This window comes from Delphinapterus leucas, chromosome 4 (assembly GCF_059928025.1).
Source record: "Delphinapterus leucas isolate spDelLeu-1000000601 "Yukka" chromosome 4, BTC_Dleu_Yukka2, whole genome shotgun sequence".
Taxonomy (NCBI): domain Eukaryota; kingdom Metazoa; phylum Chordata; class Mammalia; order Artiodactyla; family Monodontidae; genus Delphinapterus; species Delphinapterus leucas.
The window spans coordinates 134,047,238-134,118,011 of record NC_143132.1 but is presented as its reverse complement, the minus strand read 5'-3'; the positions used below and the strand labels follow the sequence as shown (position 1 = coordinate 134,118,011).

Here is a 70,774-nt window from a genome sequence, read left to right as displayed (position 1 = left end):
ACTATCCTATCATGAGGGATTCTTGGGTGAAAAACTGTGCAAAGGGGACTTCCCTGGTGGCACAGTGGTTAAGAATCCGCCTGCCAATGCAGGAGACACGGGTTCGATCCCTGGTCCGGGAAGATCCCACATGCTGCAGAGCAACTAAGCCCGTGCGCCACAACTACTGAGCTTGCTCTCTAGAGCCTGCAAGCCATAACTACTGAGCCCATGTACCTCAACTACTGAAGCCTGAGAGCCCTAGAGCCCATGCACTGCAACTGCTGAGCCCGCGAGCTGCATCTACAAAAGCCTGTGTGCCCAGAGCCCGTGTTCCACAACGAGAGAAGCCACCACAGTGAGAAGCTTGTGCACTACAACGAAGAGTAGCCCCCACTCACCACAATTAAAGAAAGCCCGTGCACAGCAATGAAGACCCAACAAAGCGAAAAAAAAAACCACAAAAAACAAAAAACTGTGCAAAGCATTACCACACAGAAACTATTGTGTTAGAACAAGTAGGTAGCCTTCTGGAAAAGGAAAGGCAGGGATGTTTCGAAACTGTATTTTATTCCATTAATCTACCTGTTTTGATGCCAGTACCACACTGTTTTTACTGGCTATGGCATGATAATATGTTTTAATATCTGGTAGGACTGTTGCTTATTCTTTTTTTTTTTAACATCTTTATTGGAGTATAATTGCTTTACAATGGTGTGTTAGTTTCTGCTGTATAACAAAGTGAATCAGCTATACATATACATATATCCCCATATCCCCTCCCTCTTGCATCTCCCTCCCACCCTCCCTATCCCACTTGTCTAGGTGGTCACAAAGCACCGAGCTGATCTCCTTGTGCTATGCGGCTGCTTTCCACTAGCTATCTATTTTACATTTGGTAGTATATATATGTCCATACCACTCTCTCACTTCATCCCAGCTTACCCTTCCCCCACCTCATGTCCTCAAATCCATTCTCTACATCTGTCTGCATCTTTATTCCTGTCCTGTGTATAGGTTCATCAGAAACATTTTTTTTTTTAGATTGCATATATATGCGTTAGCATACGGTATTTGTTTTTCATACTTCACTCTGTATGACAGACTCTAGGTCCATCCACCTCACTACAAATAACTCAATTTTGTTTCTTTTTATGGCTGAGTAATATTCCACTGTATATATGTGCCACATCTTCTTTATCCATTTATCTGTTGGTGGACACTTAGGTTGCTTCCATGTCCTGGCTATTGTAAATAGAGCTGCAATGAACATTGTGGTACATGTCTCTTTTTGAATTATGGTTTTCTCAGGGTATATGCCCAGTAGTGGGATCGCTGGGTCATATGGTAGTTCTATTTTTAGTTTTTTAAGGAACCTCCAAGCTGTTCTCCATAGTGGCTGTATCAATTTACATTCCCACCAACAGCTGCAGATGACATGATACTATACATAGAGAATCCTAAAGATGCTACCAGAAAACTATTAGAGCTAATCAATGAATTTGGTAAAGTAGTGGGATACAAAATTGATGCACAGAAATGTCTTGCATCCCTATACACTAACAATGAAAAATCTGAAAGAGGAATTAAGGAAACACTCCCATTTACCATTGCAACAAAAAGAATAAAATACCTAGGAATAAACCTACTTAAGGAGACAAAAGACCTGTATGAAGAAAACAGATGGACAGATATACCATGTTCTTGGATTGGAAAAATCAACATTGTGAAAATTACTCTACTACCCAAAGCAATCTACAGATTCATTGCAATCCCTATCAAACTACCAATGGCATTTTTCACAGAACTATAACAAAAAATTTTACAACTTGTATGGAAACACAAAAGACCCCGAATAGCCAAAGGAATCTTGAGAAAGAAAAACGGAGCTGGAGGAATCAGGCTCCCTGACTTCAACCTATATTACAAAGACAGTATGGTACTGGCAGAAAAGCTGAAATATAGATCAATGGAACAGGATAGAAAGCCCAGAGGTAAACCCACACACTTATGGTCACCTTATCTTTGATAAAGGAGGCAAGAATATACAATGGAGAAAAGACAGCCTCTTCAATAAGTGGTGCTGGGAAAACTGAACAGCCATGTAAAAGAATGAAATTAGAACACTTCTTGTTCTTTTATTAAAGTTTTCCTAGTTTTTCTTGTTTGTTTATCTTGTAGTAAAATGTTTTAAAAATGTTTCACATGTATAAAGAGTAGAAAGAATAATGCAACATTTAAAAAAACAAAAACAAAAAAGAAGACCGTGTTCTAGACACAGGTCTACTTACCACCTAGCTTCTGAAATCTCTTCCAGTTTCCTCTACAAATGCAGAGAAACCCCATCCATCCCACCTCGGTCCCTACCCCTCCTCCCACCAGGGTGGCCACTGAATTTGGTGGATTTTGGTCCCATGAATTTTATTCACTTTTAATGTCTATGTACGTGGGCCTAAATACAACAATAATCTAGATGTTTCTAAATTTTATATAAACAGTATTATACTTTGTGTCCTTCTGAATCTTGCTTTTTTTCCCCCAACTCAACATTAAGCTTGAGAGACTCTTCCAAATTGAGACGATTTGCTCTAGTCCATTATTGCCACAGCTGTGTGGTATTTTGTTGTATGAAAATACCACAATTTATTCATTTTCCTGTTAATGGGCATTTAGCTTGTATACAATTTTATGCCATTAAAAACAGTACTTCTACTGACATTCTTGTGCATTTCTAAGAATTTCCCATGGATCTTTTGCATCTATACTCAGGAATGGAATAACTTGTTCATCAGATATACACTTGTTCAGGCCTCCTAGATAGAGTCAAACTGATCTTTGAAGTGTGTGTACCTGTTGGTTTTCCTGTTTTAACTTTAGAATTAGCTCAGCTATCTGCAAATGAGCATATAAATAAATAACAGTTTCAGTGGATTACATTTCTAGATTAATTCAGGAATAATTAACATTTTATGATGTTTAGAATTCTTATCCAAGAATATGGAATTCATCTTTTTTCTTATTAAGTATATCTCCAGATATTTTGTCCTTTTTGGTCCTATTATACATGAGAGTTTTCTCTCCTATTGTATCTTCCAGTTGTCTGTTGGTAAATATAAAAGCCATGGCTGTCTAGATATTACTTCGTAACCTGTCCTTTTACCATTTAGAGCAGAGTGCAAGTTGATTGTCTTGGGTTTGCCGGGCGTACAATCATAATATCTACTAACATTGACTGTTTTTGTCTCCTCCTTTCCAGTTTATACACCTGATTTCCTAATTAGGTATTAATTGTTTTGCCTACTGCTCCACAACACTGCTCAATAATATGGTAAACCTGGACATTTTGCCTTGCTTCTAATTTTCGTGGGGAAAATCTGTTGTTTTTCCATTACACATTTTGTGTTGAGAAAGACATATATCATCGTGGCAGAAAATATCCATCTATCTCTGTTTTCTTATGAGTTTTTTAAAAACCAAGAATGAGTGTTGAGTATTATTTATTGCCTCTTCAGTATCCATTGAGATGCTTAGATAATGTCTGGATCTAGTAAACTGGTTAAATTATTTTATGGATTCTCTAATATTGAATGATTCTCATTTTGTAGTCAACCCCACTTAGTCCTTCAGGGTTTTGCTGGATTTTCAGCTAATAATTTATTTAGGACTTTTGCACTGCTATTCATAAGCAAGATTGATTTCAAAGGCCTGTCTGGATGGTGTGGAGCTGTGTGGGAAGAACCCTGTGGAATCTGGGTGTTGGAGTCCCCCTTACAGCCTCCACATTTATACCATGAGCCAGTTCTCATGATTATTTGGGTCCCCAAATGTCCACGGACCTCCAGCCTTCTAGAGATGATCTCCTTCACAATCTTGTCACAGAGGAGGATGGCCTCTCAGGTAGGAGGGGTCTGTTCAGATTCCCACAGACTCCTATTTCTGCTCGTATTATTCCCTCTCTAGTCTGGCTTTTTTCCATAGAAATGCATTTTGGGAACGAGGTGTAACTCATTGTCTAAGCAGATCTTCTCCCAGCCTTCTGTCCTCTCTGTTTACTGCTTCAGTAGAAGCACTTCGCAGTTTCCAAGCAGGTTCTTTTCTCAGAGTTGAATTTGTAAGGGAGACATTTAGATCTAGGAGTATACTTTCCCAGAGAAAGGATGTTTTAAGTTGTAGATGAACTACTACTTCTTCCTGGCCTTGAAGCCCACTTACTGCTTCTCGTCCCTACCAGAGGTGTCCCAGCTACAGCTGCTCACCAGTTGTCATATTCTGGGGACAGGAACATGGGCTGAGTTTTGTGCTGGGATCCTCCCCAGAGGAACATCCTTTCCAACCTTGGCCCAGCAAGAGCATCTCCACCTCCAAAAGGCCAATTGCTTCTGGAGGATGCTTAGACTGGGCTGCCTACTTGCAACAGGAGTACCAGGAACAGGTTAACTCTGTTTTGAGAGAAGGTCCCTCTCTATCTGCATGAGAAAAGAGAACTCAGTACACTTTCTCCAGAGAAAGTAACTGCCCATCAATCACTCCCTAGGTGACCTCTTGGGAGAACAAAGGGCAGTTGGTTTTTTAAGTCAAGTGTTTCTAAGTTAGAGGTAACCAGCAAATGGGATCTCTCTTGGTAGGATGCTTTTACTTTTCTTTTTCTTTTTCTGCTGATGGACAAATTAGGCTCCATTTTTATTTCTTTCAGACCCCCCTCATCCCTGTAGGTCTCTGGTTCCCTGGTTTTCCCTCTCCCCTTCCTTTTTATACTCACCTTTTCCAATTGGCTACCACTCCACTCTGCCTTCCCTCCCTCCCTCTCTCCATTCTATCTCTTGGTGTATAATTCGTTTGCAGTCAGGTTGTCTCTTTGATTTACTGGGCCTCTTCTCAGCAGAAGTATAATAAATGGATTGCTTTGCTGCGCCCCGGCTGGCTCACCACCCTTGCACAGCCTGGGTCAAGCCCCTTGCAAACAGAGGATGCTTGCGGCCTGCACAAAGGCACGTGCTCGTGCTCACACATACCATATCAGCCCTCTGTATCTTTTTCTAGCCAGATGTAATGAAAAATCTCAAGTCATCCATCTGGGACCCAATTAAGTTGCAAAAATATAGGAAGAGATGTCCTCGGGGTGGTCCACCTCTGCATAGTGTGGTCCACCTCTGCATAGTGTGGTCCTGGGTGCCGATGGTCTCAGGAGCCTAGAGATTGTCCTGATTACAGACTTAATTAGCTGTGTAATTAGCAAGTGTAGGCCTGTAAAACCTTTGTTGTTTGCATCCAGAATGCATATAAAGAGTGTAAACCTAAACTGTGTTGCCTGAAACGAGGAGCAAACAAATCCATTCATGGGCTGCTTGGCCTCAAACACACTTCAGCGGTTTCTCCCGGCACTGAGAATACAGTAGAAAAACAAGCAAACAAACCATAAATCCAAACAAAGAACATCTTAATGTGGCCTAGGAGGCCCAGCCTGCCCTGTCTCCCCCCAGATCTCTCTAATGCAAGTGCACACTCCCCCCACCCCGGCCACACGCACACCCATGCAGATGCCCACGGGAGCCTTTCACTTGCTCAGAAGTTCTGGACCTGCAAGGACTTGCGAGGGCCCTGGACCCACCCTTGCTCTTCCTGCTGCATCCTACCAGGCCCCAGCCCCGCCTCCTTCATCAGGCCCCTTCTAGCCATCCCTCTGTCTCAGTCTCAAAGCTGCTTCTTCCAGGAAATGTTCATATCCCCCAGCCCCCTATGTTGAGTGAGGTCCCCTTATCTACTCCACCCACTGGTTGCGTCCTCTGTGTCAGTCAGTGCAAAGGTCATGATATCAGTATTTGGGCCATTCCGTGCAGGATGTCTGTCTGTCCCCCTAGACCATAGACTGCCTGAGAGTTGGGCTCCTGCCTGTTACTTTCTAGGCTTTATCCACAGACAAGATGCTGCCCCCTAAGTACCTGTGGGTGAACTGAGGAAGGAAGGAAGGAAGCAAGGAAGGAAGAAAGGAAGGGAGGATGGAGGTGGGGAGGGGAGGAAGGAATGCCAAGAGTAACAGCATCTTTCTTCCCTCTGCTATTGGGAGATGTTTGCATTGAAGTGTGCATTTTCTCTTGTATGTGCTTCCTCTGCTTCCCACCCTCAGCCCACCCTCCTTTATTCCTGTTTTTCTCTGAGTTGAGCCCATGCTGGTTTCTCCCCACCAAAGCCAGAGAATCGGGGAGGAAGGGCTAAGCTTCCTCCCTAGTGGTACTCCTGCAGCCAGTGCACATGGGGTTCACTCTGTACTTGTTGAACTGTTCAGTAATTTCATCCAGAGGTGTCCCTTCCCAGGGTCGCCCGTTGTCACTATGTCCGAGATGAGCATGGTGTGGCTGGTGGAAGGAGGGAGGGACTGGCAGTGAGGCCTCAGCTTCAGGAGGACCCGACTCACCGTGCTGCCTTGAGACCACACTCCTGATCTCAGCTTCTTCATCTAAGGACCCTTCTATTTTTCTTTTTTAACATCTTTATTGGAGTATAATTGCTTTATAGTGGTGTGCTAGTTTCCGCTTCATAACAAAGTGAATCAGCTATACCTATACATATGTCCCCATATCTCCTCCCTCTTGCGTCTCCCTCCCACCCTCCCTATCCCACCCCTCTAGGTGGTCACAAAGCGCCGAGCTGATCTCCCTGTGCTATGTGGCTGCTTCCCACTAGCTATTTTACGTTTGCTAGTGTATATATGTCCATGTCACTCTCTCACTTTGTCACAGCTTACTCTTCCCCCTTCCCATATCCTCAAGTCCATTCTCTAGTAGGTCTATGTCTTTATTCCTGTCTTACCCCTAGGTTCTTCATGACATTTTTTTTCTTAAATTCCATATATATGTGTTAGCATACGGTATTTGTCTTTCTCTTTCTGACTTACTTCACTCTGTATGACAGACTCTAGGTCCATCCACCTCATTACAAATAGCTCAATTTCATTTCTTTTTATGGCTGAGTAATATTCCATTGTATATATGTGCCACATCTTCTTTATCCATTCAACCAATGATGGACACTTAGGTTGTTTCCATGTCCTGGCTATTGTAAATAGAGCTGCAATGAACATTGTGGTACATGACTCTTTTTGAATTATGGTTTTCTCAGGGTATATGCCCAGGAGTGGGATTGCTGGGTCATACGGTAGTTCTATTTTTAGTTTTTTAAGGAATCTGCATACTGTTTTCCATAGTGGCTGTACCAATTACATTCCCACCAACAGTGCAAGAGGGTTCCCCTTTCTTCACACCCTCTCCAGCATTTATTGTTTGTAGATTTTTGATGATGGCCATTCTGACAGGTGTGAGGTGATATGAGGACACTTCTATTAATACAGTTTGAACGTTTTGAAGCAGAAATGCAAAGACCAAAGCTTCTCAGCCTAGAAGCCTTCCAGGAGGCTGTCTAAACCACTGCTAGCCTCCAGGAAAGCTAGCATTTCCTCTCTGAGGGTCTGTTTTTCTCTATTGTCCTTCTCCCTGTCTACCTACCGTTTGTGAAGCCCAGGATTGTTGGTTTGGGTCTTTCCTTGGGTTCTGGCAAATGAAATAATGTTCTGGAAGAATGATGGAGAGTTCTGTTTGGAACGAGGGCTCTGATGTCAGAACAAGTGGCCTCTGTCCCCAAACCCTCTGCCCTGGGCTCTTGGAGACTCACGCCTTCGTTCAGCGTTTGAGGATACACCAGTCGTAGAAGGGACATTTCCCCTGCCTTCTCCTGCGGTCACCTCCCATCTGCAGAGGTATGTTGACAAGCCAAGTGCTTTGTTCTTGGAAGATGTCCCCTTCTGATGGTTTTATTCCCCTAACTGGTATTTTTCTGTCTCGTTTTTTCATTTTCTCTTTGTCTCTGGGAATGAGGAACCGCAAAGGCCTCTCTTTTTCTTGTTCAAGTTCAGTAAATCTCCAGCATCTGAAAGGAGTGACAGCCTCCAGCCTTGGGTTTCTGCAGGGGAAACAGGCTTTTCACTCCTTAACGTATAGCCAGATCTTCTGCGTTAATAATCACTCCCCTTTCTTCTGGGCATTTGCAGCTTAAAAGGTGTCATTTAAAATAAATTAATGCAAAATAGGGGTCTGTGTTGTGAGAGAGCCCTAATGCCCTCTGCTTGCCCTGCTCCCTCCCTGTGGCCCTGTAGGCTGCCTTGCTTTTCCTGCCAAGCTTGGCTCCCAGGAATCGACATCCACAGACATCAAAACTGCCTCTATCTTGCCTTCTCACTCTGCATTTGGTGGCTCGTTGGATGCCCGGGGAATTAAACATTTTACCCAATGGCAGAGAATCAGGGTTCAGATAGACAGAGGCGTGGCCTTGGTGCCCAGCGCAGAAGGGGTGTGTTGGAGAGTGAGGGCCTGTGATCACCCACTGGCAGAGGGGGAGCTTGGAGAGAATAATCTCTGTTACCAATGCATTTTTTTTCCACAAAGAAAATAAGAAAGCCACAGTTTTGAAGTGGAAATTTTCTAGGCTTGGAAGAAGCTGAAAAGTAAAATATGGTGCTCGGACCTTTTGTGTGCAGATACGGAATCTGAAAACATGCACTTTTCCTATCCAACACGCTCAAATATCTTTCTAGTACTCTTGTAAGGAAACGTGAATTCACCGTTTTAAGCTCTAGGAGGAAAATCCACCGAATGTTAAGAAGGGCAGCTGAAGTTTCTTTTGAAGTTGAAACTGCTAGAGAAGATGGATGATAACAGAAAAGCACGCCAGGTTTATCTTCTGCATTGTGAAACAGACGGGCTGGCCTGGGGACCTGGGTGCAGTTCAAACCCCAAATGTAAGGCACACGGGTCTGTCCATAAGGTCACCCTCTACGTTTCGATTTTGGTCCCAAATTCTGCAGCCTTTGCCAACCATCTTCAAGAGAGGCAAACAAGGCTTGAAGATGAGGTGGGGTTGAGAACAAACAAGGAACTGGAATCTTCTCTTTGGCTCCTTTGCCAGCTTTCTTCCATGTCGCCAGTAACAGGGAGTTGTAGGCTTTCTGGAATCTTTCTGGGATCACTGGGGAGATGTGGAAAGAGCAGCATTTGAATGTCTCACCAGGTCAGGCACATGGCGTGTTGAGGCCAGGGAAGAAGCTCTGAGATGCCAGGCAGAGTGCCCAAACCTCAAAGGGCCCTCCATACCGCCCCCTGCAGAGCTCATCTCAGAGATGCCCAGTCTGGGTTTGCTTGGCATCTGATGGATGCTGAGCTTCTTCCCCAACCAGTTCTCTTTAGTCCTGGCATCCTCCCTCCTGTAACCTGGTCCATTGGATGAGAGTTGTCTGTCAGTAAAGGGAGACAATCATAGAACCTACCTCAAAGTCATCAGGGACCAACAGAGGCGCTGAGACCATACCTGGCGCATCATAAGCACCCAAGTACCCAATAACAGTTGATGCTGTTGTGGTGGATATTATTATTATTATTTTTTGCAGTACGCAGGCCTCTCACTGTTGTGGCCTCTCCCGTTGCGGAGCACAGGCTCCGGACGCGCAGGCTCAGCGGCCGTGGCTTGTGGGCCCAGCCGCTCCGCGGCATGTGGGATCTTCCCGGACCGGGGCACGAACCCGTGTCCCCTGCATCGGCAGGTGGACTCTCAACCACTGCGCCACCAGGGAAACCCTGGATATTATTATTATTATAACGGACATTATTTCCACTCCCATTGCTCACTTTCCTGCCAGTTGACTTGCTGGTTTCCTCCTGTCAAAGCCTGTGCGGGCTGGTCTCCACTGTAGATCTTCGTGGGGTCAACCTCCTCCACCCCACACCCTCTGCCCTCAAGTGTTTTGAGTGCTTTGCTCACTGGGAGTAATTCCCTGGGGTGTCAGGCTCAGAGGGAAGCCCCACTTGTGAAGACTTGCCAGAAATAGAAAGCGCCATGGGTTTGGTGTTGACAGAGGTGGCAATCTGAGTGCAGGACCATGTCCTAAGGGAGGCAGAGTCCCTGGGCATGGAGGTTGGTGAAGTCTTAGCCCTGATGGGAAGCTCTCTCTGGGTGAATGTCACCTTCCTCCCATGGCACCTCTTCCGTCCCCTGGGACACATCTGGGCTGTGCTAGATGGGACACGAGGAGGCCACCACGGGGGTGGTGGGAGGAGGGCTCCAGCCCTTTGCTGAGATGGCTGTGCCCCGGAGAGCTTCCCTGAAAGGGTGAGGGCAGAGGTTCTCCCTGATCCTTTCTCACAACCAGGTTTGAGTGGGAGACCCAGGGCACACCCAGCCCCATCACCATATTTATCCCTAAAGAACAGTTTTTTTCTTGGTCAGTTCAGTTCATCACCCTTAGGAGTCTGAAAGGTCCCAACCTCTCTTTGGCCTGGGGAGTGGTGAGGGGCCGCACCATCTTGAAGGGAAGGTGCCCCAATCCCAGCCACTCCCTAACCACCTGGGACTCAGTCCAAGGGCAAAGGGAGGCGGGTCAGAGCAGCAGCAGTCCCACGGGAGAGCGTGGCCACCCTGGGAGTGCAGACCAGCAAAGCAGCACTTCCCGAGTGGTCCTCATTCACAGGGGTGCCAATCTTCGGGCACCGTCGGTTTCCTTTGCCTGGAATTCCTTCCCCACCAGTCTCTTCAGGGCCACAACTCATCCAGAGCTCAGAGGGGCATTTCCTCTGGGCAGTCTCCCCTGACCACCTGCTCTGAAGTTTCCAGCCCTGATCCTTCTGTTGCACTGTTGACTGACGCACTGAATGGATGATGGACGAGTGGTCGGCTGTGAAAGCCTGGTGCTGGTTTGGGCCCCAGCCCGAGTATGTGTGTGTCTGCACATCCTCCCTGGGGAGAAACCTCTTTCTGCTCAGGCAGCTGGGTCTCAGTGCTGTGAGGAAGGGAGGGGTTTTAGAGACCCTTCCACTGGCAGCTTCTCTTCTCATAGAGCCCAAACTGCATGTGGACCGTGGCCTGAGGTGGTGGCCCTCCTGTATGTCACCATTAAATATCCCTCAGGGATGTGTGGCTTGGGGCTTCGCTGATGGATTAATCAGTGAAGGAATTAATTTGCCAAGAAGGCAAATCGATGTTATCTCGTCCAGCTGGCATCGAGTGGGGCGACAGCGGGGTGGGTGAGGAGGGGGGTGACTTGGTGGATGAACGTGCCTGGGTCGCCGGCCATGCCTATCGTGGGTGAGAGGAGAGGTGTGGCTGCACACAGGCTGCATATTTGTCATCCCAGCTCATCAACTTCATGTCCAGCTCATCTCAGTTACACTTTACAATCATCACCTCATGACTCCAAGCATCATCCTATAAATGGGCTTCGTTAACAGCCCCATTTTCAGATGGGAGAAAATGACTTGATCACGTGGCAGGAGTGCTGATGGCAGGGCTGGGGGAGAAGCCGGGCTGGTGGAATTTGTAGCCCCACCTCTGCAGGTCCCCCCTTTCCCCTGGTCGATCTAACCGTCAACCCCACTTAATGGCACCGATTCAGCTCCTCTGTGTAGTTGGTGGGGGGACAGCCCCTGATGCTCCGACTCCCAGGAGGCTTCAGACGAGCGACGGCGGAGCCTGCGTGTAGCAGGTGATATGGGGCTTGGGCACAATCTGTAGTTTGGAAGCAACTCTGTGTTTTCCAGGCACCCATCTGTGGAGGAGCGTGGGGTCTGTGCGGGGTCTGCTTGCTTGTTGAGGAAACAACTGCCGCTCAGGACTGGAAGTGTCCGCCCCCTTATGTGTGCCATTTCGTTTCCAAGCTGAGAAGTCCCGGGCTTCTCTGGGGAGGGGCTCCGGCCCTCGGGAGCTCTGCCTGCAGGCCTGGGAGCACCTTGGCGATTCCCTTCCTTGCTGGAATGAACCTGTGCAGCACTGGGTATGCTGCGCATGGGCTAGGGGCTCAGGCCTAGCAGTGCGCAGAGATTCTGATTCCGGCCGGCACCCCGAGGGAGTGGGGCGGAGGGAGTACTGTGTGGGGCAGCGGTTTTCTTCATTTCCAGGGTGCTGGTCAGTGGAGTGGAGGACAAGAGCCGGCCGTGTGTTCTTCACATCACCTGAGACGCATACAGGATGCTTCCCGGGGTTAGGAGTAGAAAAGGCGCTGCAGACCCGTGGTGCGCGAGTCCCACCACTCATCACCAACTTCTTCGCCGCCATTGTTATCAGCGTCCTCAGCCACGGGGACCCAGGGGCTACGGAACTTTAAAAATTATGGCACAGTTCATTTGCAATGTTGTGTCAGGTTTAGGTGTACAGCAAAGTGATTCAGTTAAACACACACACACACACACACACATTCTTTTTCAGATTCTTTTTATGGAACATTTTTTGCTGGATGTTCTAGGCAGAGAGTAAAACTGCCCCTAACTGAGGTTGGCCTGAGGTGTTCATTCACTCTTGCCAATGTATCTGAGATTCTGTACTAGGCACGTTGCTAACACTCCCCCCCCACCCCCGCCCAGCATTTCGCTGTTGAATGCTTCAGTGCCTTTGCCCTTGCTCTTCCCTTTGCCTAGAATGCCCTTACGTGCTTCTTTGACTAGTATATTGCTACTCATGCACTAAGCCCCAGCTTAAGCCCCCCCTTCTGTCAGGCAGAATAAATATCTTTGCAGGGATAGTGTTGATCACATCCTAAAGTTCATCTCTTCCCTATTTTTCAACCATCCAAAGCACACACTAAGACTTTGAGCTAATTGAGGGGAAGGGCTTTCTAGGGAATGGCACAGCGGGACAATGGACCACACCTGGTGAGTTTGCAAGGTGGTGGGGAGACTGATGGCCCCGGGGCTTGGTGCCCCCAGGCCAGGAGTGGCAGGACCCGGGCCGGGTGGGTGGTGGAGGCGGTTGGTGTCTAAGCTGATGAAACCGTCCGAGGTGAATGGACTTGGGAGTTAGACAGGACCTTGGTTGGAATTAGGTTCTGGGTGCAGTGTATTCTGAGGTTCCATCTCCTTTTAGCCTCAGTTCCTTTTTCTGTGGAAATGTGATAGTAGAGCCTATTGCAGAGGCTGCTGTGAGAATCATGTCGGGTGATGCAGGTAAAGGGCGAAGTAGGTGCTCAGACACGGTGGTCATAACTGAACTCATTCTGGCTGAGAAGCTGAGGCCTTTGGGTGCAGGGGTGGTGCCTTTTCCGTCTTTAGATCTGCCAGTGGGCCTCGCCCAGTGCAGGTGCTCACTGACTGCTCACTTTTTAAAGCAGTCTGAGTGAAGATAATGCCCTGAGAAGAATTTTGAACCAGCGAGAGGCAGGGTGAAAGTGGTCGTTAAGGAAGACTTTGGCAGGGGGTGTGTGTAGGGTGGGTTATAGGCAGCAGAGGTGTGTGGAGGGGAGCCTGAGAGATCAGGACCTTTCAAGCACACTCTGAAGTGACCTGGACTGAGCGCTTCCAGGAAGTCCTGGAGCCTCTTGAGGAAGAGCTTGGGCTCATGGGGCCCAGTGAGAGGTGGACTTGGGCAGAACATGTGCGAACGTGAGGGCGGGCGTGCTTGTGTGCGAGTAGAGGTGCTTGCCGGTGTGTGTAGGGGGTGGGGGATGTGTGTGCGTGTGTGTGTGTGCACTCACATGTGTCCACCCAACACTAACCAAAAGACACATATCCGCCCTCACAAAGCTTGTGACTGTAGTGACACGGGGAAGAAGGACTGTAATGACTTAATGAAATCATTACTCAAAAGTGTGATGACAGGTCTGATGGGAAATTTCCGGAATTCTTTGAAAGTTCATACAAGTACCTTATTCATAACTGGGGGCTTGGAAGACAATCTGCTTTTTAAAAAGCTTTCATCTTTTCGACTTATTTATCATAATTTTAATAAACATAATTTATATTTTACATAAATACATGCACGTTTTCCTTGTGTAACATAACCACAGCACCATTATCACATCTGAAAACATCAGCACTGAGTCCTTAGTGTTATCAAATAGCCAGTCGGTGTTCAGATTACCCTGCGTGTCTCATGAACGTTTTTACAGCTGGTTTATTCAAATCGGGATCCAAACAAGATCCACACATTATGTCTGGTTGACTTGTCTCTCAAGCCTCTTCTAATCCATAGCTTCCCCCACCCTTTTTATTTTCCCATGTAATGTATTTGTTGAATGAACCAGATTACATGTCCTGTAGAGTTCTGCAGGGTCTGGATTTTGCTGATCAAACCCCGTGGTGTTGGTGAGTATGTTCCTTGGTCCCCCAGACATCCTGTAAGCTGAGAGTCAGACCTATTGATCTGGACAGGTTCAGGTTCGATTTGGTTTCCACACAGGCTTTTCCCGGGTGGTTTGGCAGCCATTGGTGGCTGTGGCCTCCCGGGGGAGGAAATCTCATTGATTGCAGCATCTAAGCTGAAGCCAGCTGGGCGAGAAGAGTCACCAGGAGAAGGGAAGGGAGGGGATCATGAATCGAGGCTTGGGCGTCTGAGAGGACATGTCAGAATTGAGCAGCTCGGAGGAGCTGGGAGGTGGGTGGCAAGGTGAGCACCGTGGTAAAAGAGGGCTGAGCTGGAAGCAGAGGCAGAGCAGTGCTGTGGGAACTTGGGCGGTCTCTCAGCCTCTTTAAGCATCATCTGTAGAATGGGCACAATCCCTGTGATTACCTCCTAAAGGGACTGTGGAGATTAAAAGAGACAGCAGATGAAAAACCTTTAGCACCAGCATCTGGCAAATAGAAAGGAATCAATGGATGCTGTTGGTGACGAGGATGATGAGGGTGACAGCAATGTGAAGAAGGAGGGAAGGGAGCTGGGACTTTTCCCTGAGATCCATGGGAAGTGATTGAAAGCTTCTGGGTCAGAGTGATATGATCAGATTTGCATTTCAGGAAGCCTGACTTGTCTGCAAGATGGAGAATGAATTTGGGAGGTGCAAGAAAAGGAGTGAGACAGCAGTTAGGGGCTGATGTAGTTGTCCAGAAGAGAGGGGGCTGGCCTGGGTGGGGTGATGGCAGTGGGAATGGACGTGAATGGACTTATTGGGAGGTATTCAGAGAATAACACGGAAACGAGATGACAGACAACACAGGTGAGAGAGGGGAGCCAGGAGGGTGTCGGGGTTTCGGCTTGGGTCTCTAGCAGGAGGCTGATGCCACCCACTGAGACGGTGGGGAATCTCCACACCTCCAGCACCCCAGGCCAAACACCACCCCAGTACTTGTATATTTATGTATTTAGTGAATGCGTGTGTGCCTATATATTCTGTGCATTTTAATATATCAATAAAATAAAAATTATTAAAAATCAGATAAAGATGAAATAAGCAATATTTTAAACTATCTCACTATGATGAAAATGGCTTCTTAATCTCATTAGCTGGTACAGCAAGGCAAAATATACACTCAGGGAGAGATTCATCATTCACAGTAGTAGATGTATATCCATATTTCAAATAGTCTTCCTGATTATTTGATGTTTTTGGCTAATTTCTTGTCAGATCTGATTAGACTGTCACGGCTTTTAGCTCTTCGTGTGGCTGATAAAGAGCTATTAGTAGGGGTGGGGTGAGCGTCAGCTCCCTCAGGCTCGTGGGCTTACGACCGCGTGCAGTGTTGGAATGGTTCAACTGGTGCATTCTTTGCCAGAATCTTTTAAAACCACTTATTCCACCTTTGTAAGGATTAGTTTTGTCTAAACCGGATCATAGAAGCTGTAAGTGCTCTTTGCCAGTACATCACCCTGGAAATGAACAGAGTTAGGGCACCTGGGTTCCCCTCCCTCGTGCTGCCTCCCATTCGGCTCCCAGGACACCTCGGAAGCTGCACCCGACATGGGACCATGACCATGGCCCAAACGAGAGCATCAGGGTCCATCTGTATGTTATGTAGGACTAAAGCTTAACTTTTTCTTTCATCTTCTTTTGTGTATCAAAAAAAAAAAGAAATAGAAGTTCAGGCACCCCACTTGAGCTCTGGGCTGCTCTTTGCCAAGTTGGGGGAACGATATGCCTTGTGGGAGGTGCTTAAGGCAGGTGAGGCTCTAAGCAGCTGCCCGGGGCTCTAGTCTGGGCTCCTGCATCCCAGGTACACCTGCAGCTCATGGGTCTGGCTGTCGAGGTAGCTCCTATTGGTGCTGGAAGAGCTAGGATGGGCGTGTGGGGGAAGGGAGGGGTGGGGCTCCTTGTACCCCCTCTCTGGCCTCTTCATCAGTCAGGCCAGGAGAGAAGCCGCAGCTCGCCCCAGGGCCTGGCGTGTGTCGGCATGCATGTTAATACTGGCACATTTAGCAGCATCCCTTGCGCTTAAAAATGAATTTGCCTGGGACTATGCTGCCCTTTCTGAGAATCCCCTTCTCAGGAGGTCCTGGGGGCTGGAGGTCGGAGTCCTCGCACCGCTGCCCCTGGGCACTCCCGTCCCACCCAGCCCGGGCTGCACGCACCTGTACCAGGTTTATTTCTAGGGAGGAGGCTGAAGAGGCCTCTGCAAGGGGAGGGGCCCGGGCACCCACCAGAGATGGGAATCAGATAATAGATTAACCAGGTAGAGCTGACAGAAAAGAGATTTGTGGGGTTGTTTAAAATTATCCGGTGTTCATGGGGGCTTCCCTGGTGGCACAGTGGTTGAGAGCCCGCCTGCCGTTGCAGGGGACATGGGTTCGTGCCCTGGTCCGGGAGGATCCCACATGCCGCGGAGCGGCTGGGCCCGTGAGCCATGGCCGCTGAGCCTGCGCATCCGGAGCCTGTGCTCCGCAAAGGGAGAGGCCACAGAAGTGAGAGGCCTGCGTACCGAAAAAAAAAAAAAAAAAAAAAAAAATTATCCGGTGCTCTAAAGCCGTTTATCATTCTGTTGCTGTACATCCCGGGTTCTGAAGAATCCCCAGGAGACTGATGGGCTCACACGTTACACCTGTGCTGAGCAGTTCTGCCTCGACCCCAGGGCGGCCAGATGTGCCTGTGAAGGGAAAGTCCGGAGGACTGTGGGCCCTAATTGGCTGCCGCCGGACCATTTTTGATTGAGTGCAGAGGCAGTGCGAGCAGCTGCTCCTGCTTGAGCGAGGAGCCAGGCCTGTTCTCCAGAGAGGGGCCGCCCCCTGGGCCATTTTCAGGAGGGCGTGTCCACCCGTAGTAGGATGGGCCGCCGCTGGAAGGAGCCTCAGCTACGTCCCAGCGTTCCCCCCCCTCCCTCCACGCCCCGTGGAGAGGAAGAATCCCAGCGTGGGAAGAGAGACCGCTGGGCTCTGACCCATTAGGAGCCCTACTGCCTGGCGCCTTCGTCCTCTATCACTGCCTTCTTCGGTGGGATTCTGCCCTCTGATTGTCGCAGTGCATGGTCTGTTTGGTTTTTCTCGGTTTACCTCCCACAGTCATTTCGTGCATGAATGGGTACAATGAAACCCGTTTAATTTGCTGTTAATTCTCTGTTCAGAATATTCCCTTCTGTTTCAGGGACGCAGGCAGCTGCGGGGGTGGGGAGGGGGCGGGGAGGGCGGAGTCTTCCGGAAGTGGGTGAGCTCCGCGGGGAAGACATCCTCCCCTCAGAACCTATGGGGAGGAGGGTCCGGGGTTGTCGGGCCCTTACACTTGCGGAGCTAGGGGTTGGTCGGACTCTCTTTGCAGGGGGTGGGGGGTAGGGGGGAGTTCAGGGTTGGAGAAATTCCTCCAGATGGAGGGGCTGGAGGGGCTTTGGCAGGGAGATTTGAGGGTGCAAACCGAAGCTAGTGTCTGTGGGTCCCAAGCGTGGGAGTGAGGAAATGAATTCTGTGGCTGATCACCAGTTGTGAGATAGTCAGGGAAGACATCGGATGTGATTTAGGGAACACAAACTTGAAAAGTTGCCTCAAAGCGTCTAAGTATAGTGTTTGTACAATTTTCTCAAGCTTAGCTGGTCTGAAGGAGATTTATTTTGACAGAAAGTTGCTTGTTTTGGTTAACTGAGCCTCTCTTTCGCACCTCTGTGTTTTAACCCGGGCCTTTGGAGGGAGGGAGGGGCTTTGCACCTGGTGGCAGATGCTCGATCCCCAGTCACAGGGCTGCATTTTGAGAGACAGACGACGTCCACAGCAGCTGAATCTGCAAAAGCAATGTCGGGGTGAGGGGGCAGCAGCTGTGTCTCTTGGTCACCAGGCCATCCCTCAGGCCACGTGGAGGTGGGTGGAGGCGGCTGGGTGGTGGATGGGTGGGGCCGGTCCATCAGAAGGGTCTGCCTCGCCCTCCAATAACTGCAGAAAGACCCCTCCCTCGGCAGCGTACCTTTTCAGATACTCTGGTAAGTTGCAGATGGAGAGGTTCAGATGCCGCCCGGGATCAGCCTCCTCCTTGGAGCCATGGAAATTGCTGGTGGAAGGGGCCCAGGAGCCTCTCTGGAAGCCAACACTTTTGATCTGTGAGTTTGCACCATCTGCGGACTTCCCAGACTGACTGTGCCCATGGCAGGCACCGCCCTGCCTCACCTCCACACGGCCCTCCAGTCGCCCTCCGTGGTGTCTAACATTCCTGTTGTCACCCTGGCGTTCCTGACCACCCAGCCACTGTGGACCTAGGTAGGAAGGTGAAGTCCTGCTTTGGAAAGCACACAAGCTTTATCCATCAGTTCAGCACATCTGTAGAGACCGCCTGCTGGGTAAAGATGCTTAGGTGGGTGAAAAGGGAAGGGAGCAGGACAAAGGCAGCTTGTGGTGGGTGGCTTTACAGGACCAGTCAGTATGGCCTGGGGGCCCTCTGCTGTGTACTGCTTGGGGCACTGCCCAGGCTAGGAGCAGGGAGAGAATTCCAGAGACCAGGGATGCTGGGAGGTAGGGATCTTGGGAGCAGGTGCTGCCCTGAGAATGGGGTGAAGGGATGAGCTGGGTTGGGCTGGGCTCAGGGGTAGTGAAGGGGCTACCCCAGGCACGAGGCTGCTCCCCACCCTCTCCACTTCCCGCTGCTCCTTCTTGAAATGAGCACCATTTGGGGAACTGGGGCAGGGATTCCTACCCAGGAGTGAGCTGCGAATGAACCAAATCAGGATCGATGTGCTGTTCAGGGGCACTGTAGTTCTACCAAAGTGGAACATTGTCGTTAAGTTCATCATAAAGGATATAAAATGAAGATAAACACAGTCTGTGCCCGTCATCTTGCCTTCTTTTTTAATTAGGAAGTTTTCCTCCTCACTAGAAAAGATGGAGTTGCTTGTGTTCATGTGTGAGGGGACCTTTGCCCACCAGGTTCTTATCAGAGATGCCCCCAACCCAGATGTGGACCCCCCTCACCTCCGGCATCACGCCCAGCTCCTGAGTGATGTGGAAGGATGGCTGAGGGTGGTGAGGATGGTCCAACCAGCTGACACCAGCCTGGCCCTGCCATGGCCACACTCCCCTGTCCATTTACCATTCCTTTTCTTGGCAGCCAGAGAGCTTGTCCAGTGGCAGCTACTGAGAACTGTCTTTTTCCCTGGAGCCCCACTTCTCAGCTCACCCCTTCACCCTCACTCTGAAGAGTCTTGCAGTAACGACACTGGCTTAACTAACTTCCCTAACTGATTTGACCGACTACTTATTTCTCCCCTGAAACACATGTTCTCTTTCCCCAGTTCCACAAATTACCCTTTGGGAAACACTGCTCCAAACCCTCCAGCCTCTCATTTCTCTTCTCACACAAATCCTTTGCATAATCCAAGCTGTGCCTATTGTCTGCCTCTTGCAGGAAGCCTTCCCTGACCACCCCAGGCTCTTCTCTCCTCCCCCGAGCCCTGGTAGTCTATACCAGTTGGCTCCAAGGATTCTTTTGGACACTGCAGTGATGAGGGCATTTCTCAGGACAGCCTCAAGCCCCGGGGTCATGGCTTGCCAAGAACCCAGCTTCTGCTTCCAGCGGACCCTTGAACCCCTGCCGCACTTCCTCACTCCACTGCCCCAGTGCCCCTGAGCTCAGGACCTCCTGAGCCAAGCCAGAGAAGCCCACAGCCTTCAGGCCAGTACCTCGGCCAGCTGACCACTCACTTCTTGTCTCACCCTCAGGCCCAGGGACCACCTGTCAGCCAGCTCAGGGCCTGAGGTGGTCCTGACTATCCAAGCCCAGAGCAGGCAGTATATTTACAATGAACCTGGGGCTGAGGACAGAGGGCAGACAAGACAGACCATGCCCCTGGGATCATGGAAGGGACACGCCATTCCCAGCTGAATTAGCTTCCTAGGGTCGCTGTGAAAGATAAAACGAACAAACATACAAAAGCCACCACCACGAATTGGGGGCTTAAAACAACAGACATTTATTCTCTCACTGTTCTGGAGACCAGAAGTCTGGAACCAAGGTGTCAGCAGGGTGCTTCCTTCTTCAGGTTCTGAGGGAGAAGCCGTCACGCCCCCAGCTTCTGGTGGTACTGATGCTTGGTGTTCCTTAGTTGTAAGTGCAGAAATTCAGTTTCTGTGTCTGTCCTCACGCGGCCTTCCCCTCTGTGCATCTTTGTGTGTCAGATCTCTTTCTCTCTTTGCTCTTCTAAGAGCACCTGTCATCGGATTTAAGGCCCACCCTAAATCCAGGCTGATCTCAGCTCGAGGTCCTCAAAGGTCTCATTCACAGGTCTGTGGGATAGGACCTGGGCTCATCTTTCGGGGGACACACAACTCAACTCACTATGCTGGCCCTTGCTTCTCCCCGCTGGAGGTGTGGTGGGTTCCAGCCCCCTCATCCAGGAGCCCCAGCCATCACCCATTACAGCCATGCACGGTAACACGAGCCAGGTCTGGAGAGGGCTCGCCCCTGATCTCACCATCTCGCTGGCTGTTGTCTGGCCTTCGTGGACCCACCGGTTTCCCCTTCACTGTGGGAGGAGTTTTGGAGATAGCCATGGGAACCTGCCATCACAGCACTGCTTAGAGCTGTCTCTTATGCTGGAGGCTCCGAGGAGTAACCCTGTTGACCCCAGCCCTCCTTTGCTTGTGAGGTCTGGCCAAACCTGGACTGAGCCTCAGCTACGTTTTCTGCCGGGTGGTGACAGGGGCCTTGGGGTGCCCGTTTCCCCCAGCTGCCCTCTAGGCTGAGGGAGGCAGACAGAGCCCTGCCATCTCCCCATCGTTCCTGGGCAGGTCTTGGCCTGTAACGAGTGAGCCTCTTGCTGTTGGCTTCCCTTCTGAAGCCCTCTTGGCCCGTCTGCTCACTTCTCTGCTTCTGCCACCTGGTTTGGCTGTGCCGCATTTTCTCCCATCTCCTTCATCATGCCTCTGATTGTGGTCCCAGCAGATCAGAGGGGACTCTTCCCTGAGCCCAGGGCCCTTCTGAGTGACCCTGTGATGACACGTTTCCATTATGTGCCAGGTCCACAGACTCCCCGCTGACAAACACCCTAATTGTACATGTTCCTCTGCAAATTCGTTAGTGGTGAATGAGGCTTATGCTCCCCATGATTCTCCTGTTCCCCTTCAGATCCTCTAGGAAGGACTCAAATTCCCTCCCAAATCTGGGAGAAACAAATTGCCCCAAGAGGACAGCATCACAGGCCAGAATTGGGCCAGTTGTCTTCTGTAGGTACACTTTGCTAAAATTACCTGTGAATATAAACCTTATTTAAGCTTGTTTTCTTTCACAAATATTCCCATGGTCCCCGCTGGTGTCTTTCTGGTGTTCTGCAGGTCACAAAGGCTTCTGTGGAAGTCTGTAGTTATAGTAATGGCTAGAAAGATATGTTATTATTGTATGCTAAAATAATGTGTTAGTTGATCAAAAACTACAAGAAAACATTTAAATATCGCTGAACAAATTTTGTTAGCACATTTGTCCATGCCAGAACCCTTGCCTGTCTGGACAAGGGATGCGCAAACAGTAGCCTGCAGGCTATTTTCAGGCTGCAGTGGCAATGGCAGAGTTGAATAGCTGCAACAGAGACCTTATAGCCCTTGAATCCTAAAATAATTACTATCTGGACCTTTATAGAAAGTTGGCCAGCTGCCAGCATAGGGGATTGTAGTACACATCCTAGCAGCCCAGCTCCTGAGGGTAAGTGGTAAACTAAGACCACCTGGGAGGGTGTGCTCCTGGGCTGGGCTGGAGGACTTCCCCTAGAGCTATGTTTCTCCCCAGCCAAGACGGCGTATCACCTGTATAGATCTGGGGGAATGCAAGCTAAGACCCATTCAACTGATGGTATTATGTCCAGTTTGTGTAATAAGATCTCAAGCTGGGGCTCAGAGAGTTTGTGTAGGGCTAATGCTTATCTCATAATGGTCTTCTGAAATGTGATAATGTTTGTGAAGACATTTATAGACTCTAAGGGCTAGAAAAGGACTATTTATAAAAAGCATATGTTGGCACTCCCCAAAATGAAATAGTTATGTATAAATCTAACAAAATATGTACAAGAACTATAGAAGGAAAAACTATAAAACTGATGAATGAAGTCAAAGAAGAACTAAATAAATAGAGAGATGTTCTATGTTCATGGATAGGAAGACTCAATATTGCCAAGATGTCTGTTCTTCCCAACTTGATCATAGATTCAATGTAATCCCAATCAAAATCCCAGCAAGTACTTTGTGGATATTGACAAAATGATTCTAATATTTATATGGAGAGGCAAAACACCCAGAATAGCCAACACAATGTTGAAGGAGAAGAACAAAATTGGAGGATTGACATTACCCAACTTCAAGACTTACTATAAAGCTACAGTAATCGAGACAGTGTGATATTGACAAAAAGAATAGAGAAATAGATCAATGGAACATAACAAAGAACCCAGGAATAGACCCACATAAAGATAGTCTGCTGATCTTTGATAAAGGAACAAAGGTAATAAAATGGAGCACAGATAGTCTCTTCAAAACATGGTGCTGGAAAAACCAGACATCCACATGCCAAAAAAAAAAAAAAAGAGTCTAGACACAGACCTACACCCTTCATAAAAAGCATATTTTTTTAATCCAACTGTTTAGAAATAATAATAGATAATATTGATGAGTTGTTATTATGGGCTAGGAATAGTAATAGACACTCTACAAATAGCATTTCATTTGATCTTCATATTTCCTTAAGAAGCAGGTATATTGCACCCATGTTACCTGTGAGAAATCTGGGGCTCAGCGAGTTTGTGTGGGTTGCCCAGGCCACACTGCTCTTATGTACACAGCCTGGTTAGAACCCATGTCTTGCTACTTCAACTCCAGTGCTCTCCTAGCTACAGCATGGCTGACAAGGTCGGGGTCCTCTGAAGGAGGCAGGTGTGTGTTTACCTCTGCTGGTAAGTAAAGCTGGGCATCATTTTTCTAAAGGAAGGGTAGGCGGGCCCAAGGACCTTAGTGAAACATAAAGAAAACACAGCTCATTGTCTCTGACCATTCCCAAATTTAACACTGAGTTTTGACTGTTGTAGAAGTTCCGTGTCATTTTGCTGAGATGTGAACTTGAATCACAGCACCAGGGGACCTGCCAGGAGGGACACAGTTGCTTTGCTATTTGCCATTTATCATCATTATATTGTGTATGTCCATTAGAGTAACTCTTATGAAGTGGGGAAAAGGTGGCACCTTCCTTCCCAAGAAAGCCAGCCAGTAGTACTAATGAGAAGGTAAAGAGAATAGACATTTTACAAGAAAGATTGTACCCTTGGTTGTGTTATTCAATTTGAAAATTAATAGAAGTCTTGGAACCTGTCCACATTTCACCAGTTGGGAAAGCGAAGAATGGTCATCATCCATGCCCACGCCTGCCTCACCTGCGCTCTCCCCTCCCGTGTGCCAGAATTTGGCCTCCTTCTGCAGGCATCCAACGTGTTGCTGCCCTTAAAGTCAGGGTCTCCCCCTCCAGAGTTAGGGACCAGTTTGTTCCAGATAAGCTGCCTCCCCTGAGATGCTGTAGGCCAGAGTCGGTGGCCCCGCTAGGGTCTCGTTCCCTCACTGATTTGGTCGCTGATCCATTCCCCCGTCCTCACAGCAGACACGAAGGGGCCCGTGTTCGGTGTCTGACCCTCCAGGCACATTTCCCACCCTTAGGAAGCCTGGAGTGTCTTCCTGTTGGCAAGCTCTCATCTCTCAGAATCTAAACACAGGATGTGGGGCCTTCTGTATACCCATCGAGAGGCCCCAGTGTGTCAGGGATGGAGGTGCTGATACCCCCAGTGACTGCGTGAGGCGGGGACCACATCAAGCCCCTGGGACTCTGCAGCTCTGTGACCTCCGACCCTTCCCGTCGGCTCTCTCAGGCCCAGGGCCCAGGGCTCCAGCCTCTATGCTCAGGGCTCCCAGGCCCCCACAGCATCCCATGTGGGCAGCACGCAGGGCAGGGGTTTCTTCTCTGTGCCTGTCACTCTGCACTACGTGGTGGGCTTTTGTGAGTTCTCAAGTGAATCCACTGACCCATTGTCTGGGCCCAGTTCTCCCTAGACCCCCACCAGCTCCGCGAGGACAAGGGCGGGGCTGGGAAGGGCCAGATGTATTCCCAGCCAGAGCTGAACACACTATTCATCCCAGAGATACCCTGTTAAGCAGCAACAACAGCACAAAGAGGGAGGAGGGGGGAGAGGGCAGGGGGGAGGGGGAGCTGGCGATGGATTCAGAGCTCTGAGGAGCCTCCTTTCTCCCAGGGAGACCCTGGCATGCTTGGTGGGATTCTTAAGGGGATCTACAGGGAGATGAGGAGAGAGGTAGAATGTGCCCACTGGGGCAGTGACAGCCCCCTTCTCTCTCCTGTGATGCTGGGAAACCGTCAGAGGTGGTAGGGCTGGAAGGACAGCTAATGGAGCCAGGAGTGTGGGACTGGAAGAGAGGAAACTGAAGGTCCTGCCCCTCATACTCTGAAGGGCTGCCGTGAAGAAAGGGGAGCAGTTGTTTCTGTGGGGACCCTTTCGGGGCACAGCAAGGGCCAAAGAAGGAAATCCCAGGAGCCAAGCCTCTGACAGTTTGGACTATCTGACAAGAAAATGGCCCATCTGGACAGGTAGTGAGTGCCTCGTCTTGGGTGGTATGCAAGCAGACATTGAATGGCCGATTGGTGAGGGTGCTGGATCAGAGGCTGAAGCTTGGGGAGGAGGAGTGCACCAAGTCTCTGCAGCTTTTTACCCCTTGAGAGGTTCTGAATTGAGAGCAGTGCCCGGATTTGGACCCGGTCCCTGACTGCGTTTGGATAGGCAGGAAGTGGAGTGGGCAGATGAGGTCTGGACTGGTCATCAGTCCAAGCTGGAGGGCAGGGAACAGAGCTCCAGATCCCGGGCCACTGAACTTAATCTTTTCTCAGTTCAAAAGGAGGAGAAATGCAGGCCTGATTTTTCTAGAAGTCTGTTCTCTTGGCCAGAAAACCACCATGGAGAGTCTTAAGGTTCCAGCCCCTCAAGGAAATTTTTGCCCCACCCCAGCGAGAAGAATGCAAGGCCAAGTCCACGAGCGACCCTTCCCATGAGCTTCTAGCCCCTAACAGGAGGAGGAGATTTCCAGGGGCCCCGACTGCCTGTTGTCAGAGACCGGGAACTTCTGCTTCTGTGAGAGGTGCTTCTGCTACCTCTCACACAAGAGCCTCTGGTAGAGAATCTGTTCTCATCACACCCGACCCTCCACCCCACCACATCCCTCCAGCTCTCTGAGGCCCGGCCACGGTCCCTCTCATCCTCTCGGGAAGCCTGCCTGGCCGCCCAGCCCTTGCTCTCCTCCTGCACCCGAGGATGTAGGCCACCCCTCACTGGCACTCCAGCTCTGTAGGGCCTGAGTTCTGGGCTGCTCCTCTGGTGGTTCCCTGGCCGCAGTGGCTTGTAGGCTGTGTGAGTGATGTCAGTCTCCTCCGTGGATCCTCTCTGCCTCGCCTGTGGCCACAGATAAATAGGGAACCCACTGATGTGGCCAGCCCTGCTATGTGAATCAGGCCCCAGATTCAAAGGCTTCAGGCTGCAAGGGGGAGGCCCCATCACTTCTCCTCCAGGAGCCTCCCTGATGGTTGAAGCCACCCATGCCTCACCTTGTACCCTCAGGGCAGCCTCAGTCATTCTCTGCCTTTCGTCCTTCACCCTGTTCTGTGGGGTGGATCTTTAACTGCTTGTGATGGCCTGTCTGTCCCGGCTCTGATCCTGCCCTCCTGCACCCCATGACCGCTGTCATCTGCATGGTGGTAGAGGGAGCGAACAAGCCCCCAGTAGCAGAGCCCATGAGAGGAACCTGCCAGGGGAATGGCTCCCTCCTGTCTGCGAGGTCACAGTTCTGGCCTCCTGTAGCTGAGCGGTTGTGGTGGCCAATGGTGTGATGCCCAAGGCCCCTCCAGTGCAGCTCTTGTAACTCCACGGATGCCTCCTGCCCCCAGGAATGGACCTTTTGCCATTGTGCCTCTCCTTGTCAGGGCCAGCCTGTCATTCCTGCTCCTGAGAATGCTCCAGCATCACCAAGACACCTGGAGAGCACTCCGGGAAGACTTTTACTTGTGTTTCCCAATCAGTAGCACTGACTGGCTCCTGGCATCCTGCGTTTCCTAAGACCCCAGACAACCTCGATGCCATTAGCGTCCTCCCCAAGCCTTGCAAACACCTGCAATGCATGCCTTTGTGCAGAAATGTCTCCAGAGATATTGAGGCCCCAAGCAAAGCTCCCTTGTTAGCCTTCGAGGGGTCCTGCTGGGTTTCCACAGCTGGGGGCTGGCAGGCCTGGTGGCCACAGAGTCCTGCTTCCCTCCTGCCCTGGCCGGGAGTACCTCACCTGCCCTCTGCCACAGAAAGGGAGGGCAGGGGGCTGTCTGGTGCCTAAAAGCCCCCAGGGCCAGAACTGTCACACTCCCAGAGCTGTGAGCCTCTGGGGGCTGGATAAATGCCACATCACAACCCAGAAGCCACCCATCCACACCAAGCCATAGGACAGCACCCTCAGCTACAGAGGAGACATTTTATGCAATTGTTGCCACTTAACAAGCAGCTAAAGTGAGACGTGGAGAAGGGAGGCTGTCTCCACGTAAGCTTGTCAGAGGGAACAGACCAGGAGACGGCGGACCTGGGGAGTAGGCCTGGCCCTGCCATCAGCATGTGATGTGAGCCTGGACCCTCTCCACCCGGTCTCCTTGGGTGGAGAACGATGGGGTGGCTGGCTGACCACTCTGGGCCTTTCTGGATGGCGCCTGGCTCTCTGGGGGGGCGGGGGGCGGGGCTGGGCATGAAGGCTGGATGCCAGGAGAACGGTGCCATGAGACAGCAGCAGCCTCTGCAGGGCCATGCCGAGGATTGCACACCCCTGGAAGGAGATTGCCATGCATCTGGTGGGAGCGGAGCGGCCCCAAGGGGTCATTTCAGCTCTGGTGGCCCCTTGGGACTCAGCAGCCCCAGTCTGGTCTAGGATGTGTCCACGAGAAGGCCAGGGCCTGCCTGCTAGCCGCCGCTCCTTCCTGCTCTGACTGGTTGCCCCGCCCCTTTGCACATCCCCAAGCCCCTACCACAGCCCTCCCCCGGGGGCCCCCTGGCTCTGTGGCTGCCGCTGGTGCCTGCAGGGGCCCTAGGCGCAGAGACATCTGAGAGTCACTGTGCCACAGATCAATCCAGGATGAGGGCGCAGGAGGGCCTGGTGGCGGGGCGCGGGGGGGTGGGGGTGGCAGACGGCAGCGTGCTTCTTATGATTAACGAGCCCGGGTGGCCATCCATCGACGGCCTTCATTAGGGCTGCAGAGAGTCATTTTGCATGGGCGTGCGGCCTCTCCTCCCCGCTGCTCTCCAGGGTGATTGATGCCCCTTGGGTGCCGGCATCCCCTGGAAAGTGAGAGGCTCTCTCTCCTCGCGCCCATGAGGATCAGAGCGCCGCGCTTACTGTGCATGATTCTTACCTGTGTGCCACTGGCTCCAACTCACGGGTCTGTCAGAGTGGGCGGGGCAAAAGGATTTAATCTCCCTTAGAATTCATGGCGCTGGGAGACTGGAAAATGCCGGACTCCTCAATCTTAATGGGTCTTTGACTCTCCCCACAAAAATGCAAATAGGTGGAGCACGGAGCAGTGGGGTCCCGGCCAGGCCTGCGTCATCAGCGTGCCGGGACGATGATTTAAAGGATGTCCCTGGACCAGAGCACTCCTATGCGGTTCTCTTTTCTCTCCTTGCTGCTAGATGGTGTTGGGGAAGAAGCTGGGTCAGGAGGAGGTGAGGGCTTTGGGCAAAAGCTCTGCTGCAGGGCTGGTTGAGGGCCCCCCTGATGCCTGATGGCCTGGGCGTAGCCGGTGCTGCCGGAGGTCATGCCTGGGCTGGAGGGCAGCCTCGGAGGCCTGCCTTGCCTCTGCCCACCAACACGATCTGGCCGGTTTGGCTTCTGCCTTCAGGTGTTCGATGCTGGAGAGGACCGGAGATCCCCAGCCAGGAGTGGTGAGACTCACTTTTCTTCTTGGCTCTCTGGCTGTGTGGTACTTTCAGACGTAAGAGGGGTGCACTTGGATTTGAAAGGGTGTCTGGTCACCTTGAAGGATCAGGGAATACAGGTATCAGAATGGGAAAGGGAGCTGAGAAAGAAGGAACAGAAAGCAGACGAAGGAATCAGGCAGAAGAAAGATGGGCTGTTTGGCATTTGGGGCCCAAAATGAAGGCTTTCAATCTCTCCTTTTCCTGGCTCCTGTGTTTAGTCTCACTTGCTCAGGGCTTCTGCTTTGTTGGAGAACAGCTATCAGGCCTTGCACCCCAGACCCCCTCCTCCATCGGGGAGCCCTATGGAGGCGGGAAGCCGTGCAGGATGAGGGCAGGGGCGTGAGGGGGTGGCTGAAGAGTAGTTGAGCTGCTTGCTGGTCTCTTCCCAAAGTTCTCTGGATGCAAGGAGAGACTCTTGCCTTCAGTTCGTGGTGACCTCCCAAGGTGGCACCTATGACAGTAGGTGGGCAAGAAAACCACTGCCTAGCACCATCATTCTCAAACCAGTGATTCTTCAACCATAGTTTTGAAGAAGGAAGCCACGAAGCACCTGACTGAGGGGACCCATGCTCTCTGGAGCCAGGGCTGCTGGAGCCCACTGCCTCACGAACAAGACAGGCCGTGGGGCGTGTGTGGAGTATAAATCCACTACTCTCTCCCACCCGCCTTCCACAGGCCATGATGGGTCCCTATCCCAGTCCAGGGCCCTTACACGGACATTCATCTTAGGTTAATCCAGAATGTTTCTGCGTCCAGCCCAAGAGAGAGGCGGTGGCCCCCCAACCCTGGCTGCTGGAGGCTGCAGACAACCAGCTGACCCCTGGCTGCAGAGCCCATGCCCCACCTTGGGATGGGGAGCCATGTGCAGAAGAGGGCAGTGTCGGGGGCACTGGGTCTGGAGTGTGGCCCGTTCACCCAGAGCAGAACCGTGGCTGGAGCCCGCACACGCCAGCCTCGCAAGTTCTGCACGAACACCAGGGCGCTGGGGCCCTGGTCTTCAGAGGCAGCCTGCGGGAGAGGCATTGGGTGCCAGCTCCCCCATGCCAGGGGTCCGTGGGGTGAAGCAGGCTGCAACAAGTGTCCCTTGGTGGCTGGGTGGCGGCCTGAGGAGAAATTAGAGTGTGGCTGGAGGGCCGAGGCTTTTCAATCAACCAAGGCTGCCACGGTGGGCCGGGGTGAGGGGGGACCAAAATCCACCCTTCAGCGTGGGCCTCAGGGTCCGAGATCCAGTAGCTGGACCATCTCATAGGGCACAGCTAGGGACCTTAGGCCTGTGAGAGAGTCTACTGCCCACACCAGGACCAGACACGGGGCATGACAGTGCCTACTTCTAGCGGACCAACTTCTGCTTGTCAAGCACTTGTGCAGTAAGTGTCTGGTGACACTTACTTCCCTGGCTCCGCCGACTGCCTTGTGACGTGCGCATTACTACCCTCATTTAATGAGGGTGGCTGAGCATGAGGTTTAGGGGTCTAGGTGACTTGCTCAAGGTCGTACAGCTGGAGAGCGTGGGGCTGGGACTCACACCCAGGTCGGTCTGATCCGAGCTCAGTGCGGTCAGGACAGGCCAGGCTAGTGGGTGGCTGCCTCCCGTGTGCGACTCAGGGAGGGCACAGGAGACGAGGTGCTGCCAACCGGGGGCTACGGACCGAGGCCCTGCGTATCCCCAGGGACCTGGAGAAACAGATGTGACGCAGTCCAAAGAGGTGATGGGTGGAGATGAACGAGGGGACTGTTTGCAAAGGTTTGCACAGAGTTAAAGAAAGGCGACAAGGATGGCAAAACACTTAGGGACTCGCAGCAGTGGGGAGCTTGTACCAGCCTAGGCCTGAAGGATGAGTGGAGGGGCCCTGTGAACAAGATCAGGCAGTAGGAGAGGACCAACCCCCTCTGCAGCTCAGCAGGGGGCAGCTGGGGATACTGTCCCACCTCCCCGAAGCCTTTCCCTCCCACCCCCCCCAGGCTCCATGGCAGGGGGCCCAGTCCATGTGTCTATGAAGGCCTGCCTCCAGGTAAGCAGTGGGGGGTGGGTGAGCAGACCTGCAGCAGCTAATGAAGCCCTCCCATCGCCTGCTAGAATGGGGTCTTCGAAGGAGGCACCTGGCTTTCTTTGTGTCTGAGCCTCCTAAGCTCCCAGCGCAAGGCCGAGTATTTGCTGGAGGAAACCCGACAGCCGTATTTCCTGGCATCCTACCCTCCTGTTATGGGTTCACTTGTGTCCCCTCAGAAAAAATGATATACTGAGGCCCTAACCCCCAGTGGCTTACCATATGACCTTACATGGAAATAGGGTCATTGTGGATATAATTAGTTAAGATGAGGTCATACATACTGAAGCAGGGTGGGCCCCTAACCCAATAGGACTGATGTCTTATAAGATGGCCCTGTGAAGGCAGAGACACACGGGGGACACCCTGTGACCCTGAAGGCACAGATTGGAATGATGCAGCTGCAAGGCAAGGAACGCCCAAGATCGCCATTAAGACCCCAGAAACTAGAAGAGGCAAGGAAGGATTCTCCCCTACAGGTTTCAGAGGGAGCATGGCCCTGCCGACACCCTGATTTTGGACTCAGCCTCCAGAGCTGTGAGACAAAACATTTCTGTTTCCGAAGCCACCCAAATTGTGTACTTTTGCTATAGCAGCGCTAGGAAACTAATACATCTCCTAAAGCAATTTTTATATTTTATTAGTGAAAAGCATTGCAGGGGACAGGTGTATGCACTGCTAAGTCACCAAAAGACCAAGCCAGACCTGGGGATTCAGGAGGCAGAGGGGTCCACCCAGGCTCCAGAGGTTCATTTTGGTTTCTTGCCATGTTTCTTAGAGATCACCCTAGGGACAGGGGGCCAGAAGTGACCCGCTGAGGCCAGAGAGGACAGGGACCCTCCCAAGGCAGGTACCAAGTCTGAGCTGGGCTGGGCAGAGAAAGAAGCCCTTCTGAGGCTTGTCCCCAGCCCCTTCCAGGTCCCTAGCTGAACAGACCATGTCACGTCTCCATGCTGTGGTCTGCTCCCCGGGAGCCTCGCTTGCCCTAGCCCTGGGAGGGAGAGAAAGCAGGGCTGTGTGTCTGGGCCTTGCAGGCTTGTTCATGGGCTCTGCCATGTGGGAACCAGAGCCCCTGCCGGCTCCTGGAAGCATATTTCTATGCTATGATCCATCTAAGCTGTGGCTTCTTTCTATTTATGATAATGAACTGCACCTTGGAAAATAAAAGCAACAGAAGGAAAAGGGTGTGGTGGGGAGGACTGGGCTAATGTGTGTTCTTTAAAAGAGCAAATTTCACAGTTTGTATTTATAATTTAAGTGCCTGTTCCTACTCATTCAATCAGTCAGTCATTCAGCAGATGGGCTGGACTGGCTCATTCATTTACTCAGGCTTGTTTCTCTTCCTTGCTGGCCACTATTACATGTGAGTCAATGGAGACTTATGTAATAACAGCTTCTCTTGACCTAGCATTTTACACTTGGCAGAGACAGTAAATAAATGTTATTCCAATGAGTGTTCTTAAGAAGATACAGAGCATCTTTCTGGGTCTGGTCTCCCTGGCTCATGGATGCAGGAGAGATGCCCCTCTCTGTGAAAATCAGACTTTGATGCTCAGAGGTGACTTGAATTTGCTTGTCAGTTCTGGAGCTGGGACTTGAACCCAGGTCTCCAGAGCTGATGGAGCATTTCTGCTGCATGAGACATCTGATCAAACTCTGTGGGATATAAGTCACAGCTCTACCTTCTCACGGTACTTACAAAGTACTTGGGGAGGAAAGATGCAAACCATATTTCAGGTAGAGAAGAGGAAGAAGCCATTCCAGGCAGGAGGACCTGCTGGAGCGCAAGTGCACGGATGAGAGGTGATGGGTCTCCTTTGGGAAATTGAAGATCAATTTGGAAAAGACGGGCTTGGAACAGAAGGTTCATGGAGGCCAGAAGTTTGTGGCATATCTTGGAATAGTGGAGAGATTTTGAAAATCATAAAGTAGGGGAGTGAGGTGGGATGAAAGAGGTATTTTTAGAAGGTGGGTTAAATTTCTATTTCTGAACATGTGTCTTCTAAAACAGCACAGTAGTAGTAAGGATGTAAGTAATAGTAAAACTGACATCCCTGACCCATCAGCCCTTGTACTTTGCTTTCTGGTCTTTGTACTCATGGTGCCATTTTACTCTATTGAAGCACTGTTTCCAGAGTTGCATCTGTGGTGCAGACACAGCTCTGTGTTTAATTGCCGGCATCCTGATGCTGTGACATTATCCTCATAACACTCCAGGAGCATGAATATGAGCACGCCATCCTTCACTTCCTTCCCCTATGCTGCTTCTAGTGTTCTCATATTCTAAATAATGCTGTAATGAACATCTTCACGAAATAGAACCTTTTGTTTTCTTTTCCTTTGAAATTATTTCTTTCGGACTAATTCTTGGGGGTGACATCACTGGGTGATCAGAGGACCTGAGATTCTCTAGGCCCTTGCTTGGTGTGGCCATATTGCCTTTGAACCATTTACATTGACAGCAAGAGCTGAACTGGGCAGCTGTGTGGAGAGTGGTGCAGCTGGGGGCTTCTGCTGAGACACCAGCTAGGAGGTGGTTGCTGTGGTCCCACTGTGCAGGGCTGATGCCTTAGACTCGGATACGTTGCCGAGACTGGAAAAGAATACACAGTGAAGAAGATGCAAGAGTCACTGTGGCATGGTGAGTGATTTGATGATGGACTGAGGGAGAACAAGGAATCAAAGCTAAATGCCTCTGAGGTTTCACATATGGGCTCCAGGGAAGGGCAGTGGGAAAGCGTGGAGGGGGGCAAGTGTGAAGAAGCTTTGGATGGGTGGACATGTGGGATGGGATGTGAAAGGCTTGCTTGGAATACTTTATCACTTCAGTCTTTCATAGCTGTGCAGGGCCCGGGGCCCAATTGTGCCAGAACATAAGCCCCTGAGGCTAGCTGGTGCCCTTCACAGTTCACACTCAACCAGAATCATCCCCAGACCCAGAGCCAGCAAGGCTTTCCCTCCTCTGGTCCAGGGAGGTGATTTGAGGCCTATTCAGAAGGATGGAGCTGAGATTACAGGGAGGCTGGCCTGAACTGGCAGTAGGAGGTCTGGGCAGGTGTGACGTTGGGGCTTAGCAGCTATTGGTTCTGGAACCCTGTGTCAGGGGCTGAAGATTGCGGGGGCAGCAGACCACCTGAGGAGTCTGTGCCCAGTGAGCGGGGTGTGTGAAGACAGGACACAGCCCCAGGGAAGGTCTGGGGAAAGAGCCCCACGAGGCCTCTGCAGCAAGGCTGGGCTAGAGTCCTTGGCAGGCTGTGGTGATGGATGGAGCAGGGCCAGGAGTGGGGGCCACTGAGAAGCCTGGGGTGGTGGCTGGAGGATGTGAGCTCCAAGAAGTGCTCAGGTTCTCTGTGATGAGTCCAGGTCTGGAGGGCAGCATGGGGATCCCATGGAAAGGCTGAGTACCACACCGTGGTCAGGGCTGCTCAAACATTGTGGGTACTGGCACGCTCTGGATTTGGGGTGGGGGAGACTACTTACTACATGTCCTATTCCTGCAAGTATGAGCTCAATCCTAGGACGGGAGTGTGCATGTGTGCGTGAGCATGTGTGTGTGTGTACATGTGTGTAAAGGGGGCAGTCCCTGTTCCCCGTCAGCCGGGGGCTGGGGAAGGAAGGAGGAAGTGTCAGTTGTGTGCCAGGCTCCATACACCTGTCATTTTATTCAGTCTTCACAACTGTCCCTGGGATCACTCTTCCTGCCATTCACCAAGGCTGTAATTGCAGGTTTGGCTGTGTGCTTACTGGATTAATTTCTGTTTTCCCACTTGCCTGCAAGCTTCCTGAGGGCTGGGGTGTCTGTCTTTCTCTGCTTTGTCTCTGGTGCCCACACAGTGCCCACCTGGCCTGTGGGAGTGACTTGGACAACCTTTGTTGAATGGGTACCAGCACCCCTTTATGCCACTGCGTTTCAGCCCTCTTCCAATGATCCCGACTGCACTGTGAAGGCTGAGGGAGAGGGTGGGCTGCAGGGGGCTGACACCCAACTTCTGGCATTTACCTGATAGGACATGGACTCATGAAGCAACTCTGTGCTGTGGCTCCTGGGTTTCAGGAGCTCTGTGGGTCACGGAGGGCTGAACAGGGCAGTGACAGAACAGCTGCGCTGGTCCTTCCCTGCTTGGAAGGTCCATGGATTTGCCTTATCAGATACACATGAGGCACTGCTCAGAGAAGGCCTGGAAGCCCCCATTCCATCTGTGTATGTTGTTGTGTATTATGACCACCATGGAAGGACGTTGTAAATATTTTCAGCTGAATGTCTGATTAATGTCTCTCCAAAAACAGTGACAGAACGGTAAGGAGAGGATTCATTTAGCTCTCTTTCACCGTGATGGACATCTAATTCACCCCAAATGTCCATACATCCCAACGTGCCAATCCACACAGAAACAGGAACCGTCTGAGAGTCGGGCGGCAGCTGCCTCTTCCCCCTAACAGGGGGCTCAGACCTGCCCCCTCCACCTGGACCCTCAGGCGGTGGCCCCGTGTGGTTGGTTTCCATATTGAAACCCCTGTAGGGAAATCGTTCCCTGGGAAAATGGGGTCTCTCTGCCAGGCTGCTCGTGTGCCCAAGCCTTTCCGGCGTCTTGCCAGTCTGGCCGGCTCTTGCCAGAGACCCCCTTCTGTCTCCCCACGGGGCCTCCCCTCCCCTCTGGCTCAGTCTTCCTCACCCCCGCCCCTTAGGCTTGGGACGGCTCCCACTTCGTTCCAATTGACCTGTCTCTGCTCCCTCCTGGTTGCTCTGGCAGCCACTCTGCCATCTCTGCCCAGGTGCCAGGTGGACCTCTCCATTGTTGCCTCCCACCATGGCCCACCCTTATCCAGGAGACCACAGCATTGCTTTTGCCCATACACAGCTTGAGTCTCCCTTTTGGGATGGGTCCACTGACTCCCCACATGGAGAAGAATTGTGTCCATTCTCTTGAGTTTCTCAGTCTTCTTCTCATGGCTTCAGCCAGAATAGGATGTCTAGTGGAAATTTGTTTCTTATCTCTCCCTGAACTGGGCCATGAGTCCCCCTCCAGGGGATCCACTGCTCTGATTCACTGCTGTATCCTCCACGTGTTACTCCTTGGTCTTTACAAGGAAGGAGATAGATGAGATATCCGTAGATATCCACGATCGTTGATTCTTCCAGATATACGTATTTTACAGGTAACGATCGTTAGATTCTTTTCATAGCTAAGAAACAGAAGCTTGGAGTGATTAAGTTATAACAATAACAGCATTTGTTTTGCGGTGCTTTGTGTCATGCAGTCCATCCATTGTCCTGAGCACTAACTGGCCCCGTTCTGCAGGTGAGGATGGAGGTAGGGGGAGAGAGAGAGGGAGGGGGACCCGGACCCTGTCTGTCTGCCCATACCAGCGCCCTCTCTGCCTTCTGTGTGCCCTCCCCAGCTTTCGTCCCGTGGGCAGTGAGCACGCGCTCCCAGAGAGCAGAGGCTGGCGGTGGGTGGGAGTCCCAGAGTCATGTCCCCTGAAGGCATCGGATCTGACAGCAGCACGTGCGCCTCCAGCTGGTTTGGTCCCCATGCCACTGTTTGAGAGTAGAAGTGATGGTAAATATTTAATTGTGCTTCCATCATAACTTTCTGCCAGAACTCTCAATATGCTTTATAAATGCAAATGAGTACTCTCTTCTTCTCCAGGGAGATGTAAACCTCCTCAGACCACTTTAATTCAGCCCCCACCAGAGTGTAATGCCGTAATCAGGAGCGCTCTGTGCCAGAAAAGAAACTGCCCTTAATCATATCAAGTGGATGGTTTACGGTTTTGTGGTCTTTTGTCTCCACGCGGGCAGGATGCAGAGAAATGGATTCCTCTTGCTGCAACTTCTGTCCAAGAGGGTGGATGGAAAACATTATTTAGAAACAGATTCAATTACAGCCCTTGAGCAGGTAACTATGAATATCATGAACTCTTAGATTGTATTCCTGGGGTTAACAGAACAAACCAGTCCTTGGAAGATTGAGGAGTGAAGGAGGATTCTTACTTTTGATTCCGGACTCTAGTTTCCTCCCCGCCCATGTCCTCTGCCTGTTTACTGCACTCCAACGTGATCCTGAGTTTGGGGAGTGCCATGATATACATTATTATCGCATTATGCCTTATCCTGGGGGCTTTTGTGGCTTCTTGGCTTTATGAGCAAGGACTTCCATTCCAGGGCCACAGCAGAGCCACTGGATGCCCAGGTCTGCCTGGTGAGCAGCAAGCTGAGATTTGGGGCTGTTGGCATCAGGATGGGAGGCTGTGTGACCCAGCGGGAGGCACTGCACCTTTCTGTGCCCTAGTCCCCAACCCTGCCAAATGGGTTCAGTGACTCCTGCTTCAGGCCCACCTGGCGAAGGCATTTTAATCATGGAGATGAATTTCTACAGGGCATCATGGTGTGCCTTCTGAGAAGTGTATTATGTAAATTTGGTGTGTCATTATGATCATTATTAGTGCTGTGAAGTGGAGAGAGGGAGGGCTGCTCCATGCAGAGATCTGCCTCCCCAGCTGCTGAAAGAATCTGAGGAGAGAACAAACTGGAGAAGTCTGCTACAGTGCTTCCCTTCCTTCAGATATGCACGGGGCATGGCTCTCAATCCAGTTCCAAACTCAAATGGGCAAGAAAATCCAGCTCACTTTATTTGCTTTACTCCCCTCCGTTTGCAGTGTGAGACTCCCTTCCACTGGGGTGGCAGAAAAGCTGTCTAGGTTGCAGGCGGGCTGTATAGCGTCAGGTTGTGCGGGAGGTGCCTCACTGACCTGTTAGCGCCCATCCACCCCGGCATGCATTGGGACACCCTGGACTCCATCTGACCCTTGTGTATAGTCTATGCAGGTCACCACTGGGTGGTTCTGGGTTCCCTTCATTAGACCCGTTCTGACTCAAAGGCTTCCTCTGCTCCATCTGTGCCATGTCAGCCTGGTGGGGTCACTCCAGGCTGGGATGCTGGGTGTCCAAGGCCCTGTCACCTGGACAGACTTCCTCTATCCCTTTTCTGGGATTGAGCACTTGGAGATGAGAGTGTAGGGGACCCTTTTGCTCAGCACAGCTCCTCGTTTATCACTCTATTTTCACCCCTTCCAACCTGCCCATAGGGTGGGTTTCTTCCCAAACCTTTGGCTTATGCCAGGAGTCCTTCTATTTTCCAAGGGGCCCAACCAAGACTCTGCCTTCTGCCTTCGTACCTCCCATCTCCTGCCTGAAGCACTGAGCAGTGAATGGATGTTCACAGCGGGAAGGATGTTCAGGAGAAAAGGAAACAGAAGAGGGAGAAACCAAAACAACACGTCATATCTATTTCCTGTGCCTGTGTTTGTTGAGCACCTGTGCAGCTAGGGCGTGCTGTGCCTGGTCCTTTGATACATGCCCTGGGAAATTCAAGTGCATAGGACACCTCCACTAGCCTAAACAGCCCCATTGTGTGATTTTAAAAGGTGTCCCTCTGGAACACTGGATACCCATGTGAAAAGAAAAAAAAAAAATGTATATTTGACTCAGAGCTCCCACCTTATGCAAAAATGAACTCAAAATAGATCATAGACCTAAGTAGGAGAAAAGTCTTTGTGGTCTTGGGTTAGGCAAAGATTTCTTAGATATGACACCAAACCATAAAAGAAAAAATGGAAAAATTAGACTTCTCCAAAATTTAAAACTTCTGCTTTTTGAAAGATGCTGTTAAAGGGACGAAAAGATAAGCCATAGAGTGGGAGAAAATATTTGCAGAGCGTACGTCTGATAAAGGACTTGTATCCAGAAGATATAAAGAAGTTACCAGGCATTCCCTGGTGGTCCAGTGGTTAAGAATCTGCCTTCCAATGCAAGTGACGCGGGTTCGATCCCTGGCCGGGGAACTAAGATCCCACATGCTGTGGGGCAACTAAGACCATGCACCACAACAAAGAGCCCGCCTGCTGCAGTGAAAGATCCTGCATGCTGCAACGAAGATCCCGTGTGCCACAACTAAGACCCGACGTAGCCAAATAAATTAAAAAAAAAAAAAAGTTACCAAACTCAACAATAAGGAAACAAGCAACCCAATTTAAAAATGGAAAGATTAAACAGATGCTTCACTAAGAAAGATATACAGATGACAAAAAATCATGTGAAAAGCTGCTTAACATCATTCTTTATTAAGGAAATGAAAATTAAAACCACAATGAGATACCACTGCACATCTGTTAAAATTAAAAATGACTGACGCTGCCAAGTGTTGGTGAGGATGTGGAGGAACTGGAACTCTCATGTAATAGCCCCAAACTGGAAATAACAGGTGAACAGTAGACAAAATGCAGTCTCTCCATACAATGGAATATTACTTGGTAATAAAAAAGAATGAACTATTGTTACACACAAACATGATGAATCTTAAAAACAACTGTGTTGAGTGAAAGAAGCCAGGTTAAGAAAACAGAATATACTGTATGATTCCATTGATGCAAAATTCTAGAAAATGCCAGTTAACCTATAGTGACAGAAAGCGGATCAGTCATTGCCTGGGCACAGTGACAGGGTGGGGCAGGGGTAGGAGGGAAGGAGGGATTACAGAGGGACAGGAAACTTCTGGGAATGACAGATACGTTTATTATCTTGCTTGTGGTGATGGTTATAAATATATGTCAAAACTTACAAATTGTATGCTTTAGTTATGTGCAGTTTATTGCATGTGATTTCTACCTCAATAAAGCTGTTAAAAAAACAAAACAAAACAAACAAAGGGGCTTTTGGATTTGCTGATCAGAGCTCTTATCAGCCTTTGGGGAGGAGTTTCGCTTGAGAGGTGGGGCTGACAGAAGTCAATAATAGATTGAAAAGGAAAGAAAAGAAAAGAAAAAGCTGCCCCGTTTTCAGGACACTTTACTACTAACCGCCAGAAAACAGGTCTAATAAACACCAGCTCTGTGATCACTACATGGTGCCCGGTGATCTCAGCGTGTGTACTGTAGCCACCCTGGTGGCCCCTGGGAGCTCACAGCCAAGTCAGGCTGTCTGTCTTTCCCTTACTGGCCAGAGGGATTGGTGACCAGGAAGCAGGCCCTTGGGGTCTGAGATGTGCATTTATGTTTGGGGTAAGGGCTTTGCCAAAGCTGTGTGAGCCCGCAGCAGAGTCTTGGGAAAGAGGCTGGCCATGTATCTGGGCCCAGGGGCAAAGGGACCTGCAGGAGGGCTGAGTGTTGGGGCCAGAGGGGTTGAAGGGAAATCGGCCAAGAGTGCCAACACGGAGGCCTGAGGGGAGGCGGAGAAGAAGGGTGGGGAGAAAGGAGGGCAGGCAGATGAGGTTGGAGGGTGGGGAAGGAGCACGGAGGAAGAGGGGAGAAGGAGGTGGCCGGGGAAGGCTTGAGGAAGGGATTGGGCTTGGCTACTGGGTCAACACGGCCTGGGAAGACCCTGGAGGTAGAGTGCTGTGGGAAGAAGCTGCGCCTCAGGGTTAAAGTGATGAGTAGACAGATGACTTCACCCCACCCAGGTGGCTGGGGGTCATTCAGGTAGAGACTTAGCATCAGGACACCTGAGGTCTGCGCCCAGCTCTGCCACGAGCTGCGTCCTCCTAGCAGACCTCTTCCTTCTCCGAGCCGTGGGCTTGGCAAAGGAGCCCAGGGCTCCTATCACTGATATTTACAGTCATAAGTAACTTCAAGAACATAAGGGCCACTGTCCAGTCACCCTTCTGATTCACCATTTTTTTCTTTTTTTGATCTGCAGAAACTTTAATGGACACCAGGACGGCTACTGCAGAGCTGGGCTGGACCGCCAATCCCGCATCAGGGGTGAGTTTCAGACCATCCATCCTTCAATCCTGATGAGTAGTCGTGGGAGCAGAGCCTGACTTGCCCGTTTGGGACGTGGAGTATAGGCGTGAATGGCTGTGTCCACGGTCCATCCACAGAGAGGCAGGAGCAGGGCCTTCAGACCTGAGCTGCTCCCTGATGTGGAGTTATAGGCCATCAGGTGACCAGGGCCTGTGTGGGACTGGGGCCAGTGGCTGCCAATAGCTGGGCTCTCAAGCCAGTGGCGATGGGGCAGACATCCGTGCCACCCATGGGGCTGCAGAAAGGCAAGGGCATGAGGGCGAGCTGGAGTTCAGAAGGGCCGAGGTTCTCTTTCACCTGACATTCCCTTAGAGAGATGTTCTGTATTCATTTGTTCAGTGCTCATGCAGCTGGCCAGACCCTGTAGCTACAAAGATGAAACAGCCTTGAGGAGCTCATGGCCTCCTGTGGGATCCACCATGTTCATGAATGAGCTGAAATGCATGTCTCCTTTGTGGCAGTGGAGAGGTCGACAGGCAGGTGTGGGCACAGAGCTGGGAGTGAGGCACTTCAGTGGGAGACATGAAGCCTTTGTAGAGAAGGTGCACGCGAGCTGGGTTTTGGAGAGGGAGTAGGAGTTCGACAGGTAGTGCATGGGGAACTGGAAAGATATTCCAAGTAGGAGGAATAGCTGGTTAAAAGGGATGGGGTCACGAAAAGATGTAAGAGCAAGTCTGTGTGTCTGGACCAGGGCAGGGTGTGGGAAGTGCTGAGGTTGGGCTGGGGTGTGGATTGGCTGGGGCACAGGGTGGGGAACTGGGACTGCCGTGCTGAGCTAGCAGTTTGCATTTATCCTATAGGTAATGGACGGATCTTGTCATGCTTGCTGACAGGATTGTAGGGAACAGTTGAGAGAAAGGCCTTTAAGAGGTTCTTTGAGCTGCCTCAGATGGGTCGGAAGCGTCAAATCAAAACGGGATACTTAGGACAGTTGGAGCAAAGCTAAGCAGGAGGCATTGGCAGCATTTGGCAATGGATGGACTGTGGAGAAGAGGCAGAGAGAAGAGTAGGGAGGAGATTCTCATTCCTGGCTTCAGTGATGGGCTCTCTGTGGGGCTTAATCACGAAGGGAGAAGGCAGGAGGAGTGCGTGATCACTTCATCCCAGCAAGGGGGTGAAGCTGGCAGGGGTGGGGTGGGCTAGGCCCCCTTAGCTGCCCCACACCTCCTCTCTCCTCCCTGCCTTTGGTCACCTCCAGCCCAGGGCCTCTCTGCACCCTGGGGTGCACGTCACGGCCAGTCCTAACACACCCACTTCTGCCTTAGGGACACTGGGATTCGGGGCCCGAGGCAGGCTGTGGCTTCACCCGCATCCTCTCCCCTGGTTTCTCACTTTCACTGCCCTAGGTGCAGGCATCAAGCCTTGGGGCAGGAGGGCAAAGTCTGGCGTGAGCTGTGTTTCCCAAAGCAGGGGTGGGAGCAGGGGCACATCTTGCCCACTCTGACGAAGTCCAGATCCTGCTGGGAACACTGTGGGCCACTGGGGAACACTTCCCGCTCCCAGTAGGGACTTTATGCAAAGCCGACGAGGTGGCAGCTCTTCAGGTGGCCTGGACATTAAGAACTTGCCACTCTTTTACAAGTGATGTTGTTGCTTCATTTTTCCCTTGATTTTTGTACACACCACCTGTCTTCTTTAAACTTCTCATCTCCTTTCCCAAGGAAGATCGTCCTTTAGGGAAACATTCAAAGTCAAGAGATGCCCTGTAGAGACAGCAGCTGGCTGGGCTGCTCTCTGCTTATCCTACCCTGGTTACCAGCCACGCTCGGCGGCCTTGCCCTCATTGCTCTCCTCCCAGGGACACACATCCAGATAGTTCTCCTGGCACCCTGAGCAGCTTCTGAGCCTGTCTGGTTTAGGGCGAGCAGCCCGAGGGTCAGGCAGGCCCTTGGCCCGGGCGAGAGGGCGGATCAAGGGCTACACTTTCACCCAAGCTCTTGCCCTGCCTCCCTGTGTTCTCGTCCCTGGAGAGTTGCCTCTGATTCCGTGAACACACCGGTGACTCCCAAGTTTGTCCCTAGCCCAGCTCACATATCCACCTGCCCTGCCTTTCATTGGCTGCTCAGCATGGCCCGAGCAGAATTCACCCTCCTTTCCTTCCCCCACTGGCACACACAGACGCCGTCTTAGCCAGAAACCAGAGCCATTCTTGACTTTCCTCTTTCATCTTCAGGCCTCAGCTCACTCAGCCCATCCTCGGGATACCTTCCCTGCATCTCCAGCCATGTTAGGTCCTCCATCACAGGTCGTCTCAGGGCCGGGGAGCTTTACTTCACAGCCCTTTTCACAGCTGCAAATTTTACATCTCTCTGTGTTAGTATTGGACCCATCTCCGCCCTTCCCCCACTTTGGCCATAGTGTGGTCTCCATGGTGGCCTGGACTCTATTCGTTCACCATTGGACACTGGCGCCTAGTTCACTACGTATATTTCAATGTATTATTTGTTGACAGTTCTTGACTTGGGCGAGTGGGGGGCTGATGGTGTCGTTCTTGGAGATGAGGACAAAGGAGGAGGGGCACGCTTGGTGGAAGGAGGCTGAGCTCATGAATCTGAGGTGCCCCTGGGCACCCCTGGGGAGGGGCCCATTAGCATGTGACTCCAGGGCAGGGGAATGAGAAGGCAGCCTCACGTGTGGGAGGCGAGCCCAGGGGGTGGCTGCAGTCTCCCAGGGAGAGTGTCTGGAGGGAGAAGAGGTGAGAACTTGGGATGGGTGACCTGACTGAAGTGTGAAATAGAGAAAGAGGAGCCTGAAAAGGGCATGAGAAGGAGTGGCCTGGGAGGCAGGAGAAAACCAAGAGGTGGTCTTCTCACAGGAGGAGGCATCAAGGAGGAAGTGGGGCAAAAGTGCTGCTGGGTGTTGAAAGTTTCCACTGGGCTTGGTTACAGGGACCCTATTGGTGACCTGTGCTGATGGCTTCAGAGGGGGCCGGGGCCAGAAGCCAGAAATCAGGGTGTTGAAGGGTCAGAGGGAGGTGAGGATATGGAAGCAGCAGCTCATGAGGAGAGAGAATACAGAGCGTGGGGGGCAGAGGGAACGGGGGGCTGTGGGCGTGGGTGCCTTTCAGGGCATGGGACTCCTTTGCTGTTGAAATGGCAGTGCAGTGACCGGGTGCCTTCAGAGAGATGGGCATGCTCAGGATTGGAGACAGAAGCCATCAAAGAGAAAAGTCTTTCAACTTCCTATCTTCTCTCTGAGGTTGGAGGGGAGGTTTGGAGAGTGGAGGTGGGGAGTCTTTTTCTTTTCTTTTTTTTCTTTTTTCATTTTTATTATCAACAAGCATTGGCCAGAAATTTTAAACAATGTGTGATAAAATACTTTCCCCTGCCCACATGCCACTACCACTACAGAGTGGATTGAGAGCCAGGGAGTCGGAGAAGGGAGAATGCTTAAATCCAGAGTAGGACAGCCAGGCTTGAATCCCAGCTCTGATGTTTACTAGCTGTGTGACGTTGGGTGAGTTACTCCACTTCACTGAACCTTCGTTTTCCCACTTGTGAACTGAGTACCATACAATTTCAGGCATTGTTGATAGCTTTACGCAAGTTACGAGGTAGGGAGTCTTGAGTAGCAAGTTTTAGGATGGAGGAAAAGGTGTGAAGTAAGTGCCACTGCTGGTGACTTGGAGAGAGGCTGGACTTGTCTGGAAGGAATGTGGCTGGAATAAGGGCCTGGCTGAGGTCGAGGCCGTGTGTTTGTGATGGCCCTGATCAGGTGTACCTGGCGGCGGAGTCATCCTGAGTTATGTTTGTGCAAGAATGGTGGGTCCGGGGCTTCCCTGGTGGCGCAGTGGTTGAGACTCCGCCTGCCAATGCAGGGGACACGGGTTCGTGCCCCGGTCCGGGAAGATCCCACATGCTGCGGAGCGGCTGGGCCGGTGAGCCATGGCCGCTGAGCCTGCGCATCCGGAGCCTGTGCTTTGCAGCGGGAGAGGCCACAGCAGTGAGAGGCCCGCGTACCGCAAAAAAAAAAAAAAAAAATGGTGGGTCCGGAGGGTCAGGAGCTGAGGACGTTGGCAGCAGGGGGTGGGCTCTTGCAGCATGGCATCGACCCCACGAGAAGAAGAGTGAAGCCAGGACGGACTGACCATGTAACAAAGTATGGGGGGCCCAGTTGAGGGTCTTGGTGAGACTGGAGGAGGACCAGAGGCTGTGGCCTTGAGTCAGGGCTTAGATTTAAGACAAACAGAGTACTTCTGGGTGATGAAGGGGTCCAGAGAGTGGGGCCAGGGCCGGGCATTTGAGAAGCCAGGAGGCTGGGCGGGTGGTCCACATCTTCTTGGGATCCAGTGGGGGAGGAAGTCGCCCCGCCAACCCCAGAAAGGGGTCAAAGGTCTCAGATGGTCCCTGCAGTCAGGATACCATGCATGTGTAAGATGTTGAAGGGTGGGCGGACATTGTTCTGGTAGCCTGTGGGCCTCCAGGGAACTGGGTTGGCCTCATCCAGAAGAGGCACCATGATTCTGCCAGGGGGCACAGCTGGCATTTCAATGAACCCTATCCACAGTGCACTGTCTGTTAGGTGGGCTCCCCAGAGAGAGACCAAGAGACTTCCTTTTATGGGGTCAGTAGGTATCTTCACCCCTGTACTTGAGGACTGCCAGATGTGGGAAGGAGTTGGACTGCCCACCCACACATAGCCCGCAAATTGTTTTCAGCTATATTGCTGGAAAGTGGATTATAATATTACGTGTCAAAAGCAGAAAGTATTTCTGCTCAAATGGCAAAATGTTGCTTTATAATCTAATTGCAGCTTTAATTTAAAGCCTTTAGTTTTAACCGGAAACAGAGGCCACCTGGTGAGCAGAGGGAGAAAGTAACAAATACATTTCTAAAGTAACAAATGCCAGGGAGGGGCTGAGGTACCATCAAAGGGCATCCTGGGACCCTCACCCATGACCCTGCTGACCTCACCCTCCTCCCTCAGGCTGCCTTCAGTTACCTCTCCCAAACCCTTGTTTCCAGCCCTGCTCCAGAAGGGTCCTGACCTTCAATTTCAGGAGCTCTGGGCAGTGGGGGAGCTCCGAGAGGTCCTGTGGTCAAGCACTCGGTGCTGTGCTCAGCCACCGGCAGAGCTCAGTAAGTGCTAGTCTCCGTGGTTGCATGGTCCATCTTAGCAGTCCGCGCCTGTTCCTAGATGCTGCCTGGCCCTCTCCACCATTTTCCTTTTCCACTGCCCTCCCTCCTTGCATCACTCTCTGTCCCTCAAGTATCAGCTCCGTTCTCCTCCCCTCAGGGAGCCCTCCTGGACGCCCCTCCCCACCAGGATTCTGTGGTAGGGACCCTCTTCTTAAAGCAGAGGGCTTGGTGCCGACTTCTAATGTACTGTCCATAAACCTGTGTTGATGTGTGCTTTCTCCCACCGGCCAGAGAATGGAGTGGCTTCATCTCTGTCCCTGGTGCCCAGCACTGGTCCAGCAGAGGACAGGCTCCAGTAAATGTCTGTTGGCCAAATAAATGAGGAAGGACTGAAGCATTCATGATACTTCCCTGCATCTTCAACCCAGGGTTCTGAATTTAGGAGATGCTCAATTTAGGTTTATTGTAGCCCAATAAAATGCTTGTTGTAGGCCTCTCAATACCCAATTGACTGTCCATATCTTTTTGAAGAAGTTAATTAGTGATGCAGATGGAGCCACCTCTCCTGAGATGAGCATGAGAGAGGAGATGAGGACACCCACCAGAAGGTCCCAGTTGCTTTCAGACACTGGCTGTGATGGATTAGGAAGGTGAGCCTGGGTCCCTCTGATAGTGAGGCTTCTTCAGCTTGCTTGCTGGAAATCCAAGCAAGCCCTTTTACTTTCACAGAGTTTTGCCAGGGCTCACTGGCTATTTGCATGTGGGCGGCCAGTGACCTCTGTATGTGTAGGTTTCTGTGTCTGTGGGATGTGTGGCCCCCGTGTGACCATCTACAGATCGTGAGTTATCTTCAAAGAACACTCCACGGGCTTTCAGACTCCAACTCCATCTGTGCTGCCCTTTGAAACCACCTTCCCGGCCCATGACATGCTCTGTTCTCTACTTTAATATTGGCAAAGGAGGACAGCCAATGGGAAGTAGGGGAGGTTGATAGAAGAAAGATGGAAAAGGAATCTGGAGGCAAGCCTGATGAGCCTTCAGGACAAGCAGGCTGGGTGTGTGCGTGCCTGTGCTCCATGTGTGTGTGCATGTGTGTATAGGTATGTGTCTGTGCGTCTGTGTGTGTATATATATATGATATATGTGTTTGCACGTGTGTGTATCCAGGTACATGTATGTATATATGTGTGTATGTGTCTGTGTATATATGTGCATCTGAGAATTTCTATGTGATATATGTGTGTTTTTCTATGTGACGTGATGTGTGTGTGTGTGCATGTGTGTGTGTATGAAGTTAAATGAGCTTATTTCACTTTATGCCTCTGCAAGCAGTTCCCAGAGTTCTGGAAAAATCTTAAATGATGGGAGGATTATTGGACTAAGTAGAGAGCTTCCAGGGAGGCCAGTGTGAAGGGAACAACCTTCATTTGAATGCCTGTGTCTGATAAATTAACTCCCCACGCAGGATGCACACCCATGAGAGCGGTGCATTGGGATCTTCCTCCCTCACAGCCCTCCTTGTTCACGTGGGGACCCTGCTGGCAGCCTCCCATCTCCTTGTCTGTCAGATCCAGGCACCCTCACCAGCTGCCCACATCCTGGGAATAAGGACAGCACGCACTGGAGAGAAATCCACCCTAATAACATCCCATTCGTTCCAAGGCCAAGCAAAATCAATTGAAATTTAGCTGGTCTGATGGGTGAGAAGTTTATGGAGCAGCAGTGAAGGCATCAGGCCTTGATATCAAATAATCCGGCTCCCCTTCCCGCTCGGCAGCTCCCTGGCTGTGTGATCTTGGGCCCGTCATGCAGACTCCTTCAGTCCTGGTTTCCTCCTCTGCTCAGCAGAGTGAGGATGGGAAATGTTCCATATATGAAACCATGTCGGTAAAAAGTTTTCCTGGGTAAACACTCAGGAAGTGTTAGCATAGTACGCACCCTCTGGAGGCCTGGATTTTCTCTTTTCTTCCTTTGATGACTCAATCACGCTAATTAAGACAGAAAAGTCTGAGCTAAATTAGGCAAATCCAAGAGACATTTAACTCTGGGCAACATGATTCTGTGAATGGAGTTGTACGGTTTTTGAATTTCCGGCCATGCCGGTGGCAGGCAGGCAGAGCGGGACAGAGTTGGTCATCCTTTCTCAGACTGGTACCCCTGCCTGGAACTTGAGGGTGTTGTACCTGGTTGCTGACTGCTGGGAGCCACACTTTTGTATCAGTCAGGGCTTCCTGGTGGCCAGGGACAGCAAAGTGTAAGTCAGTCTTAAGGAAGGTATCTTGGTTCATGTAAATGAATGGTCCAGTGGCTGATGTGGCTTCATGGGTGGCTGGTCCACTTCCTTAGATCAGTCTCTCTCTCTCTTCCCACCCGCTTTTTCCTCTCTCTACTCCCCTGGTGTTGGCTCCATGCTGGGCCTCCTCTTGGTAATAAGCAGTCTGCAGAGGCTCCCGCCCCTACAACCACATCCATCCATGTCCCCTGGGGAAGCGCAAGCACTTCCTCCTGGTCCCGCCAGCAGAAGCCCTGGAATTAGCCCTGAATGGGCCTGACTGGATCAGTTTGACTCCCGTGCCTGCCCTGATCCAGCCCCTGCATTCAGGAAGCACTGAGTGGCACTCCCAGGTCCTGTGTTCCAACCCCGTGTTGTGCTGAGCCCACTGGAAGCCTTGGACTGACAGGCTGGCGGGAGTAATTCCCCAGAAGGAATCGGGATGTGGGTACCCGAGAACTGGATAGGTGCTCAGCAGAGAAAGAGGAAATCTAACACTGTATCACAGGCCCCATGTGCTTTACAGCCAGGCGTGCATCAGTCGTCACAACAGCCCCGTTTTACAGATGAGGAGACCGAGCCACAGAACAGCTGTTAAATTGCCTCTGGTCACATGGCTAGAAAGCGCCAGTGCTAATAACATCCAGCCTGCTCTCCTGCTGACAACCAGGCTGTACCCTCTTTCCCAGTGAAGTGCTACAGTGTCTCCAGAGGGTGGCTTCCAAAGGAACTCCCAGCTCGAGTTGCTGGGGGTTCCTTGAATTCAGGTTCAGTATCCAAAAGGTTTTTCTCACAGTTCAGGACATGGGTGGTATCCTTTCCTTGAGCTGTTACCCAGGAATTAGTACTGCTTTCTCCTCTGGGAGGGGCCCTGCCTCCCAGCAGGTGGGCCTCTGACCTCCCTACTCCCTCTCCCCTTCCCACCCCTCCCCTGCCCTCTTCAGGTAACCCCCTGAGATAAGTCAGAGCTCCCACCCTGGGCCTCCCACCCACTCTTTATCTTTTTCTCTCGCTACCAAAAGGCCTGTAATTAGGAGACATTAGCAGGCTCAAAACAGCTTTCATACCTGAAACGTCCTCTGTAATTGCACTCAGCGGTGCTCTTCTCTGGCTATTAATGTCACTTTTATGAAACAATGAGGAACAAAACACCCCAAGGCACTTAAAACATTTTTTTTTTATATAATATGTTTCTTTTAGGAATGGAGGTTTAAAATCCCCTGCTTGACAGAGAGAGTGATAGAAAAGGCCTGGGGGCTCAGGACAGAGCCACAGAGGCGGGACCCTGGGGAGGTGGAAGGCGCTCCATGGGGTTCAGACGCTGCTCTGGGAAGTGTGACAGGCCTGGGGTGGGTTGGCCGAGACTGGTGGATCCCAGGGGAGGAGAGGTGGGCTGGACAAGGGCACAGTTCTGCTCTGTTTCATCTTGTGTGGTTGCTGTCTGTCACAGGGCTTTTATATGAGCTCATTTCTGTGGGCACGTGTGTGCCTTTGACAGAGAGGTGACTAGCATGTTACAGATGACCAGTGTCATTGGTTAGAATATGAATGATTACATTGAGTAGAATATTAATCATTGCAACTGGTTGCAGAAATGCTAGGGAACCGTTGACCGAAACTGCCTGCCTTGGCCAGGTATGATGATAATTCGGGAGGGGCCAAAAGGAGGGAGGAGACGCCAGTCCCTATGTCCTGCTCTAACCTCCCAGAATCCTTCGCTTTGGAATCTATCTTGTCTGAGAGATGCGCACACCAGGGGAAGGACACTGAGTCAGACCAAATATGGGCCAAGCAAGATGACTGGCCAGAGACAAGCTGGAAACTAACCCCATTACCATAGAACTGGAGACAGCCAGCCACGTGGCCAGGCTTCCCTTACCCTGCTGCTCTCCGCCCAGGCGCCCCTTCCCAATAAAGTCTTTTGCTTTGTCAGTACGTGTGTCTCCTTGGACAATTCATTTACGAGTGTTAGACAAGAGCCCACTCTTGGGCCCTGGAAGGGGTCCCCCTTCCTGCAACAGAAATACATTGGATATGACTGCGTATATGTGTGTGTGGGTGGAGTGGAGAGAGAGAGACTGACTGAGGGAGAGATGCTTCTCCAACTTGCCATGTTAAAGAACTTTGGGAGTTGTGGTGGTTTACCAGAACCTTACTGTCTGGCAGATTGATTTTCTTGCTCTTGGAAATGCCTTGCAGACTCATTCATCAGCAGAGCAGGAGATATCTCTGTCCACAAACTCTGGGAGGGAACCCCAGAGGTCACCCAGCCCCACCTCCCCCTCTCAGAAGCAGGCTTAACCCTCATTTGTCCGGACAGATGGGGTCTTTTCTCTAAAACCTTCCCTATGATGGCAAATCCCTGGCACACCCCTTGTCCCACCCCTGGAAACCTTTCTCCCACCAACATGTGAGGCTTAGGACCAGCTGCCTGGTGACAGCTTTTCTCAGGTTGAAGGCTGGAGCAGCCCTCGGGGCTCTGGAAGGAAACGGGGCTCCTGACACAGGCACCAGGATGCAGCTGAGGGGGGTCCGCAGGGGCTTGTTGCCCTGACAGCCTGAACTCGCAGCTCCTCACTGGTCCCATTGGTGAAGGAAAGAAATATATTACAGGGGAGGATGAAGTATTAGAAGGAAGGTGAGGCATAGTTAAGAGGCCTGGGGAAGATGGACAGGAGGAAAACGGATGGAGAAGTGGTGTCAGGGTGGGCAAAAGACATGGGTCTTCTGGCTCTGGAAGGACAAGCCGAGCTTATGCGGGAACAGGGAAGCCCTGGGGGTGCACCCTTGGCCTTACCTCCAGCTACGGCCCGAGGGAGAAGAATCCTTTGGCCTGAATCCCACTGTACTTCCCCTAGCATCAAGAAGCAAACCCAGGATTTGCAATCTAATATTCTGGGTTTATTTCCATTTTCCTCTGAGTTCTTTCACTCCTCTGAGCCCATCTTCCCCCTCTGTCACATGGGTAATGTAAGATCTTATTTACAGAGTGGTTGACAGCATAAATTGGCTTTACCTTCTTTGGAAACACCAAAGCTTACTCAATACCACTTGCCCTGACTAGTGCTAGTGGTCTCAGTGATTCTTGTCTGAGGGACTTAACTTGCATGGGATGAGGGTAGGAATTGATGGGTGAGGGGGCCCTGAGATGTGAGATCAGATTTCCAGCCTTTCTGTCAGGTTGTGGCTCTTGCGAGAATACCATCAGAGGGTGCACCCTGTTATTACTCATAGCACTTTTATTAGGAACAGTGATAACTACTGCTACTACTAGTTACTGTGAATTAACTACCAGCTGTGTACCAGGCACTGAACATCACTTGTATCACTTCGCTGAATTCTCACCAGGACCCCGCAAGCCAGGGGGGTATTTCTCCCATTTTACAGAGCAGACACTGAGGCTCGGGGCAATGGTCCACAGTCACAGGACTGCTTAGGGGTTTTGCCGAGACTGACCCCAGGCCTGTCCGACCACAGAGCTCACTCCTGTACTTGAACTTCTGCCCCTGGATGAGAGTGAGGAAGGGTGAGTCATACATTGTTGAGAAACCAGAGAACAGGGGGGCAAGGAGAGGAAAAAGTTTCCCAGTTTTCTACAAAGGGAAAGGGTAGGTTTGAGAGTGAAACGTACACATGTTAAACACCCATGAATCACTTTTTAAGCCAAGCTGTTTGGGGAGGGGTGGCTCAAGCGCCGTGTGATGTGTGGGGTTTGGGGGCAGAGTAGCAAGTCCAGGAAGAGCCTTGAGGGAGCAGCCCTGTTCCCAGGGCAGGTGAGGCCTGGCCAGGGAGCCAGAGGAGGACACAGGTAGTCCCTGGGGATGGCTGGTTCCAGATAGTGATAGAGGAGCGTGTGGTCAGCTCTCGCCCCCAGGCCTTGGCAAATGCTCAGGAAGTGAGGACTCCTGGGAAGGGAGAGAGGTGAGGGGTCTCCGTGAGCTGCTGTTTCCCATCCAGTGGCCCCCGTGTCAGTTCAGCTGAACCAGCCCCTCCTGCATTTGAGGTGCTCCTCTGCTAATAGAATGAGGGGGCGTCTAGTCGTGGCACACCCTCATCTCCATACGTACTCTCCCACTCACCACTCTTCCTGGTGGAGAGAGGCATGCCCAACACATTTCCCAGTGTCACAAAGGACAACCACAGGAAAGATGTTGCAGTCAAGATTCAGCCTTATCTTCTCAGTGAGAGCTCTGTCTTCAAACTGACATGGTCAGTGGTAATGGTCCACACTTGTGTTTAGGTGTAAATGGGTCACTGTGAGAAACAAGCCAGGGGTGACCCAGATGGGCAGTGCCTCAGGTGGTGGGAACTTCCGTGTGGCTGGCCACATATTCATAGGGACTGACTGCAAGACGCGGGTGCAGGAAAGGCAGGTGCAAGTCACAGGTGATGGTGGCCCCATTGCATGCTGTGCTGGCCTGAGCACATCTTCAGAAATGGGCTTATTCTGGGAGCAGAATTTTGAAAGGGACAATGGACCCGGAGTGGTGCCGAGTGGGGGGTGGTGCCGAGTGGGGGGTGATGCCTAGTGGGGGATCCTAGTGGGGGTATTGCCTAGAGGAGGGTGGTACCTGGGGGGAGGTGATGCCTAGTGGGGGATGACCAGTGATTGTGTCATTCAGAGGATGTTGGTGCCCAGAAGCAGTCTGAAGCAAAGTCCAGGAGGCAGAAGCATGGGATCAAAGTCCTCCCCAGGCTTCCCAGGACCAAGCTCCAGCAGCCACAGTCCCTCAAAGTGGATCACACACAGTGACCACATTCCCAGAGTTGGGGAGGGGACAGGATGGAGGGGAGTGTGTCCCCTTCCCAGGTCAGATTTGATTTTCCTGCACCCTGAGAATGGGAATGATGCCAGGAGCTCCTCTAGGAAGGCCAGTCTCTTCCTCCCCTGTGGCTTGCTGCCTTGTCTCCAGGAGAGCTCCAGCTGGCCACAGCCAGCCTGCCCACACTCAGTCAAAACTCTCTGCACTCATGGAATGAAGAGCCCATCTCCTTGGCCTGTAACCCAGTGTGCTGGCCTTGGCTATGCGTGCTGAGCGGAAATCCCTCCAGGCTGAAGGAAAATGCCATCAGTCTCTCCCAGGGGTAACTGCTCTTCATCAATGGAGCCCAGGCCCGGGCAGAGCAGTTCCAGGCCGGTAGGGCCTGGTGCCCGCATCTCCCGCCCCTGCCTTGTTCGACAAGGCCTTGTTGGACAGCAGTGGGGACTGCATTCAACCGACAGCTTAAGATAATCACATGTGTGAGGCGCTGGGATAATGACAGCTGAATACCCTGCCACCGTTGCCATAGTGACCAGCCAAGCACTGGTTCCCTCCTTTTTTTTTCTTTCTTATTTTCTGGGCCTCCTTGTTATAGTGCTGGCTGGTGGGCGGGGGGGGGTGAGTTTGGGAAATGGGAAAGAGGAGGAAAGGGGGAGGGGAGACCCAAGAGGGGCAGCCCATTATATGCTCTTTAAATACCCCAGCTGGAGGTGTTTTAAATCTCAACAGAGACGGAGAGAAACAGTGTCTTAATCCCCAGCTCCCTGTGAATTATTTAAAAGGGATCTTGTCAGAAGGGTGAATTTGTCACTGTTTCAGTGTCAACAGCAGCAGCAGCTGTCATAATGGCCGAGGACTCCACTCCAGGCAGGGCCTGGTACCAAATGCTGCTTCCTGCTGGAAGTTACAGTGGCCCCGGTGCTGTGGACAGGGAGCCCCCACCCGAGGCACAAGCCTTCAGTGTTTCTCCTGGCGTGCTGACAGAGACTGGGCTGTGAAATGTGCCAGGATGCCGAGATGCAAGCCATCTGGACGTCGGGCCGGCTGGCCTTGCCCTGTGTTAATGTGGCTCCCATGACCCATAGCCATGGCGTCTCTGTGTAGTGAGGGGCGCTCCCTGGCTGGGAGTGGGCTGACCCACTCACTCACAAATGCTTATACGGCATTTGATGGGTGGGCATATACCCAAGGGAGGGCACACGGGCCCCACCTGGGCCACAGCCAGCACCCCCAACTACATACACACACACATGCACACCCAGGCATGCATGCACACATGTACATATGTATGCACACATATGCCCCCGTGCACATGCCAGAGATGATGCACAGGTGCAGACAACTAGACAGACAGGAGAGAGTCATCGATCATACACATCACGGAGGGAGAGCAAGACTTTCAAGGAAAAATGCCTGGTGCTGAGAGAGAGGTGCTCCGAGGGCTGATAGCCACTACTCGCAGGGGTCTCTTATTCAGGCTGAAGTACTTCAGGCGCATTACCACGTTTAATCCTCACAGCCATCTGGTGAGGTGGGTACCCTGAGTATCCCTGTGTTAGAGAAGGAAACCGAGTCTCAGGGAGGTTTAAAGACATGTCCATGGTCACAGGACTGGGTCTGGCTGACTCCAGAGTCTGTGCACTGAACTCCTGAGCTAAAAGCTAGGAGTCACCATGACCTCTGGGGTTCAGGGTTAGGCAGGGTGACAGCAGTGCTTCTTCATCCCAACCCTTTGTTGCTCAGCACAAAAATCTCCTTCCGAACAACCTGGGTATGTTATGCTTGGGGCCATTTCTCTCACTCCCATCTCGCCACAGTATTTCTTGCATTTTTCCACCATCCAAGTTTCCAGAAGGATTTTGTGGAGATTTATAGAGACTGCCTTGGGAAATACTAAGTATGTTTTCCATACTCTAATTCTTTCCATATTCTAATTGTGTCTGCCACCCCTATCCCCTGCTCTTCTGCATCTTACGTACCCTTCAGAAAATGCATCGCTTTGTGCCCTTTCAAGGCTCTGGGCTCTCAGAAGCAGTGGCTGCCCCAAGCCAGGGGCCCAGCTCCTTGGCACACCGCATAGGGCCATGGTAATGAACAGGGGCCAACGTGTCCTCCCAGCCCAGTCCATCAGGGAGGTAAATGAAGAATATCGGGAGGTGAGCTGGGGCACGCAGCCCTCGGGGGAGCCACTGAGTACATGGCTGCCTTGCTTGGTTGGTGTGCTAAATGGTAGATCCCTCTGGGCTGGTAGGAATTTATGCCCCACGGACCACATTTTACATTTTAATTAGCCCTCAAGCTTGTCTAATATCCAAACTCTTTCAGGCTTAGTTTACTGTCTACACTGGAGCTGTGTTCTTGGGATCCAGGTTGATTGGCGGTGGTGGCTCCAGCCCTGCCCGAGCCATCTGCTGTCCTGAAGAATCTCTGGTTTCCTGTGGGCTCTGTGAAGTCGTGTGTGGCTCAGGCCTCAGTGGGCTTCTCTTCTTGTTCAGAGAGCAGCCGTCTCTTACTGGGAGCCTGAAAGCAGGTCTTTGGATTTCCCCTGATTGAGCAGTGCCATGGGAGTCAGGGCCCTAACGGGGTGTGGTGATGGCAACTGTTTGCAAAATAGCAGGTTCCTTCAAACAAAAGTTTGCGCCCAGATGTAAGCTGAATGGGAGCAAAGCCTGTGATGTGTGTCCAATTTTGTCTCCTTGTGGTCTGGTGGCTGACAGTGGCCCAGGGATCGCCTGGCTGAGGGAAGGGGGCCCATGCTGAAACCTGCCCAGAGGCAACCCTGGAGATTCCGGGAGGCATGGGGAGAAGGCTGCTGGCTGTCCCTCTGGGTCCGTAAGGAGACCGAGTTCAGCCCTTTAGTCCCTGCATTTTCTGGGGACGGAAGGGTAGGGTTATTTTATCTGAAATGGAGGAGATGATCCCACACCCTGATGCTCAGGTTAACATAACAGCGATGCTGCTGCGGGTAGTCATGGTAATAGTTGGTACTTAGTGAGTGGTAGTTACTTGCAGGCTCAGTGCTAGGGGATTTCTTGCCTAGGTGATGATCCTTGAGTCCTCGTGACACCCTGCAGGGTAAAGAGTGTTTTGCAGATGAGGAAACTGAAGCTCAGAAAGCTGTGTGTGGTTGCAGAGCTGTAACTGGCAAGGGTGGGGTCCGCCTGCGCCCGGCAACCTCTCCTGCCTCCCCTCCTCCCACTTTCCCCCGCCCTATGCCACTTGGCAGCCACCCCGGCACCCTGGCTTTCTCGGCAACATGCCGGCAACACTTTTGCTCCAGAGAAGTCTGTTCTTCTTCCCTGAATCTGGGGTGCTGCTCCCACATGTGCCCTCCAGGCTGGGGGCCCCTGAGTATCATTCCCATCTCTACCCAAAAGGAGACCTCTGACGACCCCACTGCCAGCTGTCACTCGCTAACCCCTTACCTGCTCCTCAGTAGTATTTAACACCGTTCAACTTTATGTTATTAATTTGTTTGCTTGTTCATCTACTGGTTTGTTCCCTTAGGTTATCAGGCCCATGGGAGCAGGGCTTTGTCTCTTAGTCACTGCTGTGTCACCAACACCTAAGACCACTACTTGGGGATGTAGTAGGTGCTCAATTCTTTATTTTAAAAATGAGTTAAATAAACTGGGTTGGAAACAAATCAGAATAGCCTCTTGTTAGACTAATAGAGGCCAAAATGCCAATTTTGATGATTTCTGTCCTCCTCTTAAATAGCAGTGTCCAGAGGAGCACCCCTTCCTGGACGGGCCCTGTAGAGGTGGCTTATTCTCAGCAGTTGCTATGATGCAGCACCACGGCAGCCACTGGGCACTCTGGGAGGGGCAGGGCCGGCCCAGGGAGGTGCAGCAGTCCAAGGAAGGGCCAGCGATCATAGATCTTTGCAGAACTCCATGCTTGGAACTGTCTTCAGAGGCATAAGTAGCATCAGCTCCCTCTTCTTAACTTCATTTTATAGTGGTTCTTCATTTTCGACCAAGAACTAGTGTTTCTTAGCTTGCTCATCCATCTGGCTCATCAGATTGGGCTCCAGAGGACCTTTGCCTGTTTCCGAAATCCAAACCCACCCTTGGAGGATAAAGAATGTGTTAGTGTTTCTGAAGGTTGTTCTAGAAGGGCAGTGTCGATGGACCAGTGGGTAGAGTTCATGGCAGTGGTTTTGAAGGAGAACAGTGTGTTCTATACACACACATGCACACAATCGGCCAGACAGCAAATGCCAGCAGGCACTCAGGGGCCACTCCAGAGCAACAGACCTGCAGGTTCTGACTCCAACAAGCCAGTCTGAGAAACCGAGATCTTGGAGGAACCTACAGGGGTCTTTATCATACATCAAAGTCCTGATCTGAAAGCCTGAACAAGTACTTTCTAGTGGGTGTCATTGTTTTCTTCATTATGTTTATCTCAAGGACAGGTGGTCCATTGGCATCAATAATAATGCCCTTTCAGAGGTTGTTAATATTCTGCTGGTTGTGCAAGGCTGCTTTGTTTCTTCTTCTCCCAGGGACAAGTTAGCCTGGTGGCACCTGCTATAAGTCCCCAGGCAAGGACCAGGGGCTGAGGAACAGACCAGGAACTTGCTCATTCCCTCAATTTGTCAGTATGTATGGAGGGTTAGGCACTGGGTATATCAGGAGGTCCCTAACACAGTCCAGCCTTCTAGGGGGCAAGTCCACATTGGGGAGGGTGGGTGGAGGTTGGATTTTTGAGACTGCAGCAGGACTGCAGAGAGCAAGGAGGTGAGTTCCAGGAGGTTACCAGGAGATATCCAGCAGGCAGCTGGATAAACAAGTCTGGGCACTGGGAAGAGGTCGGTGATGTAGCACATGGTGGTTGCAGCCTTGTGTGTGGCTGAGATCACCCAGGATAAAAGGTGAGAGGAGAAGGGAGTAAGGGTAGAGCCCCAAGAAACCTGTGGATTTCACTGGTCCCAGACATCGCCGAATAACAACGTCATCATGTAATACCAGTGTTGCAAAGCTAAATGCACAGAATTATTTCGCTGTCGACAGAACTAATAAATTAGTCAAAACATAATTCCCTGTCCTCAAGGAGCTCACATCCTGGTAGCGGAAACGAAAGCAATTAACGAATCGTTCAAAGCAGTGTATTATCAAATGCTAAATTGTGTGGAATAGCTCAACCATACTCTAAGCATTTGGGAAGATGGTAGCTGAATATAAGCTGGGAAGGCATCATGGGAGAAATAAGACTTGAGGCCCCTCAAAGGAAAGGCTGCCGAGAGAGCTAGGCTCTGCCACCCACCAGCTGCCTGACTTCGGGCCACTATTGTGTCTCTGGGCCTCAGTATGCCCATTTGTCAACAAAAGGTCTTGGTCAACATGACCTATGGTGGCTTCCAGCCAAGCTGTTATTCTCCGGTTCTGTGTCTTGGAGGAGTTGAGATGGGATGAGGATGGGGTAGAAGAAAGGCTTCAGAACATTAACAACATTATCAGGAGACAAAAATGGGCACCGTCTCTGAGTGACGGGAGAGGATGTGGCCCTAGCTTGAGCCCTGGCTGTCTCTTGCCTGGTCTGCTGTCATTACTCTCTGATCAAACAGCAAGCCAGGGCATGAATCCAGGCGTGAGGTAATGCTAGCCCTAGGGCATGGCCACGGAAAGCAAGAAAGAGGCCAGATAGGAAGAACTTTGTTCTGGAAGAAATGGCAAATTGTGGTGACAAATTGGGCATGAAGTTGCCAGGGGCATACTGTTTGTGGATAATAGAGACCAGGCCAGCATTGTTGGGTGTTGAGGTGTAGGCTGGACCAGAAAGCAAAGAGTGTTTTTCAGAAAAAGCTATGTTAGTTATTAGTTACATGTCATAACATTTACTCATTTTAAGGGTACAATTCAGTGATTTTCAGTACATTCACAGAATTGTGTAACCATCACCACAATCCCATTTTAGAACATTTCCATCACCCCCAAAAAGATTTGTCATGCCCACTGGCAATTACTCTCCTTTCCCATCCATGGTCTCAGGGAAATACTAACACTTTCCTGTCTATAGATTTGCCTTTTCGGGACATTTCATGTAAATGGGACCCTGCAATATGCGGTCTTTTGTGTCTGGCTTCTTTCACTGGGCATCACGTTTTAGAGGTTGTTGCATGTACCAGTGCTTCCTTCTTTTTTTATTTCCAAATAGTACTCCATCGTATGGCTACATCACATCATTTCTGTCATGCCAATTAAAAATGTATGGAGCTGAATTGATCAATATGTTCATTTATGGCTCCTGAGTTTCATGTCATAATTACTATGCTTACATTGTTTCCATAGTTTCTTTTAGTATTTTTATGGTTTCATTTTTAATGTTTAAATCTTTGATTCACTGAGAAGTCTTTTCTGGAGTAAGGTGGGAAATATGGATGAAAATTATGTGTTCTTTTCCAGATGGCTACCCAGCTATTACAACGATTTTAAAAAATGATTCACCTTTTCCCCACTGATTTGAGTTGTGGCCAACCTTTTAAATGTTGAGAGAGACTATTGATTTGACATCTAAAAAATTCCGCCAGTTACACTGCCACCAACAGGCTTGGGAGTGGCCTTTCTCTTCATTCTTACAGAGACTTGAAATTTTATCTTTTTAATTTTGTGCCAATCTGATAAGCAAATTACTGTGTTTTGTTGTTTTACTGGGAGGAGATAATTATAGAAAGGAACACAGGAGGCAGTGTGTCAAATGCCTGGAAGTGGAGGCTGAGAAGCTGCCACTGAACGGAGACCTTTAGTAGGAAATTAGCTTTGGAACAGGCAGTGAGAATGCGTCACAGAGACTGGAGCCAGCACAGGTCTTGGGTAGAAGAAATTGGGTCTGAATATCACTGGGGTCATATATCCATTACTGGTGAAACTCCCCCTTTTTAAGGATCTGGGAAGCGGTGTGCCCAGGGACACAGGGTACCTCAAAGCCTGGCTGGGGAGGCAGGCCTGATGCATGAAAGGGTGTTAAGGGAACACACTGCCCGTTGGGTCTGGTTAAAGCAGCCTCTCTCTGTCCCTCCGCCCCCACCCCCACCCTGCCCACCTCGGCTGATGAGAGCCTAGAGCTTCTGCTACACCAAGATATATTTTCAGTGTCCACTGATCTGGTCCAAACCACCATCATCTCTCACCTGGACTAGGACAGTGATGTACATGTCCCGCCATACACTCGTCCAACCCAGTCTCTACTTTGCATCAGAGAAATCTTTTAAAAACTCAGCTCTGATCACCTGATTTTCCTCCTTAAAACTCATCAATACCTTCTAGTTACCCTCAGGGTGAAATTCGAAGTTCTCTACCAGACTCATCCTCTCCCCAGTCTTCTTCCTGCCACCTCCAGCTTTTTATGACTCTTCATTCCTCAATGGTGCCAGGACACTTTTCCCCACCACAGGGCCTTTGCACTTGCTGTTCCTGGGCCTCGATGCTCTGCCCCTTCTCTGCCCCTCTCTGCCCCTCTCTGCCCCCAGCACACTTTTCCTGGCTAACTTCTATCCATCCAGCCCTCTCAGCTTGGAGGGTCTTCTCTGCCAGACCTCTGTATATCAAGTACACCCCCCCTCACTTGGCATCCTGAAATTTTTCCTCACAGCAGTTAGCACAATTGTAATAATTTAGTTATTTTAATAACCATTTGTCTAATTTCTGTTTCTCTCACTAGATTATAAGCTTCATATTTTCTGCATCCCCAGTGGCTAACGGAATGTCTGGCATAAGTTGGCATTCAGTAATTATTTTTTCATTGATGGATGAATAAGGTAGAACTATAAAGCAATGACACTGATTCCACGTATCATAAACAAATAATAATGTCTGTCCTCCCTGCTGGGAATGCTATTCTACCCTCATCTCGACTTCCCCAAACCTTCTCTTTCAAGGCCCCCAATCCTAACTGCCACTAACTTGGAGAGCATTTGTGCCTCCTCCAGCCCCCTCTGATTGCTATATTTCCAACCCCTGTACCACCCACGGGCAGGAGAAGAATGAAAAAAGGAAAGAAAAAGACTCCATCATGGCCTTTTCCTGAACAACGAGGAGTTATTTTCCCCTCTCTCAATTTCTCTCTACTCTTTCCCTTTGAATATACAGCTGTATTCCCCCTAATTTGCTTTGATCGCTCCCTTAGGAGTTGTCATGGAATCAATTAGACCCGTAGATTTTTATGACTCCAGGTCACCCAGTATGATTCCTCATTTTACAGATGAGAAAACTGAGGCTCAGAGAGGTTAATGTTTGAAACAATTACTTCTGTTGGGTCTTAAAATACCAATCAGTGTCATTTTCTAAGACAAATGTTCTCAATATCCCAGCTCCACAGGAGCGTAAATCCTCATTCTGTCTGTTTAAGGGTGTACTGGTGGTGATAGCCTCAGTGCTAAGGTGAGCCCCCAAAGGTGGGCTTCCTGTCCTGCTCCCACACAGCAGAGCTGCATTAGTCTTGGGTGGGTCAAGGTCCCCACCCTAATTGGGGCCTCAAGCTTCACCTGTGCTTTGACAAAGGAGCCCCATGTTTGTGCTGAGACCTCATACAGCCCAATGAAATGATGGATCGTGAGTTTAAACAATTGTGGAACAGCAAAAAAAAAAATCCCTTCCTTCCCTCAGAAGTCATGTAGGGTCAACTGGGAAAATGTAATTTCAAAACAGCCATGGGAGAGAGGCCTGAAAATTTGAACTGAAACAACTGTCAGCGATGACTTCTCCCTAATGTATTTGCTTTCTGGTTCCAAAAAACCAGGCAAGCAGAACATAACTATAATGAACACATTTAAATAGAACATAACACAATCTAAAGAAGGAATAAAAAGTGGTTCCTCAACATCTAGAGATTCAATAAGAAATGAAACAAGGTCTAGGTGCAGTTGGCTGTGTGTGAGGATCCCAGAAGGAGCCCACCAGCTAGAGAGGGAACGGGGCCCCCTGAGAGTGTGGAAGGGGCCTGGGGAGAAGGAGTGGCCATGGGGGTCACTGTACAGGCCTGGGTGGGTGGGGCCCACTCTCCACGTACCCATCTTTCCTCTGTACCATGCCTGGTCATCAGAAGCCCTGGTACAAGTTTAAAGGACAGCCTTGCTTTGCCCTCTTGCTCCTACAGATAATTAATTCTGTGCAAGAAGAAATTCTGGTATATATCCCATGTACACTTGATTAGCTTTTAGCTCTTTTTTTTTTTTTTTTTTTTTTTGCGGTATGTGGGCCTCTCACTGTTGCGGCCTCTCCCATTGCGGAGCACAGGCTCCGGATGTGCAGGCCCAGCGTCCATGGCTCATGGTCCCAGCCGCTCCGCGGCACGCGGGATCTTCCCGGACCGGGGCATGAACCTGCGTCCCCTGAATCGGCAGGCAGACTCTCAACCACTGCACCACCAGGGAAGCCCAGCTTTTAGCTCTTTTAATAAAGAATTCTAATTTATATATTTCAAGTCCACACTGTGAATAATAAGCAATTAATGCAATTATTTAAAGAAATGGCAGTTGTTTGGGTTTTTTTGGTCACCACTGCTAAATAGTCAAGGACCTTGATCTATTTTCTCTTTTCACTTTAGAAGTTGAATTTCTTCTACCCCTTATTTACTTCTTTAGCAAACACATTGGAACCTCCTGGGAAGACCCCCAGTTCTTGAGGTCAGCATCCTGAGAGCTCCTCAGTATGGGCAGCTGCTTCCTCTCCCGGCATAAGGAAGAAAGAATGACCCAGCAACTCTTCTTTGACCCCTGCCCCAGAGTGGCTCATTAAGGAAGATGTGTCTTTATGGACACCCTCCCCTTATTGCCTGTTACTGAAATAAGTTACTAGGTGAATTTCTTTGGCATTCAAAGCACTTGTTTCTATTTCCTCTCTTTGCCATCTCCTTTATGGCCATGGGACCACGGGTGAATTGCATGATGTCTTTTCACCTGTAAATTGAGGATGATAATCTAGTTGTATGGGGAACTGTTGAGACTATTGAGAGACATCACTTACTAAATGCATTTTTCCACCTCTCCTTCCAATCTACAGGACTGCTAGAAGTGAGAGCTCTCTTTTCCAGCATGAATCACAATAGTCTCTCCCTTATTAAGAAGCTTTCCTTATTCCCTAAGTAACCCCCTCCAACATTCTCTTCCATCACATCTTTGTTTGACGTGTGTGAAAATGATGCTTAATTTGCTTCATTAAGGATCTCTCTTAGTATCTCTACTCTTATCCACTTCAGTCTAACTTTTTCAGAGATTGATGTTATAAAACAAAAGTTTATGTGAATCTAAGTTTATTGAACAATTCTGAAAAGCTTTATATTCATATGCTTTTTGGAGATATAAAAGAGTTTTACCACAATAAAGAAATTAGGTTCAGAAATGAGAATTTCCCAGGTGGGGGTGTCATGTGGTCAGACCCGTAATACACAGAGTGACTGTTGAGAGCAGAGGCAGTGGCATTGAAGATGAAAGTGCCTACCATTGCACGGGGCTAAGAGCTGCAGGTGGTCCCTTGGATGTGATGAGTCATTGTCACAATGAGAGCTGTGGGTTACATGAAGGGAGGCTTTCTAGGGTGAAGTCTGTTATATTTTGGGATGGGCTGCAGAGAAGTCTTCCGAAGTCTGCTTATAAGGAGACCTTTAAAAGCAAGTTCAAATTAGGTGCGTTCATTTCTCAAGTCAAGCAGCTAGACTGGTGAGCTCGTAAGGCCCCCTCCAGTGCCAGGCTTCTCCTCTGCTCTGCCTCTCCTTGTCTTCTTACTCTCTATTTTGTGTTTTTCATGTGTGTGCCTGGCCTGCTTGGTACAGTGGGAAGAAGTCAGTGGCTATGATGAAAACCTGAACACCATCCGAACCTACCAGGTGTGCAATGTCTTCGAGCCCAACCAGAACAACTGGCTGCTCACCACCTTCATCAACCGGCGGGGGGCCCATCGCATCTACACGGAGATGCGCTTCACTGTGCGGGACTGCAGCAGCCTCCCCAACGTTCCAGGCTCCTGCAAGGAGACCTTCAACTTGTACTACTACGAGACTGACTCTGTCATTGCCACCAAGAAGTCGGCCTTCTGGTCCGAAGCCCCTTACCTCAAAGTGGACACCATTGCTGCAGATGAGAGCTTCTCCCAGGTGGACTTCGGGGGAAGGTTGATGAAGGTCAACACAGAAGTCAGGAGCTTTGGGCCTCTTACGCGGAATGGTTTTTATCTTGCTTTCCAGGATTATGGAGCCTGTATGTCTCTCCTTTCTGTCCGTGTCTTCTTCAAAAAGTGTCCTAGCATTGTGCAAAATTTTGCAGTGTTCCCAGAGACCATGACTGGGGCGGAAAGCACATCTTTGGTGATTGCTCGGGGCATATGCATCCCCAATGCAGAGGAAGTGGACGTGCCCATCAAACTCTACTGCAACGGGGACGGGGAGTGGATGGTGCCCATCGGGCGCTGCACCTGTAAGCCTGGCTATGAGCCTGAGAACAGCGTGGCCTGCAAGGGTAAGCCCTGAGGCTCTTGAGGCCTCTACGTCCTGCCCTCCTGGATCAGGGCCGAGTCAGCAAAGGTCCCTGCCTCCAGCTCGGGATCATAAAGGAACAGAAGAGCCTAATGGCTTCTTCTAAAGTTCTGGAGGGAACCTCCATCTCCAGTGCTAGACCTGATGATTTTCCAGTTGTGTTCAACTGGATATCCGTATTTATGGTGGGGGGAAGAGATGGGGAGAATTGCAAATGGTGGATAATAACTTAATACCCACTCAGGTATATTTAGTTTTGGGGACACTGGCACTCATATTCTCCTTCTCTCTCTCTTTCTCCCTCTTTCAGACACACACACACACAGAGACACACACACCTGCATCCAGTCCAGCCCCGTGCTCTGAGGTGTGGATTATTTGTGTTGTCATAGACAAGTCACTCAAGGGTAACTGAGAAATGACTGAATTTGGAAAATATTTTTGTTCATTTCAGTCCAGCTCCCACAGCACTCAGCTTGGTACCGAACCCATGTAGCTCATTAACTCAAAGCTCCCTGGCTTGGCTGTCTTCCTCCAGGGTCTCAGTGCCAGGCCCTGGGGTAGGAATGGGGTCTAGCATTAGTAGGTCCTGAAAGGAGGTGAAGCTGTTGGAATCGGGATGGGACAGTACTGTGTGTTCTACTACCTGTGCTTTGGGATGATACAGAGTGATGGCAACTGTGCAGATGGGGGCATCAGGGTACCCTGTGCTCACACTGACCCTCCTCAGTCCAGGAGAACACGTGTGCAATACATGGCAATAAACGTGCTGAACTGGCTTGAGACTCAATCTTCTCTGGGAGTTAATAGAGAGGTCTAGAGGGTCCATGGCTCACCTGCTGCCTGAGTACATGGAAGCTGAACAGGAGGGAATCCAAAGTTGGGGAAGAGAAGACTGTTTTCCTTTATCTTTTGCTTGTGGCTTTCAAAGTTTCAGATTCTTTCAAGAGCAAGGCTTCCCATATGGACCTCAGAAACCACCTTGACCCTAACTCCTTACTAGGGTTGCCCCAGTCCTTTGGGGACAAGTTGGAGGTGGGGGGGGGGCTGTGGTTGCTCCTTCTTCTCCATCATGAGCTTCATTCCAGCTGTCCCCCATCATCATCCCCACCCTGCCTGAGCATCAGAACATCCCTTGCGTGTCTCCTTCCCCACTTACCTTGCTCGCCAAACACCTGCAGGCAAAGCACCAGGCACAGGATTGCTAACGCCCACCTGCTCTGCGGTCCTTTGGACTCAGCTAATTGCCTGGGCTGGGGCACTCACACAGCCTTCCTGAGGCCTGCTGAGAGCAGAGAGCTGCGCCTTTGTGTCTTTATTGGGTTTCTTGGTTATGGTACCCGTGATGGATGATGTGGAAACTGGAGGGAGAGAGTGCCAGATCAAGTGATGAATCAACGCAGACAGGTTTAAAACCAACCCAGCCTGGTCCCACAGTGCTCCTCTTTGTTCCATTGTTTGGGGGTGGGAGGGAGGTGCCCTCTTGGGCATGTGTCAGGGTCTGAGTGGAGACCCAGGCCTCAGGCTGAGTTCTTAAAGGCGCAGGTGTGGCAGCTGCCAGGCATGCTTGCAATAGCATGGGTGATTTCTCCAGGCTTCAAAGGGTGGCCACACTGCACTGGCTGGCTGGGGCCCTCTTGTTTCCCATTATTTCCTGAGCAGAACGGCAGGAACCAGAGCAAGCATTGATTGGTTCTGATTTAATTGGGACTCTGGGAACAGGCTCTCATTTCTCTGGGCTAACTGGAAATTTTCTCTTTTGGGGGGTTCTTGTGTCCCTGTTGCTTGTCCGTCACCTCCTGTGGTTGTCCTGGGAGGGCCTATGGAGACAAATATGTAAATCTAAGTGGTTACTTTCCATCCTCCCTACTCAGCCCAACCCTCCTCCTGACTTTTGGTGGATGTTCCTGATCTAGAGCTGTCATGAACCTGACCTGACTTCACAAACTACTTGTTGCAAACTCACTGGAAGCTGGAGGAGATGGGGAGACCAGGACATCATCACTTTGCCATTTCAGAGGCACAGGCAGCCACATTTTGGTGGCATTTCTAAGAGCAGAGAGTGGCAAGACAGGCGGCATCATGGGTCCTGCAGCCCAGCGGCCTGGCTGAACTCAGTGCCCTAGAAAGGCAGAAAAGCACCTTTCCTTCTGTCTCAAGAACTTTAAGCTGAATCTTCCAAATTATTTGACCTTGGCTCTGCTAGTAACCCAGGCTTGATGGCTGAGCCTGACCTCCCTTCCCAGGGCTCATAGCAAGGGGCTGCCCAGGGAGGTAAAGGGGCCTGGGGCATAGATGGTGATCTTAGGAGGATTCTGCACCCTTTGGATAGGGATGGACAGTGCATGGCAAGGTACTGTAACTAGTCCTTGGGGTGTTTCTTCAAGAGAATGTGCTGAATTCATTTTGGATGCTCATGCTGGGGGGGTGTCAGGTGGGCACTGTGGCCCTTCACAGCAGTCCTGGGGTGGCCTGCATAGTACAGGCAATTCTCCTGAGGCAAGAAGCATGGAGGTTGGTGGATGCAATAGAGACCTGTAGGTGAGAAAGTCTTGAGAGTCTCCATCATCTGTCCTAGTAGGACTGGAGAATGAAGGCAAGCTGCACTCTCTCAATACAGCCCTGAGAATTGATGCCTTGGAGCCCGGCTGGGAGAAACCTGGATGGTTCTGTGATTCACAGTTATGTTGATCTGATTAACTTTCTTTTCCAGGTATTTGAATTTGAGCCTCTGCATGTGTCGAATCTATGGGTTGACAGAAAGAATATCTTTTATATTGTTTTTCCGGCAGTTCAGACTTTCATCACAGGCAAGAATCTTATTCTGACTTTTGCCTTTGCATCTGCTAAACCCTCTCCTGTCAAAGACATGGTGACCAATTTCTTGGTTTTGCAGAAGCATCTGGGGACCAATTAGGTAGCTCAACTAGCAAAGAGTGGTCCTGGCCTAGAGCTGTTCCTGTTGTGAGGAGGGAGGGTGCTGGAAGGAAGGGGTGGCAAGCAGAGGAAGCCATGGGGGGAGCTTGCACATCAGGCTGTGCAGCAAGCGGCTCACACACTTTCTAGAGGTCTCCATGGCCCAAGGCCTGTTCTGGACTCATCATTTCTGCACACGTAGGTTGGATTGATCAGGCAGAATCACAGCAGCCTGTTGACCCCACCGGTGACTCTGACCCCATCACGTAGGTTGGATTGATCAGGCAGAATCACAGCAGCCTGTTGACCCCACCGGTGACTCTGACCCCATCACGTAGGTTGGATTGATGAGGCAGAATCACAGCAGCCTGTTGACCCCACCGGTGACTCTGACCCCATCACGTAGGTTGGATTGATCAGGCAGAATCACAGCAGCCTGTTGACCCCACTGGTGACTCTGACCCCATCACGTAGGTTGGATTGATCAGGCAGAATCACAGCAGCCTGTTGACCCCACCGGTGACTCTGACCCCATCACGTAGGTTGGATTGATCAGGCAGAATCACAGCAGCCTGTTGACCCCACCGGTGACTCTGACCCCATCACGTAGGTTGGATTGATCAGGCAGAATCACAGCAGCCTGTTGACCCCACCGGTGACTCTGACCCCATCATGTAGGTTGGATTGATCAGGCAGAATCACAGCAGCCTGTTGACCCCACCGGTGACTCTGACCCCATCACGTAGGTTGGATTGATCAGGCAGAATCACAGCAGCCTGTTGACCCCACCGGTGACTCTGACCCCATCACGTAGGTTGGATTGATCAGGCAGAATCACAGCAGCCTGTTGACCCCACTGGTGACTCTGACCCCATCACGTAGGTTGGATTGATCAGGCAGAATCACAGCAGCCTGTTGACCCCACCGGTGACTCTGACCCCATCACGTAGGTTGGATTGATCAGGCAGAATCACAGCAGCCTGTTGACCCCACCGGTGACTCTGACCCCATCACGTAGGTTGGATTGATCAGGCAGAATCACAGCAGCCTGTTGACCCCACCGGTGACTCTGACCCCATCATGTAGGTTGGATTGATCAGGCAGAATCACAGCAGCCTGTTGACCCCACCGGTGACTCTGACCCCATCACGTAGGTTGGATTGATCAGGCAGAATCACAGCAGCCTGTTGACCCCACCGGTGACTCTGACCCCATCACGTAGGTTGGATTGATCAGGCAGAATCACAGCAGCCTGTTGACCCCACCGGTGACTCTGACCCCATCACGTAGGTTGGATTGATCAGGCAGAATCACAGCAGCCTGTTGACCCCACCGGTGACTCTGACCCCATCACGTAGGTTGGATTGATCAGGCAGAATCACAGCAGCCTGTTGACCCCACCGGTGACTCTGACCCCATCACGTAGGTTGGATTGATCAGGCAGAATCACAGCAGCCTGTTGACACCACCGGTGACTCTGACCCCATCATGTAGGTTGGATTGATCAGGCAGAATCACAGCAGCCTGTTGACCCCACCGGTGACTCTGACCCCATCATGTAGGTTGGATTGATCAGGCAGAATCACAGCAGCCTGTTGACCCCACCGGTGACTCTGACCCCATCATGTAGGTTGGATTGATCAGGCAGAATCACAGCAGCCTGTTGACCCCACCGGTGACTCTGACCCCATCACGTAGGTTGGATTGATCAGGCAGAATCACAGCAGCCTGTTGACCCCACCGGTGACTCTGACCCCATCACGTAGGTTGGATTGATCAGGCAGAATCACAGCAGCCTGTTGACCCCACCGGTGACTCTGACCCCATCACGTAGGTTGGATTGATCAGGCAGAATCACAGCAGCCTGTTGACCCCACCGGTGACTCTGACCCCATCACGTAGGTTGGATTGATCAGGCAGAATCACAGCAGCCTGTTGACCCCACCGGTGACTCTGACCCCATCATGTAGGTTGGATTGATCAGGCAGAATCATAGCAGCCTGTTGACCCCACCGGTGACTCTGCCCCATCATGCATTTATCTCTGTGAAATTGTTAATTACTAGGAAAATGACCTATAGGCCCCACTTTCAAGTTTTATGCTCTTAGTTTAGCAGATTAATGAGAAATCATGGCTTTGTCTTTCCCCACCTGCATGCCTTCCCTGCTCAGGTTGATGGCTAAGTCCATTCTCTTTGTGAGTCCCTGTAGCCTAACTGTCCCTGGGCCAGGGAGGCCAAGAGCTGGTGCTTGGCAAGCTCCCTCTGTGCTGTGACGCCTAAAATGTTGCATCAGCTAAAGTTGGTCTTGGGGGTCAGCTAAGATCATTCCAACTCTGGATGTTAGCAGGGCCTTGGCAGCTCCTAAGGAAGAACAGAGCTGTTCTCAGCTGTTCTCTGTCCCTCGTTTTGTGTCTCTTCTGCTCCTTAGCATCCATCAAAGGCCTGCCTTGGGCCCTACAACCTCATGGGCACTGTCTGTGCAGCCCTTCGCCCCCGCCCCCCGCCGCCCCGCTCCTCCCCCAGGTCTCTTCTTCCCTCCTTCCCTCCCTCCAAATGGGGACTGTTTTCCTTGGTAATTTTCCACCTACATGTAAATTCCTTCATGCCTGGAAACCCAAGGGACATTTTAAAGCTTTCAACAGTTTCGGCACCTTTGTCAACCTGAGCAGCTGAGATGAGCCAATCTATAAGCCTGGGGGAGTCAAGACAAAAAATCTGCAGGATTCGAAGGGGGAGAAAAATGTGTTTAATTTAGCTCCTCTTGGAAAAAAGAAGTTTCTGGGACCTATTTCCACCTCCCTTCATCCTGGGTGTTGAAAGAGAAACTGGGGGCCTGACAGAGTGTGTGTGTGTGTGTGTGTGTGTGTGTGTGTGTGTGTGTGTATGGTGCTGTGCTGGTGGCTGCATTCAGGGGCACTGAGGAAACTTTTCTGCTCTGCTCTCTGGCCCATCAGCTGTTGGCTGGTGACTGAGAGGAAGGTCACAACCTAGACGCCTCCTCTCAAGCCCCAGGGAGACCCGCTCTGCAGAGGCCAGGGTCATTAACACCGCAGCCCGGTAAGATGAGCTTCATGATAGGATTGCCCAACGGGCTACTTCATTGAGAAACCTCTCGGGCCTCCACGGTGGCCCTGCCCAGCGCCCTCCAGAGAGGCCTCCTATGTAATTGGCTGGATGTAATGGACACCAGCATGAGCAACAGGAGACAGAGCTGGAAGGATGCCCCCTGCCTCACCGACTCCAGCACACGGGGCAGGGGTGCATGGTCCCAGACTCTGGTGGCGGCAGGGGACAGCAAGGAGAACAGGGGAGAGGGGCAGCTCTGGGTTCCAAACCTCCCTGTGCTCTGCATTGCCCCTTCTGCCTTTGAAGGACAGGAGTAGAAGCACCCAATACAAGCAATCATGATTCTCCCAGGTCAGTGCTAGTGTAAGAGAATGTTCTGGGTATGATAGCTGTCCTGGGTAGAAGTCCATGACTTAGTAAATGTTATCAAAGATGATGACGAAGGCACCATACGGTCGTTATTGAGTCAGTGTGGGCAGTGGCGACATCACGGGGTGAGCAGTTCAGCTGGGGCTCTGGGCCCAGCACTACTGCACCATGAAGAACCATCGAGCCTGAAACAGCCCAAGCCGGTGGGTGGCGGTGAGGGTGGCGGTGGGAGTGGGCAGGATACCGAGAGACCATCTATTCTGACCGCCTCATTTATCCATGGAGAGAGGGCGGCCAGAGAGCATCTCTGGATACCAATCCAGGGAGCCGTGTTGGGTAATGTCACAGCTGGGATCAGGACCCAGGTCTGGGAGGCCACCATCTGCCTCTGCTTCTGAGTCTGGTTTTTGTTGAAATTAACGGTCCTTGGGCACACAACATCTGTTTCCAGGAATATCCACCCCCTCTCATCTGTTTTCCTATGAACACTTCCTCTGTGTCTGTGTTGTCCCTTGTTTTATCTTGGGTCCAGGCGCTCCGTGGAGCTGTGCTCTACAGTCATACATTTCCGCACCATACAGCACAGGGCTCCACGTTGACTACCCCCATCTTCTTTTTAATCTTTCTGGGAGCAGTACCATCCCTCCAGATGTTCTGACATGTTGACGTGCCTGTGAGCCATCCAGAGGGGCATGGCATCTGGGCGGGGGTGGGGTGGGGTGGTGGTGACACCAAGCTCCCTGGGAAAGGTGAGGTCTAAGGCTTTGTGCTTTCAGAAGAGGACAGGGGGAATGGCAGGGCTGTGGGCTGGAGGCCTGATTGTGGCTCTGT

The 70,774-nt window shown here is 50.9% G+C and overlaps 1 protein-coding gene across 1 annotated transcript; it reads left to right on the top strand.

Moving 5' to 3' along the window:
* The first annotated feature begins 23,499 nt into the window (after nt 1–23,499).
* LOC149749443 (ephrin type-B receptor 1-like) lies at nt 23,500–64,141 on the top strand. Its single transcript, XM_089909932.1, has 6 exons — nt 23,500–23,603; nt 24,018–24,135; nt 27,873–27,905; nt 27,980–28,124; nt 30,123–30,172; nt 62,893–64,141. The coding sequence occupies exons 1-6, from the start codon at nt 23,500–23,502 to the stop codon at nt 63,583–63,585; spliced, it is 1,143 nt and encodes a 380-aa protein (XP_089766058.1). The 3' UTR covers nt 63,586–64,141.
* Nucleotides 64,142–70,774: the final 6,633 nt, after the last annotated feature.

Excerpts from the sequence above, each read along its gene's own strand:
- LOC149749443 (XM_089909932.1), top strand. The coding sequence starts at position 23,500 with ATGGTCATCATCCATGCCCACGCCTGCCTCACCTGCGCTCTCCCCTCC. Across the intron at positions 27,906-27,979 it reads AGAAGCTGGGTCAGGAGGAG|CCGGTGCTGCCGGAGGTCAT; the intron begins GTGAGGGCTTTG and ends GCCTGGGCGTAG. Across the intron at positions 30,173-62,892 it reads CTATGAAGGCCTGCCTCCAG|TGGGAAGAAGTCAGTGGCTA; the intron begins GTAAGCAGTGGG and ends TGCTTGGTACAG.